General features: G+C 37.8%; 3 protein-coding genes across 3 annotated transcripts; 2 read left to right on the top strand and 1 right to left on the bottom strand.

The window, feature by feature from the left end:
* Positions 1–42,762: 42,762 nt before the first annotated feature.
* On the top strand, positions 42,763–55,294 carry LOC114258144 (2-oxoglutarate-dependent dioxygenase 19). Its single transcript, XM_082874244.1, has 4 exons — positions 42,763–43,053; positions 49,583–49,818; positions 53,574–53,901; positions 54,873–55,294. Exons 1-4 carry the CDS (start codon positions 42,832–42,834, stop codon positions 55,116–55,118), a joined length of 1,032 nt encoding a protein of 343 aa, XP_082730370.1. The 5' UTR covers positions 42,763–42,831; the 3' UTR covers positions 55,119–55,294.
* Positions 47,110–48,613, bottom strand: LOC114258147 (uncharacterized). The gene is made up of 3 exons (XM_082873087.1): positions 48,509–48,613; positions 48,106–48,332; positions 47,110–47,408 (listed from the first exon to the last, which is right to left on the bottom strand). The coding sequence occupies exons 1-3, from the start codon at positions 48,600–48,602 to the stop codon at positions 47,130–47,132; spliced, it is 600 nt and encodes a 199-aa protein (XP_082729213.1). The 5' UTR covers positions 48,603–48,613; the 3' UTR covers positions 47,110–47,129.
* A 127-nt stretch (positions 55,295–55,421) lies between the features above and the next one.
* Positions 55,422–61,264, top strand: LOC145792780 (uncharacterized). The gene is made up of 2 exons (XM_082874245.1): positions 55,422–60,115; positions 60,195–61,264. Exon 2 carries the CDS (start codon positions 60,312–60,314, stop codon positions 60,900–60,902), a length of 591 nt encoding a protein of 196 aa, XP_082730371.1. The 5' UTR covers positions 55,422–60,115; positions 60,195–60,311; the 3' UTR covers positions 60,903–61,264.
* Positions 61,265–72,089: the final 10,825 nt, after the last annotated feature.

Here is a 72,089-nt window from a genome sequence, read left to right as displayed (position 1 = left end):
TCCCCAACTCTGAATGAGCAAGTTGTGAACTTGACTCAGGTCAATGAGGATGAGGTCCCAAAGAACACACCTAAAGCCGAGATTAAAAGCGCTAAAAAGAGCCTTGACAAGACTCTTCTAGAGATCGAGGTTGAGAAGGTTGCCGAGAAGCTCTCCCAACTATCTGTTGAAGCCGAAACATAGCCAACCGCCGATACAGGACAGTCTGTTTAGAATCTTTTCTTTATTTTGTACTTTTTCCTTTATTTTGAATGGTGTTTGTTTTGTCGAGCTGATATGCTAGCTTATGTACTTGAACAAGTTGTTTTTTTCTAAATGCAAGTCTTATATTTTCTTCTAAGTGTTGAATGTATGCCTTCCTTTTTTCTATGCATGTTTATTGCTTTCCTTCACGCCTTTCATGCTTCCATACTTAGAATATTTTTGTATTTCTTCAAAGTATACCTTAACTATATAATAACTTTAGGATATAATACCTCGAATATAAACCTTGAATGTTTTCCTTGGCCAACCATTGGCATACCTCGGCTAACACTTTAAAAATATCAAAATATTTTTACAAGTGTTATTCAGTATTACTTTTTACCTTCATATGCTATCTTCTGTTAAGACTTCACCATTTCCAAGTTTGGACAACCTGGTTGGTTACCTCGGGTAATATGTGTCTCGGATACTTTATTCATAACTACCTCAGCTAACTCTAACTTATAAATTTCTTTGAGAATTTTAACAAGTCCCAAGCATTTCAACAAGTCCCAAGCTCTTAAGTTTATTTATCATTCCTAGCTCCTTGCCCCTTAATGTGAACCTAAGTTCCACTTAAGTTCACTTTAAGCATGTGTCTATGGTCTTTCGCCGAAGTCAGATTCAAACACAGACTTCCCGAGGTGTTTCAACCTTGGTTTCTCTGTTAATGAACTTAGTTCCATTCTGAATTTTGACTCTGCCGACATGGCAAGTCCAGGTTAATTTCAACTTAGTTCAACTCCATTATGTGCAAGTATAATTCAACTCTGCCATATAATGAGTCTAAGTTATTCGTCATGTTTCATTCAGAAACATCGCCAACTTAGTTCAACTCTATTATATGCAAGTATAATTTAACTCTGCCATATAATAAGTCTAAGTTATTCGTCATGTTTTATTTAGAAACATCGTCAACTTAGTTCAACTCTATTATATGCAAGTATAATTCAACTATGCCATATAATAAGTCTAAGTTATTCGTCATGTTTCATTCAAAAACATCGCCATAGGACTGGCCAGTCCTATTACACAAATTTCAAATTCATCAAACTAAAATTTTATTATTACTTAGGCTAATAAAATTATGACATAAACTTCGAAAAAACAAAAATTTAATGATAGAAAAACTTCAAGTTACAAGTGTTCCATGGTCTTGGCAACTCTTTGTCATCATTGTCCTCAAGCCAATATGTCCCATTGCCGGTGACCGAGATGATTCTATAAGGCCCCTCCCAATTTGGGCCTAGCTTGCCCTCCCTAGGATCCTTCTTGTTGCCAACCACTTTCCTTAGCACAAGGTCTCCCCCTTTGAATTCTCTTGGGTTAACCTTCTTGTTGTAAGCCCTAGTAAGTTGTTGTTGGTATGCTCTTAGCCGAATTACTGCTCTCTCTTTTTTCTCCTATAGTAGGTCTAGATCTCGGGCTAGAAATGCTTCATTAGTACCATTTTCTAGTCCCTGGGTTCTGATCCCTGGAATGCCGACTTCTAGTAGGCTAATTGCTTCAGTGCCATAAGCTATGGCAAATGGAGACTCCCCAGTTGATCTTTTCAACGTGGTTCGATATGCCCATAGTACGTTAGGCAACTCCTCCACCCATTTTTCCTTTGCTACTTCCAGTCTTTTTTTGATCCCATCTAAGATAGTCTTATTGGACACTTCTGCCTGACCATTACTCTAAAGAAAACTTCGAATAGAGTAGTAGTTCTTGATTTTGTATTTTGCACAGAAGCTTTTGATTAGCTTATTGTCAAACTGTGTACCATTGTCTGCTATTATTGCCCTTGGGATCCCAAACCTGGTGATGATGTTCTTCCATATGAAATTCTCCACATCAATATCTCAAAGCTTCGCAAGGGGTTCATCTTCTATCCACTTTGTGAAATAATCAGTTGTTACCAGCAGAAACTTCCTTTGCCTAGTTGCTTGGGACAGTTGTCCAACTAGGTCCATGCCCCACTGGGCAAATGGCCAAGGGTTGGTTACTGGTTTCAAATCTGCGACTAGTCGATGTACCAAAGATGCAACCTCTGACACTTCTCGCACTTTCTGACGTAGGCTTTAGCATCCTTTTGCATGTAGGGCCACCAGTACCCCTGAGTAATGGCCTTATGAGCAAGTGATCTGCCCCCAGCATAGCTGCCACATACCCCTTCATGTATTTCATACAAGAAGTCTTCAACTTGGGAGGGATGCACACACCTCAAAAGGGGACCAATAAAAGACCTTCTGTAGAGATGTCCTTCTGCTGTTAGGCTACACCTTGCCAACTTTAGTATGGTCTTGTACGCCTCTTTGAGATCATCCGGTAACTTGTCGTCCCTAAGAAACATCACTATTGTATCCATCCAACTTGGACCCATCTCTACACACATTGCTTTATATTCTGTGATTAGTGGTTTCATACTTGGGCCTGACAAATAATCAACCATTATTGTCCTTGCCTCTCTTGATTTAATTGCACTAGCTAGGTTAGCCAAGGCATCGGCATGGCTGTTGTCATCTCGGCTAACTTGCTGTAGTCGGCAATCTTGAAATAAGGCTAGCAGTCTAACAACTTCTTTGACATAGGCTATCATTCTTTCATCTCGAGCGGCATACTCGTCTGTTTCCTAGTTCACAATCAGTTGGGAGTCATAGAAGACTAACACCTCTTCGGCTTCCATTGCTGCTGCTAACTTCAACCTTGCTATAGAAACTCCATTTTTGACCGACCTTGAGACTCAGACGTCACCAGTTGAGCGCTAGGTGATATTGCATATTGTGCTCATTCAGAAGTTTCAGAGTCTCGGCTGCGAGCCTTGCCTCCGGACTTCCGGACTCTTTTGTGCTTTGTCTCGGTTTGCGAACCAGGCTCCGTTTTCTCTGTTTTCTCTTCCCGAAGGGAGGGAGAGGTCTCGTAGATCATCTCTCAGTGGCCGTAGGCTACATTTCGTGGTCGTAGACCGTTTTGCCCGTTTGGAGTCCGGTTTTCAATTTTTCGGAGCCGTTGGCCGTGTGCCTCGGTTCGGGACCGCTTAACCACCCCCGTTTGCTCCAGTTTTCGGCATGCATATTATTTACTCCCTTTTGAGGGACACTGCGGTCCGAGAGACCAACTTCGTGGTCGGACACCACTTCCGGTGCCTAACAGTCCACTCTCGGGGCCCCGAACTACGTGTTTTGGCTCCCGAACCTTCATTTTGCATTTTTGGGCTCCGACCCAAACTTGAGTTAGTCATATTTTGAGATCCTTTTCATTTTTTATTAAGGACCTTTTGCTGTTTGAGATCTCCTACTACCACTTGCTTCTTTACCCTTCTTTTAGGCCTTTTCTTGCATGATAGTTTAGGCCTACTTGTATTTATTTTCGTGGCTTGTCATAAACTGCAAAGTGTCTTATTTTGAGCCTCTCTTCAAATTTGTTGAAGGGCTCTCTTTGGTTTGAGATCTCCTACTATCACTTGCCCCTTTATCTCCCTTTTAGGCCATTTTTGGGGGGGAAATTTGAATTTCATTTCCCCCCCATTTTTCCCCCTCTTTTCCACCCTCTTGTGTCTATATAACAGACCCCCCAGCTGTGTTTTAGGGGTTAGAAAATTTTGATTTGGAGCTCTCACATTAAATCTCTCTCTCTCTACTCTAAGCCTTAAAAAACCCTTTTGATTCTTACACCATTTCCTCACCATCACCTAGCACCACATCACCACTCCATTCCAGCAGCTTGGAGGGTCTTCTCAGAGCTTAGGAGGCAGCATTTATTGGTCCAAAACGCTGTCAAAGATTAGTCTTCAAGGGTAAGTCCTCTTCTGCCCTTTTTGACCCTTTTCTTGGTTCACATCTTAGCTCTTTGTGCTTGCATATTGGGGCTCCGACCCTAACTGAAAATATCATTTTTTTCAGTTCTATTTCATGTTTGTTTAAGGGCCTCTCACTGTTTTGGGCTTCCTTTTGGCACTTCCTTCTTTACCCCTCTTGTGTGCCTATTTCTTGTGTAGTATTTTTGGCCTACGTGTAAACTGTTTTGAGCTCTGTCATAAACTGTAAAGTGGCTTATTTTGAGCACTTCTTCAACATTGTTGAAGGGCTCATCACTATTTGAGGCTTCCATTTGCCACTTGCCTTTATATCCCTATTTTGGCCTTATTTTTGCATGATTTGTTAGCCCCTTGTGCTTATTTTTTTAGGCTTTGGTCCGAACTGTAAATGGACTTATTTTGACCCCCTATTCATGTTTTATCAAGGGAATGTTTCTATTTGAGGCTTCCCTTTTACACTTTGTGTTTAAGCCTCTTTTTAGGCCTTATTTTGCATAGTATTTTAGGCTTGCATGTGCACTGTTTTGGGCTCGGTTGTAAACTGTAAAATGCCATGTTTTGGGTCCCTCTTCAACATTGTTGAAGGGTCCTCTCTTGTTTGATGCCAGAAACCATGACTTGCTTCTTTATCTCACATTTAGGGCCATTTTTGCATGCTAGCTTAGCCCCATTTGTGTTCATTGTTTGGCTCTGATTAAAACTGTAAACATGCTTGCTTTGGGACTGCCTTGAATCTTTCTTCACACTTCATGTTCAAATGATGCATGTTTTGTATAGCTGTAGGCCAATGCATATGCCTAGTTTTGTGTTTCGGGTTCATTTCATGCATCGGGTGCCATGTTTCCATGATTCGGGGCTGTTTTGGGTCATATTTTAGCGCTGAATTTTGCATGCTAGTATGCCATATTTCATGTCTGCCCATGTCTTGTTAGAGCGGCATTTTGTGCCTTAGGATCGGTCCTCGGTTTGCGTGCATGTGTGCACGCATTTCGAGTGTCTCATTTTCATCTCATGGCCTCTTATGTGAGTGTGGCTGAGGTCCACTCTTGTTGGTGTAAGCCCATATTGCATTGTGTATGCCATTTCATTTCATAGCATTGCGTATGCTAGGTTGTATGTTAGCGCATTGTGTATGCCATGTTATCTCGTGCATCGTGTATGCCATTTCATAGCATTGTGCATGCTAGGTTGTATATTAGTTGCATTCATGCATGTCATGCATATTGCATTGTGCTTGGCATAGGAGTTAGCCCGAGCACGGGAAACGTGGGACGTTTCGTACTTCGAGTGACAGAACGTGTCTCAATTCCCAGTCACCGACACTCCGGATTATCCATGATGGAGTTTAGGTTTTGTTGTGTTTATATGTGCATTCATTTCATATTCAGTCGTGCAATTCGACTCCTCGGCCATCATGCATCGATATGCGTGATTGGTGGCACGAGGATCGAGGACTATACTCCCCAAAGGGTAGTCATGCATACATATGTGAAAATACTTTGCCATGCCCCTTTCTTGCTCTCTGTTACGGCAAATCAAGAGTCAGCAGCCTTCCGGAGCTTGGCACGCATCCCAAGAACAATTGCAAACAGAGGGTAATTGAGGCATCGCAATGGATTTCCGCACAAAGGTAACCCGGATATGCATTATTCATCATCTGAAGAAGAGTCAAGGCAGTCCCTAGCTTGCATGCCAGTTTATTGTTTTCTTAGTTAGTTTGGTAATTAATTAGGATTTTTGTACATATTTGGACTGTATTTATTCGGGACTGTATATTATTCATTCAGACCCTCTGCGCGAGGGTACAACTGTAATAAGTGTGCGTGTGTGTGATGTATGTCTTCCAACCCCACGTCTTTCTCCCTTTTATTTACCCGCTTATGATGGTTAGATTAGGACATGTTTCAATTAGCATACAGTATGATAGCATGTTTGCATTCATTCATCTGTTTTGCATGCACCGGGCTCGGCGCATCATACTAACTGCATTGTATTTTCAATTCCAAGTTGAATACATGTTAGCTGTAGCATTTCATAAGTCATGTTTAGAATAGCCGAGCTTGCTATAGTTGCATTTTTGCATGTGTTGCATTAGGCATTTCCGTATAATTAGGATTATGCATGGATTTCTAATTAGCTTCTATTTTGGCTTGGAGTACTCAGTAAGTTTTATGCTTTAGCATCCTTGCATGCGTGTGAGTGACTGCCATGAATAGCATGCTTACCATGAGGCTATATGCTTATGTGATATAACTACCTAAATGCCTGTGGGTGAAGGTTGGGTTATTTGAATTGGAACAATTCATCAAATGTGTGTTTCAAGCCCACTAGATAGTGGCAAAATCATGTTTTTCTAAGCCCACCCGAGGGTGACAAATCCACGTCTTAGCCTACTTGCGGGTAGCACCATCAAACCATTTTCAAATAAACAAACATGAAATGTTTTGTTCCAATTCAGGCGATCCAGTCTATACTTGTATGCTGTGCGCATCACATAGTAAATCTAGGCTAATAACCGGAATAAGAACACACAATGTTTTTCAAAAATAGATATCATGGTTAGTAGAGGTCGATCTTTGATCGGGCGAGCGGGGGTGCTCACGAAGTGACCTTCCCCAATCGTACCCAAGTTCCCGAGCCGAGGCAACTTTGGTGATGACGGACACGTGGCCTTAGGCAACGAGTCAGGGTTTCCTAAATTTCCCAAAATAAAATATTTAGGTGGCGACTCTGTATCTGGCAAAGCAGTCCATGTTTGGCACTTCTTTTCTAAAAATCTGTTTTCTCAAAACAATTTGTCGGATTTGGACTCTTTGGTTCAGATTAAGAACCATGACATTTGAGAGTCCTGAGCTGTAGTGAGCCCAATATCGAACGGAACGGGAGCTCGTTCCTCCCGGGGTGTTCGGGGACGTCTACTGTTTCTGGCGACTCTGCTGGGGATTTAGAGGACTTGACTCGAACTCATGATATCTGTTTTTGACTACACTTGTGTGTTTCTTTGCATTGCATTTGCATTGGTGCGCCTAGGACACCATGTTTGCCATCTGCTATTCCTGAACGGTTTGCCGGAGGCTTGTCTTGTCAAGGCATGACCATAAGGCTGACCGGTTGTGGGCTCTGCCAGTATGGGAACACAAACCCCGGTTTTACCGGGGCACCCTTTTCGACCATTCGACCTAGTGCATATTCGGATCCATAGTGACCATTCCAAACTAAGACAGGTTGCTTACCCGTTTATAGGTTGTTTGAAACCGCTGCGTGCGTAGTGAAACCCTAGCTCCTAACAAAATAGGACAAGGAAAACCCAACCCCAACATAGGGGTGTTTTGGCTCTCAATTGTCTGTTATGTGCTGTCAGAGTGTGTCTCTACAGGGGTTGCATGTATCAGTTTGCAAGTTTGGGCATCAGGTCTGCGGGCACCAGTTTAGTAGTTTGGGCATCAGGCCTGCGGGCATCAGTATTTGGGAATCAGTTTTACCCGAGGGTATCAGATTTGAGGCAGAATTTTGGGGGTAGAATTCAGTAGAGACCACAATCATTCAACTAGGCTCATATCTGTTCAGGTGAAATCAGGCTGAGATGCTGTCTGTTTTCCCTTTTGCTAAGTAGTCTTGGAACCATAGCATCAGAAGGGTCTGATATCCCCCGGGTACTCTGGACCTGTGTTGTTATGTGATCAGGGGATGAACCACTTGCTGGCGGTGCTCAGTTTACCCCAGATGTGATGGATGGCACGCACTATTTTGAGCATTTGTGAATGCTGTTTATTCTGCTTTCTGACTTGGGTATTGAGTCTATCTTGTTGTATCGAGTCAGTCCTGTTGAGTCTGTCTTGTTGTATCGAGTCAGTCCTGTTGAGTCTGTCTTGTTGTATCGAGTCAGTCCTGTTGAGTCTGTCTTGTTATATCGGGTCAGTCCTGTCGAGTCTGTCTCGTTGTATTGAGCTAGTCCTGCTGGGTCTGTCTTGTTGTATCGAGTCAGCCTTGTTGTATAGGAGTCGGGTGATTCCGGGGGGTGTTGCCTCGGGCATCACCATTTAGTTTTGTGTTTGTCTTTTCGTTTTGTTTTGAGTTTGTTTCTGTCAGGGAGCCAGTTGTACCAATAGATCTCAATGAAACAGCAGTGATTTTCACACTCTCGTGTTCGCTTCTGCCGTGTGCCAGTTGTGCCAGAAATTCTAAATGAGATAGCAGTATTTGACTAGAAGCTATGTCTTTTCTGTGCCTTGAATTCATTGCATCGACCCAAGTTTTCCAAAACTTTTTTTGAAACATTGTAATAAAAAACGAAGAGGAAGGAATTCCTTGGGTTTTGCAAAACTTGATCAATTGAGAGAAAGAGAGACATGCTAAGCCCTTAATGATCGAGATCATGCTTGTTAATGTGAGTACTGAGAAGGATTCTGACTTGATCCAGATTGGTTCCGCACTGCCTTCAGCGGGAGCGATTAGTCGCTTTCTTAAAAGATTTCAAAAAAAAAAATGTTTTGCGCGGTCCTGCGAAGACCTGTGTGGAATCGCTCTTGAGATTGTGCAGCCTAGGATCGCTCTCAGTCTCAAGACTCAACCCCTCATTTTCAAACCTTGGACTTAAATTCAGAATGTTCAATGGCCAACCACAATGTGGGGCCTGTGTGGCCAGATTCAAAGCAGCCCTCAAACAAGGGGCAAGAAAGTCAGATCAAGAAGATCAGATGCGATCAAAGGAAGCTTGCAAAGCTCAATCAAAAGAACCCCTCGAACTAGGAGCAAAGGAATTTCAAATGTGCTCGAAGAGTCAAAAATGAAGAACGGCAAGAATGCCAAATCCCAGAAGAAATGAAGGAAGAAGACACTGCTGAAGAACAACTGAGTTCCTATCCACAACACTAGGAGCAAATTCAGCCCCCATTGGATGGACTCCAACATCACCAGCGAACAGCAGCCATTCTCCTGGATTCAGATGACTTCAGGATCCCAAAATCATTTGACATGGACGAAGCTATACTTTTACCCTTGAGAGGCTCGCTGGGTCGAAAACCCGAAAGGGCGGCCCAGGCAAAAGTTAGAGCAAGAAAAGAAGAAAAAGAACAAAAAAGAGAAAAGAACAAAAAAACAAAAAAGAAAGATACAAAGAAAAGAACAAAAAAAAGAAAATCAAAAAAATGAAAAGAAAAGAAAAGAACACAAAAATTGAAAAGAAAAGAAAAACAAAGCTCGCAAGGTTGAAAACCCGCAACAGGCGCCTTGGCAAAAGTTAGAGCATAAAAAGGAGAGGTTAAATACCCGAGTGTACCTTAACCCCCGAACTACGTAAGGCTTGATTCCCATGTTTGGGATACGTAGGCAACTTCATTCTGAAGTCCAGCCATAAACACTTCCAAATTGACTGTGTCCATGCGATGGTTCTGGTCATCTTTGTCTTCTCTGTATCTGAGAGTATGGTTGTGTTCGTCGCTCTGAGGACTGACTACAATGCGCTGCGGTGCTATCCAATCAAGGGGCAACTTTCCGTTGCCATTCAAAACGCCGCAGTGTCATTTCAAACAAGGGGCAACTTTCCGTTGCCATGCAGTGTCCTTCAGACAGGGGGCAATTTTCCATTGCCATGGATCCGAGGTTGCGCATCTCAAGAGTAGGTTCCGTGCTCGTTGAGCAGTGATCGTTTGCAAAAATAGTTTTTGAGAATTTTTACTGAGGTTGACTAATCTTCTCGAAAAGTATTCCATTTTCAAAACTGGACCATTTCTTGGACCCAAAAGAGGCAAATTTTTAGTGCTCATGGCCTGACTTGCATGATTTTAAATCAGAAAATTGAACAAGCATGTTAATCTAACTCTCATTTTGGTCAAATTTTTTTTAGGAGAAAACTAAAACAAAAAATGGTCAAAATGATGAACTAGGGGCACAGTTGAGTCAGGCTTCCTGTCTTTCCCATTGTCAACATACTTGCCAAGAAGGGCACTCTACCTGCCAGAATAGGGCACAACTGAAATTAACAACAAAGGGCTGAAAGCTCTCTCATCCTCCAAGCAACGAGGTATCAAGCCAAGTGCGAAACACGAACCGGAATGGGACAAGATATTCCACTCCCTTATCTGGACAGATCTGATCACGTCCGAACTCTCCAACAGAGCATCGTCAACCGATGTCAGCTGCAGATTTGCTACACACCCAATTGTAGCACAGTCCTTCTATGGAAGAAACTCACTGTTGTGAACAAGAAGAAGAATCTGGTAGAATACCAGGGACAAGAGCCCACAACTTCCTGCTTATCCATCAACCACCCAGGGGAGGGATAACAAAATGAGAGATTGAAGAATAGAGATGTGTGCGCTGAGAGAAGAAGTGAGGAAATGGCTTTTTCAGAAAAATAGAGCCTGAGGGCCAAGTGATGTGAGAGACACAAATAAGAAAGGGTGGGAAACAATATCCAGAGAAACTGGCACCTCGCGATCTGAGAGGTCTGTCGTCTTTGTAATACGTCTGTGTGTCGTGCCTTTTGTTTTGTTTATCTCGATTCCTGCTTTGAGTCGTCCCGAGCGTGTCTCGTTGTGTTTAGGTTGTTTACCTTTTTATCTTTCATTGTTAAGTCTTTTTCACTGTGTTCAGTCGTAGGCTCAATACCCGGTTAAGAACTCATTTCTTAATTTCAAAAAATAAAATCGTTTTGTGCTCAGAGTGCTGTGCCATTCTTCATGATTGTGCAAAACAAGATTCGTTCTTTCGTAAAACCACACGGTTCAACCCAAGTCATGTCAGAATAGTAAAACAAGGACCTATCTGAAGCTATTTAGGTTCCAAACTGCAAAGCAAAAGAAAAGAGGGAAAATTTAGAGCATCTTAGTATGTTTCAACTTTAGCAAAATCCGAGACTGCACTCCAGATGTACCTCTTCAGGCCTTGTCAACGCTCCGAAGTATGAGTGTGCCTCTACTCCCAAACTCAAGCCTACTTCAATGCCAGAATGGAAATCGGAGTGCTCCCTCAGAAAACCAGCCCCTGCCAGATGCATCTTGGCTGTGTTTGCAATGAGTTCCTAGGAGACCAACTACGACGGTGGAAACTAGAGTTCGGACGGCTATTGCCTAGAACGCAAAGGTTCGGAATTTCCAAGACTAAAGTCTGGTTTAAATACCCAAGGGTCTATCCTCGTCTTGAAATCTGTATGGCAACCCCATAGATTGAGATAGCATGTGAATGCGCCTCGATTCTGGATACTTAATCAACCTAGTCTGTCACCTCGTTGGAGAATAGGGAAAGTTGTGAACATGGCCAGGGAGGAAAGGTAGTAACTGCGGTTTGGAAGTACAATCAGGAAAGTGCAAGAAGAACCCACTCTTTTCAGCTCAAAATGTTTCTGTGGAATTTTCAACTCTTGTCTTCGATGTGTAGCTCATCGTCAGTCTGCATGCACGAGGTGTATCCTTTTTGGAATGTATCGTGACCCCTCTGAGAGGTAAATCGGAGGTTGCGTTTGGAAATTGGTCTACTTAAGGCTTGTATTCCCTTATTCGGTTTTTTTTTTTTTTTAAACGGGTGTTGTCATGCGCGTTCCACTGGCATTGTTATGCTCATTCGTTGCATTGTTCTGCACATCTATCTAGCATTGTTATGCTCATTCGTTGCATTGTTATGCACATCTATCTAGCATTGTCATGCTCATTCGTTGCATTGTTATGCACATCTATCTAGCATTGTTATGCTCATTACTAGCATTGTTATGCACATCTATCTAGCATTGCTATGCTCATTACTTGCATTGTTATGTACACTTCACCATCGTTATGCACCTTTTTACTTGCAATTGTCGTCTTTTCTCCTCTCGCATGCGGTGTGGTAGGACATCTTCAATTTCGAACATTCGGACGAGTTCCGGTGTTCATTCATACCTTTTCTCTCTTGCATGTGATATGCTGAGAGGTTTTCTCTTGCGTGTGATACGCTGAGAAATTTCCCTTTTCTCTCTTGCATCTGATATGCTGAGAGATTTTCTCTTGCGCGTGATACGCTGAGAAATTTCCCTATCTCTCTTGCATGTGATATACTGAGAGGTTTTCTCTTGCGTGTGATACGCTGAGAAATTCCCCTTTTCTCTCTTGCATGTGATATGCTGAGAGGTTTTCTCTTGCGTGTGATACGCTGAGAAATTTCCCTTTTCTCTCTTGCATGGGATATGCTGAGAGGTTTTCTCTTGCGTGTGATACGCTGAGAAATTTCCCTCTTCTCTCTTGCATGTGATGGGCTGAGAGATTTTCTCTTGCGTGTGATACGCTGAGAAATTCCCTTTTTCTCTCTTGCATGTGATATGCTGAGAGGTTTTCTCTTGCGTGTGATACGCTGAGAAATTTACCTTTTCTCTCTTGCATGTGATATGCTGAGAGGTTTTCTCTTACGTGTGATACGCTGAGAAATTTCCCTTTTCTCTCTTGCATGTGATATGCTGAGAGGTTTTCTCTTGCGTGTGATACGCTGAGAAATTTCCCTGTTCTCTCTTGCATGTGATATGCTGAGAGGTTTTCTCTTGCGTGTGATACGTTGAGAAATTTCCATCTTCTCTTTTGCATGTGATATGCTAAGAGGTTTTCTCTTGCGTGTGATACGCTGAGAAATTCCCCTTTTCTCTCTTGCATGTGATATGCTGAGAGGTTTTCTCTTGCGTGTGATACGCTGAGAAATTTCCCTGTTCTCTCTTGCATGTGATATGTTGAGAGGTTTTCTCTTGCGTGTGATACGCTGAGAAATTTCCCTCTTCTCTCTTGCATGTGATATGTTGAGAGATTTTCTCTTACGTGTGATACGCTAAGAAATTTCCCTTTTCTCTCTTGCATGTGATATGCTGAGAGGTTTTCTTTTGCGTGTGATACGCTGAGAAATTTCCCTTTTCTCTCTTGCATGTGATATGCTGAGAGGTTTTCTCTTGCGTGTGATACGCTGAGAAATTTACCTTTTCTCTCTTGCATGAGATATGCTGAGAGGTTTTCTCTTGCGTGTGATACGCTGAGAAATTTCCCTTTTCTCTCTTACATGTGATATGCTGAGAGGTTTTCTCCTGCGTGTGATACGCTGAGAAATTTCTCTTTTCTCTCATGCATGTGATATGCTGAGAGGTTTTCTCTTGCGTCTGATACGCTGAGAAATTTCCCTTTTCTCCCTTGCATGTGATATGCTGAGAGGTTTTCTCTTGCATGTGATACGCTGAGAAATTTTCCTTTTCTCTCTTGCATGTGATATGCTGAGAGGTTTTCTCTTGCGTGTAATACGCTGAGAAATTTCCCTTTTCTCTCTTGCATGTGATATGGTGAGAGGTTTTCTCTTGCGTGTGATACGCTTAGAAATTTCCCTTTCCTCTCTTGCATGTGATATGCTGAGAGGTTTTCTCTTGCGTGTAATACGCTGAGGAATTTGCCTTTCTTCTCTTACGTGTGATACGCTGAGAAGTTTACCTTTCCTCTTTTGCGTGTGATACGCTGAGAGATTTACCTTCTTCCTCTCCTATGTGTGATACGCAGAGAGATGTTGTGTGTAAGACTCCGGGTATTCTCAGTAGTCGCTTTTAGCCTTCTCCGCGTGAGATGCAATGAGAATTGCATAATTTTCTTACATCCTTTCTGCATGAAATGTAGTTAGATTTGTATTCACTTGCTTAAAACTGTTACATGGTATGCTTCATTACAGTTTTCTTTGCATGATCATAAGTTATGTTCAGCTTCTTGCATTGGCAGTTGCATTTTGCCCCTGCCTGCGGGCATGTCTGCGGGCACATTTGTGTTATTTTGTATGTTTGTCTAAGTCTTCGGCCTTGTCAAAAATGGGTCGTCTCTGGGCTTTGACATTCACTCCCGTCACTTATGACTTTCGAGTTCTGTCAAAGAGGGGCAACTGTAGACACCCCATTTTTGACCGACCTTGAGACTCAGACGTCACCAGTTGAGCGCTAGGTGATATTGCATATTGTGCACGTTCAGAAGTTTCAGAATCTCAGCTGCGAGCCTTGCCTCCGGACTTCTGGACTCTTTTGTGCTTTGTCTCGGTTTGCGAACCAGGCTCCGTTTTCTCTGTTTTCTCTTCCCGAAGGGAGGGAGAGGTCTCGTAGATCATCTCTCAGTGGCCATAGGCTACGTTTCGTGGTCGTAGGCCGTTTTTCCCGTTTGGAGTCCGGTTTCCGATTTTTCGGAGCCGTTGGCCGTGTGCCTCGGTTCGGGACCGCTTAACCACCTCCGTTTGCTCCAGTTTTTGGCATGCATCTTATTTACTCCCATTTGAGGGACACTGCGGTCCGAGAGACCAACTTCGTGGTCGGACACCACTTCCGGTGCCTAACAGCCCACTTTCGGGGCCCCGAACTGCGTGTTTTGGCTCCCGAACCTTCATTCTGCATTTTTGGGCTCCGACCCGAACTTGAGTTAGTCATATTTTGAGATGCTTTTCATTTTTTATTAAGGACCTTTTACTGTTTGAGATCTCCTACTGCCACTTGCTTTTTTACCCCTCTTTTAGGCCTTTTCTTGCATGATAGTTTAGGCCTACTTGTATTTATTTTCGTGGCTTGTCATAAACTACAAAATATCTTATTTTGAACCCCTCTTCAACTTTGTTGAAGGGCTCTCTTCGGTTTGAGATCTCCTACTATCACTTGCCCCTTTATCTCCCTTTTAGGCCATTTTGGGGGGGGGGGGAATTTGAATTTCATTTCCTCCCCATTTTTCCCCCTCTTTTCCACCCTCTTCTGTCTATATAACAGACCCCCCAGCTGTGTTTTAGGGGTTAGAAAATTTTGATTTGGAGCTCTCACATTAAATCTCTCTCTCTCTCTACTCTAAGCCTTAAAAAACCCTTTTGATTCTTACACAATTTCCTCACCATCACCTAGCACCACATCACCACTCCATTCCAGCAGCTTGGAGGGTCTTCTCAGAGCTTAGGAGGCAGCATTTCTTGGACCAAAACGCTGTCAAAGATTAGTCTTCAAGGGTAAGTCCTCTTCTCCCCTTTTTGACCCTTTTCTTGGTTCACATCTTAGCTCTTTGTGCTTGCATATTGGGGCTCCGACCCTAACTGAAAATATCATTTTTTTCAGTTCTAGTTCATGTTTGTTTAAGGGCCTCTCACTGTTTGACGCTTCCTTTTGGCACTTGCTTCTTTACCCCTCTTGTGTGCTTATTTCTTGTGTAGTATTTTTGGCCTACGTGTAAACTGTTTTGAGCTCTGTCATAAACTGTAAAGTGGCTTATTTTGAGCTCTTATTCAACATTGTTGAAGGGCTCATCACTGTTTGAGGCTTCCATTTGTCACTTGCCTTTATATCCCTATTTTGGCCTTATTTTTGCATGATTTGTTAGCCCCTTGTGCTTATTTTTTTAGGCTTTGGTCCGAACTGTAAATGGCCTCATTTTGACCCCCTCTTCATGTTTTATCAAGGGACTTTTTCTATTTGAGGCTTCCCTTTTACACTTTGTGTTTAAGCCTCTTTTTAGGCCTTATTTTGCATAGTATTTTAGGCTTGCATGTGCACTGTTTTGGGCTCGGTTGTAAACTGTAAAATGCCATGTTTTGGGTCCCTCTTCAACATTGTTGAAGGGTCTTCTCTTGTTTGATGCCAGAAACCATGACTTGCTTCTTTATCTCACATTTAGGGCCATTTTTGCATGCTAGCTTAGCCCCATTTGTGTTCATTGTTTGGCTCTGATTAAAACTGTAAACATGCTTGCTTTGGGACTGCCTTGAATCTTTCTTCACACTTCATGTTCAAATGATGCATGTTTTGTATAGCTGTAGGCCAATGCATATGCCTAGTTTTGTGTTTCGGGTTCATTTCATGCATCGGGTGCCATGTTTCCATGATTCGGGGCTGTTTTGGGTCATATTTTAGCGCTGAATTTTGCATGCTAGTATGCCATATTTCATGTCTGCCCATGTCTTGTTAGAGCGGCATTTTGTGCCTTAGGATCGGTCCTCGGTTTGCGTGCATGTGTGCACGCATTTCGAGTGTCTCATTTTCATCTCATGGCCTCTTATGTGAGTGTGGCTGAGGTCCACTCTTGTTGGTGTAAGCCCATATTGCATTGTGTATGCCATTTCATTTCATAGCATTGCGTATGCTAGGTTGTATGTTAGCGCATTGTGTATGCCATGTTATCTCGTGCATCGTGTATGCCATTTCATAGCATTGTGCATGCTAGGTTGTATATTAGTTGCATTCATGCATGTCATGCATATTGCATTGTGCTTGGAATAGGAGTTAGCCCGAGCACGGGAAACGAGGGACGTTTCGTACTTCGAGTGACAGAACGTGTCTCAATTCCCAGTCACCGACACTCCGGATTATCCATGATGGAGTTTAGGTTTTGTTGTGTTTATATGTGCATTCATTTCATATTGAGTCGTGCAATTCGACTCCTCGGCCATCATGCATCGATATGCGTGATTGGTGGCACGAGGATCGAGGACTACACTCCCCAAAGGGTAGCCATGCATACATATGTGAAAATACTTTGCCATGTCCCTTTCTTGCTCTCTGTTACAGCAAATCAAGAGTCAGCAGCCTTCCGGAGCTTGGCACGCATCCCAAGAACAATTGCAAACAGAGGGTAATTGAGGCATCGCAATGGATTTCCGCACAAAGGCAACCCGGATATGCATTATTCATCATCTGAAGAAGAGTCAAGGCAGTCCCTGGCTTGCATGCCAGTTTATTGTTTTCTTAGTTAGTTTGGTAATTAATTAGGATTTTTGTACATATTTGGACTGTATTTATTCGGGACTGTATATTATTCATTCAGACCCTCTGCGCGAGGGTACAACTGTAATAAGTGTGCGTGTGTGTGATGTATGTCTTCCAACCCCACGTCTTTCTCCCTTTTATTTACCCGCTTATGATGGTTAGATTAGGGCATGTTTCAATTAGCATACAGTATGATAGCATGTTTGCATTCATTCATCTGTTTTGCATGCACCGGGCTCGGCGCATCATACTAACTGCATTGTATTTTCAATTCCAAGTTGAATACATGTTAGCTGTAGCATTTCATAAGCCATGTTTAGAATAGCCGAGCCTGCTATAGTTGCATTTTTGCATGTGTTGCATTAGGCATTTCCGTATAATTAGGATCATGCATAAATTTCTAATTAGCTTCTGTTTTGGCTTGGAGTACTCGGTAAGTTTTATGCTTTAGCATCCTTGCATGCGTGTGAGTGACTGCCATGAACAGCATGCTTACCATGAGGCTATATGCTTATGTGATATAACTGCCTTAATGCCTGTGGGTGAAGGTTGGGTTATTTGAATTGGACCAATTCATCAAATATATGTTTCAAGCCCACTAGATAGTGGCAAAATCATGTTTTTCTAAGCCCACCCGAGGGTGGCAAATCCACGTCTTAGCCTACTTGCGGGTAGCACCATCAAACCATTTTCAAATAAACAAACATGAAATGTTTTGTTCCAATTCAAGCGATCCAGTCTATACTTGTATGCTGTGCGCATCACATAGTAAATCTAGGCTAATAACCGGAATAAGAACACACGATGTTTTTCAAAAATAGATATCATGGTTAGTAGAGGTCGATCTTTGATCGGGCGAGCGGGGGTGCTCACGAAGTGACCTTCCCCAATCGTACCCAAGTTCCCGAGCCGAGGCAACTTTGGTGATGACGGACACGTGGCCTTAGGCAACGAGTCAGGGTTTCCTAAATTTCCCAAAATAAAATATTTAGGTGGTGACTCTGTATCTGGCAAAGCAGTCCATGTTTGGCACTTCTTTTCTAAAAATCTATTTTCTCAAAACAATTTGCCGGATTTGGACTCTTTGGTTCAGATTAAGAACCGTGACATTTGAGAGTCCTGAGCTGTAGTGAGCCCAATATCAAACGGAACGGGAGCTCGTTCCTCCCGGGGCGTTCGGGGACGTCTTCACTTGCGATCAGTGCCTCATACTCTGCTTCATTATTTGAGGCCTTGAACCCCAAGCAAATAGATTGTTCTAACATTCGCCCATCTAGCGATACTGACACTGCTCTTGCCCCTACTCCTTGACAGTTTAAACTATATATGGAAGGAGTCGCTCATGTAGATGTCGTAGGGTTTTCGTTTCTCTACCTTCTTCTGCTCTGCTATGGGTTTTTTTTTTATTCCTAATTGGGTTTCTTCTTGTTCCCCTAGACACCCTAAGCCGCGGCTTACCGAAGCCTGAAGTGGGACGGCACCGAGTGTGAACTCGGCCACAAAGTCGGCTAGAACCTGGCCTTTAATTGGCGTTCTAGGCCTAAACTCTAAGCCATATTGGCCCAACACTACTGCCCATCTAGCCACCCTGCCTGTCAGATCTCCTTATTGCAGTAGAGACTTCAAGGGATGCTCTGTTAGTACCATAATCTTGTGGGCTTGGAAGTAATGATACAGTTTTTTCGAAGCCATTACCAGGGCTAGTGTTAATTTTTCCAGGGGTAAATACCTGATCTCTACACCTGCTAAGGTTTTACTCACATAGTATACTGTCATTTGTTCTCCATTCTCTTCTCTAATTACCACTGCACTCACTGCATGCTCCGAAACCGCCAAGTATAAGAGCAGTTCCTCTCCAGGTACTGGATTTGAGAGAATTGGAGCTATAGTCAAGTATTTTTTTCAAGTAAGTTAAGGCAAATTCGCACTCCTTTGTCCACAAAAATCTATAGCCTTTTTCAATAAACTGAAAATTAGTTTACACTTATCTGAACTTCTGCATATAAATCTATTCAGGGCTGCGGCCCTTCCTGTCAGCATCTGTACTTGTTTTGGCGATGTTAGGCTCTTCAAGTCAATAATGGCCTTGATTTGATTTAGGCTTGCCTCAATATCTCTTCTAGTAACTAGGTATCCCATAAACTTACCAGACCCAACTCCAAATGCGCATTTCAAAGCATTAAGTCAGAGCTTATATGTGATTCTTAGGTTCTTTGGTCTTCATGACAATGTCATCAATGTATACTTCCACTGTTTCGCCAATTAGATGTCTGAACATCTTGGTCACCAACCTCTGGTAGGTTGCTCTTGTATTTTTCAACCCGAAAGGCATTACTCTGTAGTATACAACCCTTTTGGGGTGATAAATGCAGTCTTCTCCTCATCATGGGGTACATTGTTATCTAGTGGTATCCCCTGTAAGCATCTAGGAAGCTCATCTTTCCATGCCCTTAAGTGGCAACTACTAATTGATCAATCTTGGGCAGTGGGAAATTATCTTGGAGACAAGCCTTATTCAAGCTGGTGAAGTCCACGCAGACCCTCCACTTCTCATTCTTTTTTTTCACAATAACTGTGTTTGACAACCAAGTTGGGTAATTTACCTCTCGAATGGCTTTGGCCTCCAACAATTTGTCCACTTCCTCCTCTATTGCCTCTACATGAACCAACGTCGGCCTCCTTGCTCGCTGAATGACAGGTTTAGCCGATCTGTTTACATTTAGTCTATAGCAAGTGACATCGGGATCAATGTCAGGCATCTCATATGGCGTTTAGGCAAATACCTTTATATTTGCTCACAAGAATGACTTTAACTCCCTTTCCTCCTCTTGGCTAGTCCTAAGCCGAGAAGGAAGAAGCGCTTTTCATCACCTTGTTAGACTAGAATTTTCTTTAAGGCTTCCTCACTTTTGTCGGCCAGCTCTTTCTGACATCATCCAGGACCTCCATGTCCTCGTCCTCAATTTCTAATGTTTCTGCCTCTTGCACGTTGCAGGTGGATTTCATTACTGCCATGGAGCAATTCTTTCCCTACACCTGATCCCCTCTGACCTCCTCAATTCCATGCTCTGCTGGGAACCGCAATAGCTGGTGAAGTGTTGAGGGAACAACCCTCATTGCGTGTAACCATGGCCTTCCCAAGATAACACTGTTAGAGGAGGGAGTGTCAATTACTGTGAACTCTGTGCTTACCTTCTTGGTGCTTGCCTACACCTCAAAATTTATTGCTCCCAGCGACCAGGTCAGCATCCATTGAACCCAACCATTGGGCTGTTGGACTGTTCCAGATCATCTTGGTGTAGGCCGAGCTCCTTGTAACATCTAACATACATGATGTCACAAGAGTTGCCTTGGTTGATCAGAATGTGCTTTACCCGACATTCTATAATCTTGAGGGTCACTACCAGAGCATCGTTGTATGGATGCTGCACCATATCCAGGTCTGCTTCAATAAAGGACACCATTGGTCCTTGGCACTCGTCTGTCCTATGCCTCTTTTGCTAGACCTAATACACATGCTGTAAGTGTTTCACCCTCTGAGTCTCCCCACCTACCTCGTTCTCATTGACTCTTGAGTGAATCACATTGATCACTCGAGGTTCGTCTACTTGCGGTTGCGGTGCTAGTAGAGGTGGTGCTGCCGGTGCTTGGGGCAACCTTGCTTGTTCTTCCTTTGTTCTGGCCTTATCTACTAGGTCCCTTAAGTGACCTTGTCTAACCAGATCTTTCAAATGCGCTTTAGGGCTCTATAACCCTACGTCAGGTGTCCATCTTCATTGTGATAAGCACAGTGTTTCTCTAGACTTCTCCTTAAAAATTCGCCAAGGATCCTCTCCGACACTCTATAATACGGTTGGTTCCTGATCCTTACTAGAACTTTACAAACCAAGATTCGAAACACAGTGGTGACTGCCTGTGCAACCCTTAGTCCTGTTTCTTATCTATTAAATCCAGTATTACCTTGGCCTCACTTCGGCGAGCCATTTCTATTTTCCTGCTTCAGTGCCTTTGCTTCCAATGTATCCTCCTCTACTCTGGCATATTTCCCAATCCTTGCCATGAGCTCCTCCATACTCTTTGGCAGAGTCTTTGCCAATGACTTTCGAAGCATGCAGTCATCCTCCAAGCCGTTCTTAAAAGACATGACCGCTAACTCTTGGTTACATCCTAGTATTCAGTTAAACACCTTGTAATACCTTTTGGCATAAATCCTGAGGCTTTCACCCTCGCCAATTTTCAGAGCCATTAGGGAGTCTACCCTCAATGGTTGCAATTTGTTTGTAACAAACCTGGCCACAAATATCTCGGCCAAGCTTTCCCAACTCTTCACAATTCCTTTCGGCAACTTGTGAAACTAATCTAATGCAACTTCCCTAAAAGGATGAGGGGAACACCTTGCAAAGAAACGGTTCGTTCCCGGTATGCAGTGCCACTGAATTCAAATATAAGTAGACGTGAAAGTTCGAATCGGACTTACTGTTATATATTTGGAATCTCGACATATGGAACCTTTTTGGGGCCTTGAACTTATCGAACTCCACTGAGAATAGTGTTATCGGCTTGACCGGAGATGTGACCTCGGCATTCTGCCACTTCCTTTGGAGGCTCAAATCCTCCTTAGTCCGACAAGAAGCTCGGCTGTCAACGGATTTTAGCCTTTTTGGTGCGCTGCTGCCAGCATCATTATGAGTCCTCTTGGACTTCTCTTCATTCACCGTGTCAAAACAAAGTTCCTTCCCCTGAACATGCCAATGTTCTTTGACATAAGTTTCCTTAGTCCGAGGTGTCCTTTAAGACTCTATTCTTCTTGACTTTGCTCGCCCGGCAACCCGTGAAGGCCGATATAAGTGTTCTTTCACCTTGTCATGCTGAGGGACTGTTGGGATTGCTTTTTGCCTCCCTTTCTGGGCGTCATTCTTGGCCGCTAGAATCGGCGTGTCCTTTAATGGAAACAATGGTTGCATGACATTTTTCTATATCATGAAGTTGACAATCGATTATAGGTCTGCCAACTTATTTGTCATTCCCTTCATCTCGCCGTCCCTCCTCAGGCATCTATCTTTCCATACCTGGAGGTCGCTTTCGTTATAGTACTCATCTCAGCTTGCTTTCTTTGGTAGGTCTCTCTCTTGGCGGACGTCCTTCTCCCCGGGATTCTAATCCCATGGTCCTTCATTAGGGTTCTCTTTCTCTATGTTAAGATCGGCATTTTTACCACTCCCACTAGGGATGTCGTCTCCAATCTTCTCTTTCTGTCCGTTGTTGAACATCTATTCTCTTTAGTTCTCACAAACGGTGCCAAATTGTGGGTGTTGATTTTTGACCACACAACCAAACAAGGAAACTCAGTAGGAGAGCACCGGTAGAATAGATCAAGCCCGAATAACCTGTCACAGAAAGATAAGAATTCAGCAGTGGTTCGTCCACTCGGAGGCACTCCGACGATCCAGGCAGTAATTATCTCTCAAAGATAGCCAATTGTGTTTAACTCATAAGAAAGAACTTATTGCTTGCAGTATATCACACATATCTCAGACCCAATAGGGTGCCTTACTTTTATAGCCAGCATTGACCTGATCCCTGTAAAGGCCTAATCTTCAATGGACTCAGACTCAATACTCATCTTGGGCTCTCAACTAAATTAAGATAAACTCCCTAAGAGTTTTATCTTTATCCAAACTAAGATTCTCCCATGTTCTAGGACTCTTGTCACTTATCCGTTCATCCTGGATTTCGATATATCCGCAAATAACCTCAGCCTAGCTAAGATCACCTCGACGTCAGAACCAGACCACGTGGCACCTCGGCTGACACCCCAATATCACCTTAGCCACGTGCTACAGATTTTATAAAACTTTATAGAATTTTGAATTGAGAATAAATAAAGAAAAATGGTAAAAGTTGTTCTATAAATGCATTCTTTCTTAATTTTTAATACAAATAGTGTATTGTTGATCACTAAACTTTTAATACTCAAAGAATTAAAAGATGTAAATATTTAAATATTTCAGCCCGTTTGATTTGGTTGAGCGTACAAAATTTCCAAACCAAATAAACATGCATATTACGAAAAAATTGACCAAAAACTAAAATTTCGATCAATTATAAACAATCAAGGTGATTTTATTGATTATTTTACATCCCTAATATGAAGTAATGATAACGGTTTGCACCACAATTCAGGAGTCCGTCATGCCCCATTTTGTTAGCTCGTTCTCTTCCTTGCAATTAATTATTGTTAGTGTGATTCAAATTATTGAATTTAAAATATTATTATATAATTTATTTTTAAAATAATAATATAATTACTTAATTTCAAATAATTTTTCAATTGTTTTTATAACACAAGGATACCTTATAGCATTCACTATAATTGATTAGTCTATGTTTTTGTGTAAGAAATAACTAATAGATTTGTCAGCTACGGATCAAAATTTTATTAGAGGCTTATGTGTAAATCTTAATAGTTAGATATATTGTCTGATAGGTCATATAATAATTAGTTACTTTTTCATCAAATATCATTTAAAAAGTCACTAATTGTTAATTTTCAGTAACACTTTAAAAATTGTCATAAAAAAGTCACTAATTTTCAATTTTCAATGATAGTTTGAAAAATTCGTCACAAAAAAACATCACTAATTATAAATTTTAGTGACAATTTATAACAATCGTGACAAAAAAAAAAATCATTAATTGTTATTTTTTAGCGGCATGCAAACAAATTGTCACAAAAAATATTTTTAATCACAATTTTATTAAAATTTATTTTCAATAGAATTTGATGAGAATTAAATCTAACTTATAAAACATATTAGTGGTTTATCTAACTTTTTATTGGTTAGAAGCATTAACACATATATTAGTTTGTTCGTATGTTAATTTTTTGTAAATTGTAAACAAAAATGTTAGAGGTTTTAAATATGGAAAATGTTTGGTAACTCAAAATTTTGTGGCTCAAATGACTTAAATCTGTCAAAACGATGTCGTTTTACACTTAAAATCTGTCAAAACGACGTCGTTTTGACAGATTTGAGTCTTTGAGCCACAAAATTTTGAGTTACCTAGCATTGTTGTTTAAATATTCTATCAAAAATTTTATCAAACATTTACATGAGTGTAGGTCTCTCCCACACTCATGTGAGTATTTTATAAAAATTTTGATACAATATTTTGGCTTTGTTTGGTAGAGCTTTCTAAAGTTAATTCTATCATTACATTTGAGTGGTGTTTGTTTACGATTTTCAAAAATTAATTCCACTCACTTTTGAAAACTCTGTCCAAGGCGAGAAAATTTGAGCTAACCGGTCGTTCTCCCGAAGATCCAGCCGGTTGACCGGAACAGTAAATTTTTTTTTTTTTTGTACAAATGCCACATGTCATTTTTTATATTTTAAATAAAAAAAATTGAAATTTTTTAAAAAAATTATGAGTTTTAAATAGAAATTTGAGTTGCGTGTTTGGTTATGAATTATAAATTTTTGTATCAAATATCATATGTCACATCGAAAATTTCTCACTCAATTCAAAACTCATTCACTAAACAAAATTTTCACACTTAAATCATAATTTCAAAACTCACAAACTCAAAATACAACTCTATTCATAAATCATATTTAAAAAACTCTACCAAACGCAACCTTTGTATTTCTAATATTAGTCAATTGTATGGTATGGATTAAACATGCGACACAAACACAAAGAGGAGGTACCAGGTGCAGGCCAGTGGACCCATTTGTAACCATTTTTTTGTTTGGACATATACAATTATGCAAAGTGAATGAATTTTACTCTACTTGACATATACAATTATGCAAACAAAAAATGGTACCAAGTAACACAAACACATAGAGGAGGTACCAGGTGCAGGCTAGTGGACCCATTTGTAACCATTTTTTGTTTGGACATATGCAATTATGCAAAGTGAATGAATTTTTACTCTACTTCCCAATCCCCCCGCGTGAATTTTATAAAACACACTGTCACATATCCATTGCAATGTCTATACACTCACTAACTATCATGGACACCGAAAATTTGATATTCATTTATGTTGTTTTATGTCATTAACACACTAACACTTAATTTTGACGTCTTTGTTGAAGATATTTTTAAATACAATTGAAATCAGTCATAATTGTATAATGATATTGGGACAAATAATTGCGATACCTCCAACTTAGTTATATTTTAAAAGGTGAGATTCATTATTTATATATTAACCTTTGTATTTTTATGAACAAATGATTATAAGTGACAACATAAATGACGTGCGCAACATTGCACAAATCGAAAAATAGGGTAAAATGTCACTTCTCACGGTGCCCACCACCATGTCGGTAGGTTTTGTTCACGTGGTATCAGTTTTTATAATTCTTTTTATTTTGTTTTTTTTGTAATTTTTGAGTAGTTCACTTACTGTTTAAGAAAGCATTTTATTTGGCAAATTGTTGAAGGCCCTTGTGGTTGGATTTATGAGATTAAATATTGCCCACATTTATAATGCCGTCAAATTAACCATCATATCTTCCTTCTTCTTCTTCGTTTTATTTTTTTTTTTAATATCTTTATTTTATTTTATTTTATTGCAAATATAAGTAATTTACATATCACATCACAAGGGGAGGGAGGGAGGGAGAGCAGTGCTAGATTGAACCCTAGACCAAAGAGTCACTCCTCCAAAATCCTCATCCACTAATGTGTGTGGAACCATAATTAAATTGTTTGTTCGCAGCTTATGAAATTGTTTATAATTTTTTTTTATTTATTTTAATTAGTGTCAACATATTTAGTGCAGTTTATTCTCATAATTCAGACATACAATTAACTTAAATGAACCGAAAAATTAATAATTAAGAAATAAGAGGAGATATGATTTTAACTTTTATTTTCTGATTATTAACTTTCAACTTAGTAAGAGTTGTACCAAACATGTCCATTATCTTCAAGGTACTGGTGGATGGTGAGTGAAAAATCTAGAAATCCCCTACATATTGATTTGTGATTATGTAACAATTTTAAGCAGTATATAACAATTCCAATCAAACAATCAAGACAAATCAACACAACGATTTTAACATGGAAAAACCACAATTGGACACCTCCAACTGTAATTAAAAAACCACGGGCAACAACCACAAAACAATCCACTAAGAATATTTAAAGGAATTACACAGGTATACTCTCAATTACCTAGCGAATCCACGCCTAATTGAACCAACCTCTATGTGCCTCTTCCAACCCCGTCTTCACCTTGAAATTGTCTTTACGATGAGCCACTCCAGAATTCACCAAAACTTCAGGCTCGAATTCTTCAGAATCCACCGAAGAACAACTCTCTCTCTCTCTTGTGTATAAAAAACAAAACCTTTGATGTACTCTCTTTAAACCATGAGTTGAATACTCAATAAAATATCAAAGAAAACTAACAAAATATCCCCAGATATAAACCTTAAGAACCAAAAAGAAGATCTGGAGGAATTAAATAGTTTTGGGAGAAAACCAACTATTTATAGAAAATCCAAAAGTAATCCTAGTTTTTGGAAGAAATCCAATTTCTTATAGAAATCCAAAAGTAATACTAGTTTTGGAAGAAAATCAACTTCTTAAAGAAATCCTTGTCAAACGGGATTGCCAATAATAAAACTTAACATGTCCATTATCTCCAAGGTACTGGTGGATGGTGAGCATCGACTAGATCAGGCCGAGTTTGAGCCGAACCTAAGTTAGAATTAATAAGAAAGTCTCGTGTCCAGGTTCAGACCAACTTGACATCTAGTCTCAATGTCTTATTCAAATTCGGATTCCAGAATGACATTAAATTTCTAGTTCATATATTAAATATAATTTTTAGGGTAAATTATAGTTTGAACCAAATCTCACTTTAAACTCTACACATGAAATCATGGCAGTCAACCACTTACACTTCTGAACAAATCCTATTTTGGTCTTTGCACATGAAATTGTAATAGGCAACCCTGGTACTTTCGGTCAAATCACACTTTGGTCCCAATATATGTGTCAATGTTCTCTTTCTATTACTCAATTGTTTAAATATTTGACAAAATCTAGTCATATGATAAGAATGTGACTACAACATGAGGGTAAGAAAAGAAAATGATCTACATTTTTTCAGCAATGCACACTTTATTCTAAAATTTACATCAAAATATGACTGTATTAGGATAAAATAAAATGCAGATTGTGAAAAATTAAGGAGATGAATTAAGGTTTTGCATAAATTTGAATCACGAAACTCTGTTTTTACGGCAACACAGCTTTTTGTTTATTCATGTTTCTTTCTCTTTGATTTCTTTGTCGCATCTTTTTTTAGTTACGATACAAAAACACACACACACACACACACACACACACACACACACATTGTATCATATAACTCTCATGCGTTTATCACATATGACAAAGTGCATTGGTGGGAAACATGAATATTTTTTCTCTTTTACTCTCATTTCGTAGTCACATTTTTGTCACATGATTGAATTTTATTAAAGATTTAAAAATGAAGTAACAGAAAAGTGATATCAATACTTATGTAGGGACCAAAGTGGGATTTGAATAAAAATGCAGGTGGTTGACTATCACGATTTCTTATGTAGGGACCAAAGTATGATTTGACCAAAAGTACAGGAGGTTGATTGTTATGATTTCATGTGTACAAGCTAAGGTCACCAAATCTCACTTTAATGCACACTATCATAGTGCATGAAATTTTGCTCCATCTACTCTCATCAGTTGGGTAAAGAGCAAACTACTAACACTAATTACGCATCTTACACTTAATGACTAATTTATTCAAACTCGCATTTCTTGGATGACGTGACTCTTGGATGTTGCTTCATCCAATGACGCAACATTATTACAAGTCAAATTGCAAAATCAATCTGCGTAGTTCAATAATCAAGATCATGTCTAAATTTGTTAAGAGTTTACTAATTTCACAACTTCAAACTTGTCAATCAAAGCTACTTAGCATGCCACTAATTATGGCACACACATCAGTTTTTATTGTGCTAAACAAGACAACAAAACCATGGTGACGTGGAGTCATGTTTTCTTGCTTTGGCTCAATTAAGGTGTAACTTAAAGTCTCCAAGACTTTCTGTTCATCTAAAGAATAGGATTACCTTGTTCTTATTTGAACATCTCTACTAAGTCTAGGTCAATCAAATTAACTTCCATAAGCTAAGTCAATTAGAGAGAAAAAAAATGCACATTGAGATTAATTTGATTAGCATATCACAATATAATTTTGTCGCAAAAATTTAAATTAAATAGTGACAATATTATATAAGTCACAAGATCGAAAATCCGTTATACTTGTAATCAACTTTTGACCACAAGTGACAATTATCCAAAATTTAATTTAATTCATGTGCAAAAATATTGATTTTCGGAAGTAAGTCTACAAATATTTTTCTTAACCAAGCAACCTCCCACTAACTATGGCATGCCTAAAGTATGATAAAATATTTAACTTCACATAATAACATCGCAATGTAATTCATAAAAGAAAACATGTTAGAATATTTAATCATGAAATTAAAATTCACCAATATAAATAAATCATGCTATTTAAAATAACAACATACTACAAGTTTTAATAATTTAAAAGAACTTACCATGATGTATACAGTATTTAAATAATACCATGACATATTTCTATAATTTCTGCAAATTTTGGAAATTTTCTAGAATTACAAGTAATTAATAATTACACAGAAAATCCAAAATAAATATTACAGAATCTAAAAAAATACAAAAAATATACCAATAAATAAAATTATATAGCAGTAATCTACTGTAAAAATTTTAAATTCAGAATCCAAGTCATACTTTCCCAAGAGAAATTTAACGTAAATATATTGAATTATTTATTAATAAAAAACATTTTATTTTTCAAAAAGTTATGAAACTTTAACATATTATATAAATATGAATTACGAGTCCAAGAGTATAAGTCATGCTTCAATCATAATTATAACAAATATTCTACAACCAATTAATGTAATTTTGAATTTTAGGAAAGCCAAACAGGGCCCTTGCTCATCAGCAGCTACCAATAGCGCTTGCGTCAACGTCAAGACTTCAGTGCAATGTTTTAAAAATCGGACCGGTGAACAAATCGGAAAAATGATCGGGTGGACGGGAATGGCTGAAACGGAACTGAACCGTGACGTAATAAATTTATTAAAATTATATTTAAATAAAAATATAAGTAATAAAATTATAAATTAAAAATATTAAATTATCTTAAATATTTGTCTTAATATTTTTTTTACTGAAAAATATAATAATATATTTTGAAATATTATTAATTTCAATTTTGGAAGATGAAATCAAATATTTAATATTCCCTCCATATGATTTTAATTCAATAATTTGATTGAAAGGAGAGCAAAAATTTTGGAAGGATATCAAAATTTCAATATTCCCTCCAATACATTTGATTAAATCCCACATAGATTTCTTGAGTCTTTCTGAAATAATTTTTTTCTTATAAATAGGTGAAGACTTTCACAATAATTTCATCAAAACTCTTAATGGGATTCCTCACAAGAGGAGACCCTTAAAAAAGAGTTTCAAATTAAAATTTTCTTATATTCTTATATTTTATATAATATATATATATGTAAAATAAGAAAGAAAGAAAGAAAAGAAAGAAAAAAAAAAAAGAAGAGCCGAACCGGTTCGATCAACCCATGACCGGGTCAACCGGTTCACCGGTTTAACCAGTGGGTTCACCGGTTTTCAATAAATAGTCCGATTTTTGCAATTGGCCGGTTTAAGAGGGCTAACCGGACCGGAACCCCATCTGGTCACCGGTTGAACCGGCCGGTCCGGTTCGGGTTTCAAAATCTTGCTTCAGTGTGTGATGATAACATCATCAGCCCATGTAGTGATGACATCAGCGCTTGTCAATTTGCCTTTCTACTTCAACTCTCACCCAAAATTAGGGTTTGAATTTTCTTATCAATCGTAAGTCAAAATCAAGCCTATAAGATATTATTTCGAAGGTCTCGAAATAAGAATTTTAAATATATAATTTTCATAACATGAAAACAAAGCATGTATAAATAGTATCTAGTCAAAGTTACGAAAATTAAATATAAATATTTATTTTTCTTAAAATCCAACCGTTCGATTTTTGTAAAACTTTGCAGGTATGATCTAAATAATATGGATTACTATAACGATTCTGGTCTAGGCCCGACCCATTTCTTACTTTTGAATCCAGAAATCCATGTCCATAACTATAGTTCATTTCATTTTTATCTTGTGCTGGTTGAGTTTGACTATTTGGGAGTGATAGTTGTATTTGAAACTGGTTAGGGAGTTAGTTTTTCAGAGAATTTCTGCACAGATTTTTGTTTGTTCGTTCGAATCGTCTTTCTTACGCTCCAGCGGTTTTGCAGGTCTGAACTTCTAAGAGGGAGTCATTGTACGCTCGAGCAATGTTTTTGGTCGTTCGAGTGGTGTCACTTATTGTGTTTGATTCTTAAGCGGTGTTTTGGTCGCTCTAACAGCCTGTACGTATATCAGTCCAAGAAAAGGGTATTTTGTCGCTCTCTCATCTCTCTCTCTCTCTCTCTCTCTCTCTCTTTAGTTCTTACATTCAAGTTCCAAATACTCCCAATCCATTTTTTTCTGTACCCTAGCCCTTTGGAGAAAATAGTAGAGCACGTCGAGGGCTTTGTTTTAATCGGTGGAATTGTTGTTTTCGGCTCCGCCAAACTTCAACATGTACTCTCTCTTATCTTCTAATCTTGAGGTAGAGATTTCTTCAACCTTAGGTTTGATTTTTACCTTAGTTATTTGTCTATTGATAAAATCTAGTGATTTGGAGATTTTGGGTTAAACCTAGGATTTGATTTTGAATTGAAAAGAGAGATTTTCCAAATGGATTATTGAGAAAGGTTGTGGGGATGTGTTATTGATTGAGATGTGTTAAAATGGTGGATTTCTTTACTTAAAATGGATTTTGTAAGTAAATGGGGTTTTTATTCTAAATTATGGATATTGGTTTGTGAAAAAAAATGATGTTGGGTTTTGTAAGAATGAAACAATGTTTTATGTTGATGATGAAGGTAGAATTGGATATGTAATATCACTTCCATTTTAAAATGATGAAATTATATCTTTTGTTGAAAACTATCTGTTGTATAATAATATCTTTTTTTGGCTATCGATGAAGGATAGCTTTGATTGTTATAGAAATTGCATAAGGATTAGGTAAATTGAAACTAATCATTCATACATTTTACATTGAGTATTGTTGCATACTTAAACATTGAAAACGTTTTGTTTTGAGAAAAATGGGTGAATACCTCACTGAATCTGGTTAGGGGGAGTGGTTGTGATTATGATGTTGACGTGTGTGTCTTTGGTGAAAATCCAGAAACCCGCACGGTTAGATGTCGATCCTTCCGGTTAGTACTGGTAAAATGGTTTTAGTAGTGCGTGTATAGCCTATTAGCAGACACGTACCTAGAGATTCCTAGTGTTCTGTATTTGGTGCCCTGTTTTCTGTTATAAAAAGATTATTTTCTTGAATTGATATATAACTTGGCATTGCATAGTTTTGAGATGGAAATGAGAAATGTTTGACAAATGGCATGCATTTGCAATCATCTTATGACTTTGTTAAGATTCATATATTGTATTAAAGTATCTCTACTGGGATTTGGCTCACCCTATGTAAAGAACAACTTTCAGGTGTTGATGATATGCTTCCACCAAGGACATAACGTTGGAGGACTTGGGTTTTAATTGCATTGAGTTGAACTCATTTTGTTGTACTCAAGCATCGACTTGAAAAGATGTAGTCAATATGACATATGATTACTTGATTTTACTTTTACTTTTAAATTTGTGTATTTATGTCATATGCTATAAATTCAGAATTTATGATTTATGAATGTCTACGCGCATATGCCATCTTTTGTACGATCAAGATTATGAATAGAATATTAGATATGAGTTTATTGATCATTTGTAAGAAACGTTATGAGATGGACGATTGTTATTTATTTCGAGACGTTACAACTACAATAGATATGAAATTTAAGACGATGAGATAGTTCAAAAAACTTCAATTTCTATACACAAATCATATCTATACATATATTCATGCACAAATAATACGAAAACACCAAACAATGGCTCTGATACCAATTTAGGAAAAATAAGAAATAATAATCAGTGGAAATAAAACGATTTGGGCATACCCTTTACGCTCAAAATGAATCCATAGATCATGTAGGTGAATCATGTGCCTCATTGATGTCTTCGAATAATTCATAGTAGTGGAGTAGAACTACTGCATTTCTATGGAAAGAGAAAAAAAATAGAGAAGACTCTAGGAGACTGATCAGATAAAGTTAAAATTAATTCTCACCATATAATACTTATATTATATGAAAGTATTATAACCACTCACAACTCTATTTGCCTCAACAGATGAGATAGTGGGTTAATCACATTTTTCCCCCAAGATAAGTTATTCCAAGTCTACTTTGACTAGGTCTTTCTTTATGGGTCTTAGGCCATGCCACCATGGGTGACTCAATCGGGTATGGGTTCTAAACCTAACCCAATTTCCAACAACATGTGATTCTCAACCATGAAAAAAAATACACTACAACCAAAGCACAACAATTACAATATCTATCCATTATCTATTGCTTTTAACTTTTTATTTTTCATATATCAATTCAATTTTGATGTTGCTGCTAGACATCATGATGTCGTTACAATTCAAGTTTTTTCGATGTGGCGTTAATTGTTTGCTATCAATTAGCCATCATGATTTTTCTAAGGGCTTAGTCTTAAGGGACAGGTCATGGGGATGGGAAGCGTTTGGTGTTTTGCAAGAGTAGGTAGACTAACTCTCTATGGTGCTAATCTACAGATTGACAACTAACTTTTGCCGATCAAAAAAAATAAAATAACCATGCTTTCATCTGTAGTACTAGCTTTTCTTCTACTCGTATTGAAAAAAAAAACTATACCAACAAAACATGGTTTTTTTGCCCAAAAAACCAAAAACATATATATATATATATTTTCCATAAATAAAAAACCACACCAACACGAACACCTTGTCTCTTTAGATATTTTATTTGAAAGCTAAATAATTGTATGAATTTCATGCTAAAGATGTTTTCTACGGTTGCAAAGTTCACTTCAATGAGGATTTTAATGTCAATTGTTGCTTCATTAGATTTAGAATTATTTCAAATGAATGTTAAAACAACATTTTTAAATGGAGAATTAAAAGTAAAAAAATATATGGTTTAACCAGATTGTTATAAAGTTGAAGGCCAAGAAGATAAAATGTACAAACTTAAGAAATCATTTTATGGACTTAAACAATCATCTAGATAGTGATATTACACTTTCCATAATGCTATAACTACATACGGTTTTAAAGTAAATGAATATGATCATTGTGTATATTATTAGAATAGTGGGAGTAATTTTAATATTTTCTCTTTGTATATAGATGATATTTTAATTGTTGGTAATAACATTGCATCAATTGAAGAGATTAAGAATTTTCTAAATAGTCAATTTGAAATGAAAGACATAGGTGAGGCATCTTTTGTATTAGGAATAAAAATAATTAGAGATAGAAAATCAAAGACATTAAAATTATCTCAAAAACAATATTTTGAAAAAATTGTGTAAAGATTTACTATGGAAAGTTCAAATCCCATTAATTCACCTATCCATAAGAAAACAATCTTATCAAGAAAAATGTGCCTAAAAAGTGAAGAAAAACAAAATATGGAAAATAAGCTTTTTACTCAAGCTGTTGGAAGTATTATGTATGTAATGTTGTGTACTAGGTCTAACCTTAGTTATGCTATAAGTGTAGTTAAATTAATCTTGGAGATTGAGCAGCAGTTAAAAGAATTTTAAGATATATTCAAGGACACTACAAGAAAAAGCACCTTTGGCGACTAAAAAAGTCGACTTTTCACTTTTCCCGACTAAATATTTTAGTCGCCGGTTTTGTCGCGAATACATGATCACCGGAGTTATTGGCGACTAAAAATGTTTTAGTCGGCAAAAAACAGGTCTTCAGCGATCAAAGCTTTTGTCGCCAATAGTCAATTGCATTTTTGAAAATTATACATTTAGCGACTAATCTTTTAGTCGCCAATAGTGAATTATTTATTTTTTTATTTATAAATTTGCCGACTAAGCTTTTCGTCGCCAATAGTCAATCTTTTGGTGACAACACATTTTAGTTGCCAAAAGCATATTTCAGGAAAAAAAAATTTAACCTCTGCTGTTGCCAAGTTTCGAACAACCAACCTCCCACATTCTAAACCTTTATCAACCCACTCTCCCCACTATGCCAGTACAACATCACATGAATAAGAATGCAACATATATTATTTATATAGTATATTGACCGGTATTAATACAAAACTATACATATAAAAATAATTATTTTTATTTAATATAATTTATGTAAAAAATAAATTATTTACTAAAAAAAAAATTGAGGCCACTTTTGGTGACTAAATCCATTATTTAGTCGCCAATTCTATAATTTTGGGCTACTAATTATTTTTCAGTCGCTAAAAAAATAAGTTCCGCCTAAAAATAACCAGTTTTGGCGACTAAACCTGTTTTTAGTCGCCAAAAACGTCCCCTTTTGGCTACTAAACTGAATTTCAATCGCCAATTGCCTGTTTTTAGCTACTAAATTTTTTTTAGTATCCAAAAAGCTTCACTTTCAGCGACCACATTGTTTTTAGTCACCAAAACACGTATAATCAGCGACCAAACTGTTTTTTAGTCGCCAAAACCGTCACTTTTGGCTGCTAAAAAACCTTTAGTCGCTAAAACCCATATAATCGGCGACTAAATTGATTTTTAGTCGCCAATAACTATACATTTGACTACTAATTCCATTTCAGTCGCCGAAAGTGCTACTTTCAGCGACGGAAAATTTTTTTTTAGTCACCATATGTGCTTTTTTGTTGTAGTGGGAATTGAAGATTACAAACTAACCTATCAATATAATAAAGAAAATTTAGAAGTCCTTGGTTATTCAGATGCTAATTTTTCTAGAGACATTGATGATTGAAAATCCACATCAGGTCATATATTTCTCCTAGGTGGAGGTTCAATTTCATGGTGTAGTAGAAAACAATCATGTGTGGCTAAAAGTGTGGCTAAAAGTACAATGGAAGCTGAATGCATAGCATGTAGTAATGCAATTTCTAAAGTTGTTTGGATTGAGAGATTGCTTGATGATTTGAAAATAAAAGAAATATCCAAGAAGCCCATAGCCATAATATGTGACAACCAAGCTGCTATAAATAGCATAAAATATGGTGAGACTGCTCAAGGGGAAAACACATAGATCACCAATATCATTATGCTGTTGATATGTTTCAAAGAAATGAGATTGTTATACAATATATTTCTTCTAAAGAAATGGTTGCAAATCCCCTAACAAAAGCTATTGCAACAAATGATTTTAGAAAACATGTGAATTCAACGGGGACTAAAAATGGTTCAGAATATCTTTGTCTATTGGCCAAGTGGGAGATGTTGGCTTGAGTGGCCAAATAGCCCTCAATATTTTCATATATAATGTTTTAATTTATTTTTATATTTGACTAACATTTTATTATTTAGTTTTTTATTTTATTTACAAAACAAGATAATGGATGTGATTGACCAAGTTGACTAAGTAGTTTGATTTGGTCAAATCACTATTAAGTGTTTTCCTGCTTAGTATGAGATATTTATGTAGATGAGGGCAACGCGATTATTGTCTTCTCATAAAAGGGAGTTGTTATAATATGGATAAATGGTTGAAGATTTGGGTAAGTGAAACAAAGCCCCCAATCTGATTTATAGGGAATCTGTTTTCAAACGTGTATGCAGGTGTGTGAAACAACCCCCACAATTTGATTTTTAGGAAGACAATTTCTAACATATACTTCTCTATACTTATATGTGTGTGATTCCCAACCATGAAAAAATACACTGTAACCCAAGTACAATATTTACAATATCTCTTCATTATCCATTGTTGTTGCAAACCTTTTATTTTTCATATGTCAATTCAATTTTGTTGTTGCTGCTGGACATCACGGTGCCATTATAATTCAAGTTTATTTGACGCAACGTTAATTGTTTGCTATCAGTTAGCCACCATGACTTTTCTAAAGGTTTAGTCCTAAGGAAGAGGTAACGACTAACAATAAACTTTCGCCAATCAAGAAAAAAAAAATCCATGCTTTCATCTGTAATACTAGCTTTTCTTCCATTCATATTGAAAGTGGAACTATATGAATAAAACAAGTTTTTTTTTTTGCCCAAAAAACCAAAACTTTTTTTTTTTGTTTTTTTCGTAAACAAAAAACTAAACCGACGCGAACACCTTGTCTCTCTAGATTTTTTTTTTTTTTTCGAAAGCTAAATTATTGTATGGATTTCATGCTAAAGATGTTCGCCTTGTCCTCTTCAGATGATACTAATTCTAACATCCAAATTAATATTGTTCAATTTTTTTTAAAAAAAAAAAAAAGGAAAAGGCATCGGATCTGATAGAAATTGAGGAGAGCTCATATCATATCTTTTTTCAGGCCCTTCATATAGCCACTAGGAGGTGTAAATCATCTCTAATAAGTTATTAGGTTCTATCTGATTGAGAGATTTAAGAAGAAATTTAGAAAAAGAAAGAGAAATGAAAAGAAAAAAGATAAGTAAAATATAAATAAAATATATTTATATTTCATCTAATTTCACATATATATTTTTTTAAAAATTTTTTTAATCAAACACAAACTTAATATTGCTAGACCCCCACCATCTAAAAAATATATATATGGTCGTGAGATCTCCGATGAAAATGCTCCACACTCCAGTACTTAATTATTCGTTTTAAAGTAGACATAATTTTGATGTGATTTTGACTAAAATGTAAATTGCACTATGTACCAACGAGGATCAATATTAGAATCGTTGAAATTGTTTCTTTTTTTTTTTTTTTTTTATCAGCAAAGAAAAATTTCATTAACATCATGAAATTAAAAATATAGGAAGATGACATGCACCGAGAGAAATTTAAAAAGTACAAATTACCCCTACTACTGCTACTCGCATCCATACAACCAACCTCTTAGCCTCACGATTTTTTTTTTTTTTAAACAAAAAAGTTAAGAAGAACTTAACTAGAAAATAAAATGCATGAATCCCCACAAATTCAACCCACACAACCCAAAACCAAAAACCAGCACCAAAACACCCAAGCTGCTCCCGTATTCCTTTTTCCAACAAATTAAAATTTTCTTTTTCAACACCCAAGCTGGTGCACTCCTCTTTTCAACAAACCACACTCTACTATTCAATCCAAATATTTTATTCACCTATGCAGGCACTGTAGCACCCATAAGCACACTCCTCAACTCCCAAGGCACAGCCCACTACTTCCAAGGCACAACTCTGTTGTGTCTCCTACGTCCGTCCCCTCCGTCGGACTTCACCCACGCTTGACCTCTCCGCCGAACTTCACCCACTATTGGCTCACCCAAGGCGGAAACACACCCTCCGCCGGACTTCAATGTTGGTCCTTCTTTCATTGGCCTTTGTCATGAAAGCTATTGAAGTAAAATCCATCATAACCTTGTGCTGGTAGTTATGCCTGTAATAACTCAGTCCGAAACAACCATGGCCGAAGCTACCTTGGCCAAAGCCAGACACACCTATGGAAACAAGACCCACTGCCACAGCCGAACAAAACCTACTAACACCTCCACTTCTATGGTAACCCAATCACCGAAAACACACCCACTGCTGAAGCTAATCCACCGCCCCTATATTGACGACCCAACGCCGACCTCCTCTTAAACAAAACAACCGCTGAGACACCATCCCACATCTAGACGGAGTTCACCCCTCAAACTCCCATATGCATAGGAGCGCATGAATGAAATCCTACACAAATATGGATCAACTTCGACACTTATGCTTCCTCCCGAACAAAGCACCGAAACACCTCCATAGATCTGAACAGAGAACACCCCTCAAACTTCCACTCGCAAAGAAGCACCCGAATGAACATCCTAGCCAAATCTGAATCGTCCTCTTTTCCGACCCAGTGAACATCCATAACGTTCACCGAAACACCCAAAAAAACCAAGCAAAATCTGTAGCAACCCACAAAGCACACCAAGGTGGGAAAAGATGGGGAAATCAAGTTTATTAAAGGGAAAACTAACAAACAAACACAAGAAAGAACTGGGCCAGTCGACCGCCATAGCCAAATGCGACGGCCGGCCGGCCCAAAGTGAGACCTGGGGAGGAGGTTTTTAGAGAGAGAAAGTGTCCCTGGGGAGGAAGTTTTTAGAGAGAGAAAAGGTTTTTTGACACCCAAACAATTCGTCAAAATTGTTTCTTAACTAAATTAATGATATAAATTTAAAAAAATCATCTCTATCAGTTTCGTTTGCAGTTCGTCAAAATTTGTGTTTGCTACAATATCTCGCTACAATAAGTGAGGTACTGTTCATCGCTACTTGTGTGTTGCCAGATGTCTGCCCGATCAACCGGTCAACAGCTTTTTTTATTTTTATTTTTTACATTTCTTCCAGTTTTACCTTTACAAATGAAAATACTAATTGTTTGGCTATAGCTCATCAATTTAATTAAAAAAAAATAACAAATATTTTAATAAGATTGAATTACAATAGAGAGTTTGATGCAGTGAGTGATTAGCTAAAATAAAATTAAAAAAATGACTTTTTTAGTTATAATTTTGTTAAAAATTTAAAGAGATTTGTGTGGATGCTCTAAGAGATGTAATAAAAATTGCTAAAATTAATATATATATATATATATATATAGAAAATTCTAATAGTATACAATAATATGAGTAAATTACAAATACATTTCTTGAGATTTGCTTAAAATACGAATTACCCCTTGTGGTTTGAAAAATTACAAGTATCACCCTGTCAAAAATTTTTATTTAACAAAATTAATTAAAAAAGTGAAATTTCTAATTGTTCACCAATACAAAAATAAAATTATTTGAATTATTAATTAAAATAAAATTTTAACATTATTAAAAACTGTTAATTAACTTAATAATTTATTAATAAAATGACCTATTTGTTGAGAAATTAAAAACCGTAAGGGACATAATATAATTTCTAGAATCACAGAAAATAATTTATAATTTAAGTAAATCTCAGAGGGTGTGTTTGTAATTTACCCCAATAATATTGTACAAAATATTTCGTATTTTTACTTCTGAGCAGATCTATATATATAACATACAAATAATTATTCATATCTCATCCAAACCAAAAAAATATTTAACTGATTATCTTTTGCAATAGCGGTACAAATGTGACCATCACAGAATTTCAATTTTTAAGTAGATGAAAGAAATACATGGTGGGATGCATTTGACGACCATGTACACAGAGTGGCCATCAGCCTATTGGGGGGTTTCAATCAATGGTGGATGGTGGGGGGGGGGCAGGGTTTTAATGAATGGTAGGGGCAAGATGAGGCAATCGATGAAAGGGATCGGAAGAGGTATTTGCAAAACAGAAGATGAATTCTCCCTCCTATGATACCTTTATAGAGCTTCTCTGGTTGTTATATATGCAAATAAAATTATGAAAATTTAATTTTTCATTTTCTGTTTGTGCGGACCATAAAGGGAAGGCTGTAAAAGTTTGTAGTAGGGTGGTTTTTCGGTCAATGGCGGTGGGAAAACAGGCGGTCGGTGATGGTGGTTGGAAGAAAAAAGAGGCTGTCGCTGGAGGTCTGCTTTGTAAGTTGTGTTTATTTTCTCTGCATGTGCTTCATATTTTTGATTGCTTCTGTGATTGTACAAGGCTGGAGGTCTGCCTTGTAAGATGTGTTTAGGGTTTTGAATGGTGAATTATTTGTAATATATTTCAATTGTATTGTCATTTCGATATCTGGTACATCATTGAAAGTGAAGTGGGACAGACGATGGTTATTGTTTTATTATCTACTTATTTTTCATCAGATATTTTTGAAGGGTAAAAAGGTAAATTTATATTACCTGTTAATAATGTTAATAATTTGGGGGATTTGGTCATAGCCCCCTCACTATCTAATTTCTCTTTCAAAATGATAAGAATTATATAAGTACTTTCAAAACCCCCTGATATTTTAAAACTTGTTTCTTTTACTATATTACCCTCATATCTATCAGCTCTCATATTAAGACATTTTCACTATGTATTTCAGAGTAAAATTTTACTCTGTATGAAAGTAAAATTTTACTCTGAATGAGAGTAAAATTTTACACTCTGAAACTAAAAGTAAAATTTTACTCTGTATAAAAGTAAAATTTTACTCTGAAAAATAAGTAAACTGTAAGACTCTGAAGCTAAAAGTAAAATTTTACTCTGTATAAAAGTAAAACTTTACTCTAGTTCTGTCAAATGAAAAAAACAGAGCAATAAAGTAAAATTTTACTCTGAAAAATAAGTAAACTGTAAGACTCTGAAGCTAAAAGTAAAATTTTACTCTGTATAAAAATAAAATTTTACTCTGGTTCTGTCAAATGAAAAAAACAGAGCAATAGAACCAGAGTAAAATTACTTTGAAAAATCGATGGAATTTCGAGCTTTGAGCTTTGAATCAGGCCTATAATCCTTAAATCAATCGATGTTTACTTTAAAAAACACTGAATCATACCTATAATCCTTGAATTAGGCCTATAATCTGAAAATTTTAGAGAAATCTCAATTTTTCATACCCCGGTTCTTCAAATTTTTCAGATTTTACAGATTTTTCAGATTTTTAAAACTTTGAGCTTTCAAAAATCTATATATTCAAATTCAAATCTCAAAACACACAAACACACACATATATATAGATATATATATATATATATATATTACAGATCGGAATATGTAGATATATATATATTCGAATTCAAATCTCAAAACACACAAACACACACACACACACACATATATATATATATATATATATATGTATCAGCGCGATTTGTAAGTTCTCTACAGCTTCGGCCATGGAGGAAGCTAAGATTAGAAGAGAGAGACGAGATAGAAGATGAACAGTTGAAGGAGAGTTGAAGGAGGAGAGTTGAGAAGATGCAGAGAGAGATCGTCGGAACTTAGGAATGACACAACTCCGGCCATGGAGGAAGCTAGGGTTAGAAGTGAGAGACGAGAGAGAAGATAAATTTTGTATCTGGATTGTGTATATGTGAGGGTATAATAGTCTGATAAAATATTTAAATAATAAATTTTATCCTTTATGCAAGATTTTATAATTATGAGGGGGTTTAGAAAGTATAATTTTTTTCTTAGTCCTTCTAACAATGAAAGGAAGGTAAAGGGGGTTTATAGCCAAATTTCCCTAATAATTTTTATAATTCATATATTTATATATTTAAGATAACCTCAAAAGCCACCAATACCATTAAAGAGGAAATAACTTTTTTCATTCAAATTCATAATGAATCAAAATCAAAGGTTAACCTACTTAGATAATGTACCGCATAATTGACTTCTCTATATACATGCAAAGCTAATGATGAATGGAATTGCAAAAGAAGTGCCTGAGTAACGCCCACCAAATAACCATAACAAGAGAAATTATCCGCCTTTGCCTGAATTGCATACACAACATTTATAAAATCGCCTTTAAGTTGAATATCACGCAAACCCAAATCACACCGAAATTGAAGCACTTTGACCACACCCAAGGGTTCCATACAGTCAACATTCTCCAAATAAGGAATTTGACCATAGAAGCAATAACCGTCCCGTTATAGCCATGAACAATTATCCCAATACTAGCAACCACTTGGGCCTTCCATACCGATCCATCAAAATTCAATTTAAAGACACCTTCTCTTGGCACAAGCCATCATCGAAGCCGCACTCGATGCACTGGAATTTGACTACGGTGTTCGGCTTGAGCATACTCTATTACATACTTCTCAGCAAAAGACACCCTCATCCACAGTCCTCTGCTTATTTTCAAAAATAACCGAGTTCCTATGATTCCATAAGCACCAACAAATAGTAATAAATAAACTCATCAGCTCAATATCATACTTGGCCATAAGATTGCAAAACCACTCAAAAGCAATTGGTAATAGGGATAGAGTTGATAACCATAAAGATCGAGCTAGACATCCAAACTTGCATCGCAAACCAAAAATTGTGAAAACAATGGCCCACTGTTTCAACCTCATCTCCACAGGCCCACTGTTTCAACCTCATCTCCACACCACGTACATAAATCCATATTCACAATATGGCGTTTCCGCAAGTTTGCCCGAACTGGTGACAACCCAAGACACATTTTCCAGCCGAAGATCTTGATTTTATTCGGAATACGAAGCTGCCATAGAGTGCGCCAAAACTATTTTTTTAACATGCCATCATCAGAGGATACACCGTGGCCGTCTGAGTGGCTCATTTCCACACACAAATGATGTACCGATCGCACAGAAAACTCTCCATTCCACGTAAAGTGCCAAACCAATTTATCCGAAGGTAATGTTGGACAAAGAGGAATGCGCCGAATAGCTTCAACATCAATACCCAGAAATTGTTGAGTAAGAAACTCATGGTTCCAGCCACCATTCTAGGAATCTATCAAGGCACTAACCGTCGCATTGAGTTTTGTTACATTTTTCTATTTTATCACCCTAGTTGTAGTTTTAATGACGTGTTAAGGGAGTAGAACTCTGTATAATTAAGTATGTGACAAATAAAAAATTGAAACTAATCATTTCACATTATTAGAGGTGAAATTATGGAAATTTTTTTTTAAAATTTCAAATATTTTCTATTTTTTCTTATAATTAAGTATTCGAACCAATTTTTGCGCATCCCAATTAATCGCCGTGAACTAATCTCATCGCCTTTAAAGCCAGAGCTGCTTTCTTCTTGCAAACAAACTTACCTAGATCTATCCCAACCCAAACTCTCTCTCTCTCTCTCTCTCTCCCTCTCTCTCTCTTGTTTCTTGTTTCTTGTTTCTTGTTTCTTTTCTCTCCAACAAGATGTATAGCGTAAAAGGACTCGTTCATTCAGGTTTTTATCAGTCAGCTATTCCATCTAAGTTTATTATTGCGTCCTCGAGTCAAGAAGATGATACAGTCCTCTCCCAAGAAGAAGCAATCCCAACCATTGATTTTTTCCTACTAACTTCTGGTGATCCTGATCAACGATTCAAAGTCATCCAAGATACTGGCAACGCATGCCGCGACTGGGGATTCTTTATGGTATTTTTTAATTTTCTTGCTAGCTAAATCTGGGAGAAGACACTGCAGGAATTTTGGCCATTAGCGACGTTTAAAAAACGCCACTATAAGTCATAAAAACGCCGTTAAAGGATAAAGTGACGTTTATAACTATCGTCGCAGATACGGCCGCCGTCTTAAGTTTATGACGTTTATTAAACGTCACTAATGACGTTAGCCGGCGCTTTTTAAAACGTTGTAAATTCTTATACATCCGTAACGTGAAATCCGTCACAGTTAAACGCTGACGTCATATAACTAGCTTTAGTGACGTTTTTCAAAAACGCCATCTTTTCTCCTTATTATTTAAAAAAAGAAATCCACTGCTATTTATGGGGGAAAAAAATATCAGCTACTTTCATTTCTGAAAATAATGCTTCTCAAAAAATAAAAAAAAAAACAAAAATTTAGCAAAATACGGATTTAATTGTCAAATTGCACTATTAGCTAAATAAGATCAAATCTGAAAGTTAAGGATTCTTATATAGAAGCACATAAACAAAAATAAACCAAACAAGTTTAATTCCTCTTCCAAATGACTACAATTTTACATTTGACAAACAACACAAGAACATTGTAACATTTCCTAACTATTTATATTTAACCACAAACCATACCCCACAAAAAATGTTAATAAAACCATTAAAATATTGGAAAACTCATTCATGGGTCAAAGCTCATACAAAAAAACACTGGAATCGGTCAAAAAAATAGAGAAGCTAACCCAAAAATAAATAAATAAAAATTTAGCAAATTATAATTATTGCCAATAATAAAGCTAGCAAAAAACAGGTTTAAAACTCTTCATCTCCACCACCTGCAAACACCCACATTCAAAAAAAACTTCACGTTCATCACATAAATGTATTTACTCATAAGAGTGAAGGACCATCATAATCTGTATGAAGTTCAGGGTGGCATTCAGGAGGAAGTTGCCTTCTAGCTAAAATTTCTTCATCTGGAGAGAACATACATGCCTCAGTAGATATCAATTCAAGAAAACAATACAATCTAATTTTTGCCCTTTCAAAATGGGGCATATATCAGAGATCAATTCTTCAAACTAGCAAAATAAATATTGATTTATTACTGAAATCTGTTCCTCATTAATGATTTCAACTGGTTCATACTATGATGATCCAAACAAAAATTAATGAGTAGGACAATAAAGAAAGAACAAAGCATATAGACAATGAGATGAGGGTTTGTATGTGTTTTGTGTTGTGTGAACATTTGACAGTCAAGCAGAGCATAAAATGTGTACCTACCTACCTGTCTCCTTCACCCCCAAGGTTTGTGATATTTCAAGAGAGAATGTAATTTGCAAAGCATTCAATTTTATGCACTGAGATGAGGGTTTGTATGTTTTGTATATTCCATTTCCTGCAAATACAATTACTGGTATGTTTTTGTGTTCTCAATAATGTAATAAATATATATAGGTCTATGACTTACTCATGCCTCTGTAGTTTCGTGTATGCCAAAAAGGTGGCCATATGTGGCAAGGGTCAAAGGTGAAGGAGAGGGACGGAGAGAGGAATAGAGGTGGCCGATAGTGGTAGTAGGCTCACAGATGACGATGGAAAGAGTAATAAAACAGGTAAGAAAATCGCAGAATACTGTTTTGAGTGTTGCAAGAGACTTACGTCTTACAATTGAAAGCAAGACTAGACTTGCTAGTCGCTGCTTTTCAGCAACAGTAGTTGTAACACTGCCAGTTGTGGGACTGTTATTCATCTGCACAACAGAAAAAATTAATAATAATAATAATAAGGAAAAAAAAAAAAGCACACTCAGGAAAGGAATGCTTGGTGCCTGGTGGCCTCAAGTCTACAAACATTCAATAAATTTAAAATAAAAGTGGAGACGGATGCACGGATGCACGAGGAAGCAGAGAAGGTGCAAAAAACCTCCATTCATTGAAATAAGTGAATCAACCAGTTACACCAATGCACAACCAGATACTTTGTTAAAAATTGAGTAGTATACAATGTCATGAATGCAGAATACATTCCTATGATCATAGTGCAGATCTTAGCATCATGAAGCTTAATGGTATGGAAGATTGTAGTTCTAATGTTCTTTGTTCTAGTCAAGAGGCAGAGACTTTCCTAGAGAAGGGCTGTAGGGAGTATGAAGATGATGATGAGGTGGCAGCAGGATGTGACAAGCTTGCTGCTGAGTTGGTATACACCAATGAGGTAGTACCGAGGAAGGAGCCTACTGCATGTCGAATTGGAAAGAAGGCAAGCACTGTAGTTGAGGAGACAAAGTTGGATTCAGAAAGCTGCAGCAAGGAGGGAGCGTATGTAGAGGTAATGATGCTGGAAGAGCCTGTGCACAGTCCTAAAAGTAATGATGGCAATCAGAGGTGTGTTGAGCAAGTCTTTACACAGGGTTTTATGAAAAGCTTTAGTGGGTCTAGAGAGGGTCTCCAGCCTGGCATTAATCTAGAAGTGGATCTGGCCCAATCAATTAGCAACAACCTTGTTAGTGATCCTTTCTCCAGGCCTATTGAGCCTTGTAATGTTAAACCTGGTTGTAATGGGCTCTTGGCTTTGTGCCTAAACCATTCAGGCCATATTAGGCAATCAGCTGCTATCTCAAAACCTCTTCGAAATGTAAAGAAAAAAGGGAAACAAAAGGCCCACCTAGAGGGTTTTACTACCTTCTCCAGACTCCATGGGTACAAAGCTGTCAACAAACCCACCTCAAAATCTATCATATATAGACCAGCAGCAGCAGCAATTGCACAGTCGGAACTGTCTGAGTCTGAATCAAGCCTGAATAATTACCTTCTTCAAGAAGCCACAGCTACCATCCAATTGGGGAAAACTCTTGGTATCAACTTCAATGGTCAAGAGGATGTAGCCTTAAATAAGATCATGGACCTAGAGCGTAAGGACAAAAAGAGAATCATCAAAGAGGGGAAGGTCAAACAGTAAGGTGCTATCAAGGGTGATTATTAGGGGGCTAGGAATAGGAAAGATTGTGAAGAAATCTGTGCCAGAAGATCCAGTTTTTGGTGGTTTCAGTTTGTGCTGCTGGTCTCAGTTTTTTGGCGGTCTCAGTTAGTGCTACTGTAAGTTGTTGTACAAGGGTGATTCTTAGTTGTGCTACTGGTCTCAGTTTTTGGTGTGAGCTTGTTCGGTTTTTGGTGCTGTTTTGATGCTCCAAGTTTCTGCAGTTTTTTTTGTGTTTTTTTATCTTTGTTTTCCTTGTTTTGTTGGTTTCTCACCAACTTGGAGCTTCTTCTTGTTGGTTTCTCTTCTTTATTGATGTAATTCGGTTGTCTTTCATCAATGAAGTTTCTCTTTTGCCGATCAAAAAAAAAAAAAAAAAAAAAGAATACATTCCTATGATACAGTCATTGGCAAGAACTCAAGACTCAAAAGTCAAATGAATAAGGACTAGTTGGTATGTAAATAAATGGGATTGAGATGTCCATAAAGAAAATTTCAGGCACATTTCATCTAGTTGTGTATCTGTCCTGTATAGTTAGCAGACAATAGCCATAGAATACTAGAGAGTTCAGAATCTCACCATGAATAAGAGAAGGCCAGTAAGTATGCTACATTTGAGATGTCCATAAAACATGTTTTGAAGGGTCCTGCCAAGAATCCAATGACATGTTAGAAGAACGAAGTTTGGGCCGTCAAAAGATAAGATTGATTAGACTTCATTTATTTGCTGAGGAAAAGAAAAATTAGAATTCTTAAGACTATCATAATGAGCAAGTGAAATTTTCACAGGCAAACAAATCACACACCTTTGCATGAGAAATAGTGGAATTCACAACAACTGCTGCTGCCAATATATTATCTGTGAATAGTGCATAGTGGTACAACCTAGGGTCTTCTAGTTTCTCTTGATTGTGAAAGTTCCGCTCTGAAGAATTCAAACTAAAGTACTCGGTTGAAAGGCGCAAGGGAAGACAGTGAAGACCTTTAGGTAGTGTTTTTGCAGTCAAGTGCGTTAGAAACAAGGTCTGCTTCTTGTGGACCCGAAGCTAGACTACTTTACAAGCAAATGGCAACAACAATATAAAGAGAGAAGACTTACTTCCTTGGTAGTTCAGAGTCCTTGATTGCTTCCCCAAGTGATCGTTGAGCTTCCTTCATCCGTAGCCAAAGCTCCCTTATAAAGTGGGGATTGTTTCTTGTAGCTGTAAGGGAAAGGTACACCCTTCCCTGGATAAGCTGATCTTTAAGATGCCGAACACGAGCATCTGATGGCATAACTGTTTTATCATTTTGTTTCTCAATTTGGGTCTTTATGGGTTCTCCCGCACCAAATTTGACGGAGGTTTTAGCAGATTGTTTCTCAAGTTTTGTTTCCTAAAGTACAAAATCAAAATATAACAATCTTTCAAGATTTGAATAACACAATTCCGCCCCACCCTAGAATAAGTAGCAAGTTTACCAAGTCAATCATACAGAACCAGATGTAGATCACACTGGAAGGTAGTTGGTTGAAAATTTAATGGAAAACTAACTATTGATGCAAAAGTTGAATTTTAATCCAAAAACCCTGTAATCACTGGCATAATATGGTAAATTCAACAGCCTGGAGCACGTAAGTAATTTTAGGTTTATGGGCTTTACTCATAATTATAAATTTGCATAATGTCAAATCACATGCTACGGTATGTCATATACTCCTACCACTTTAACATGGTCATGACAATCTCTTGTTAACTAATTCAGCACAAAGTATGCATTGGCTCTCAGAATCCATACCTTAAGAATATTCTAATTGTCAAACTTGAGATTCCACACCACCTGGCATCAGCTAAATTGAACTGCTCAAAAGGAATAGTAATTGTTTCCAAGAGGACCATTACACACTGAAAAAATAATTAGGAACTAGATGATGAAATCATCCAAGCAACCACCAAATCCAATTGACTACATATATATATATATATATATAATAACCAAAATGCAGATAGCAAAATCTTCTGCCACCTGCTGACACGAAGAGAGAAAATGGCAGCACAACAAATCAGAATGAATCTAGTAATAAAAGATTTACCAGGTTCACAGCAGCATTATTGGAGGTGGAGGTGGAGGTATCCTCAGAGACCCCCACTTTCCCCATTTTGTCCTTGACATTTTCTTGCTCCCTGTTTTCATTTTGGTCGGTTAACACAGGTTTGTGCCCTTGTTCGGTCACCTGCCTAATTGGATTTTTCTCCTCAAGATGACGATCTCCTGTGCCATTGGTTGTGGTTGATACTGTGTTTAAGTGCTCCGCTGATTCTGGAAATTGCAGTTTCGAGATTATTAAGCCGGTTGTGAAAAAGGAAACAAGGAATGAAAAGTAAATAAAGCAATATTGACCGAATTTCATGGATTTTACAGAACCAGTAACATATTGCAAGAAAGAATTAATTCAAAGTTACAGTGGAGAGATAGAGATAGAGATAGATATGAACCTTCAGTTAGTTGTCTAGTTTTGCGAGAGTTCTCTCCAGTTGAAGCATTCGAATCTGAAAGAGATAGACCACTAGAGTTTTCCAAATATACCATCCCCAAAGCTCTATTAGATCTGAAACATATGTTTTTGAATAAGAAATTTCAAATCTCAAAACATATTTTTGAATGAGAAATCTTGTATCTGAAACATATGTTATTGAATAAGAAATTTCGAAATCCAGTATGAAGAGTGAGGAAGATAGTGAGTCATGTGTTTGAGACCAGATCTGATGGAGCAATAGAGGGGGAGAGAGAAAAAGAGAGAGAGAGGACGAGACCCGAGGGGCGGTAGCGACGGGAGGACCAGACCTTAGGAGGATTACCAGAAACCCAGTATTCATGCTCCTCTTGCTTCGACTCGACCGGTCTCGGTCTCGATCCCTGTCTCGATCCCGATCCATGATCTCGATCCTTTTTCACTCCTCAGTCTCGTAACCTCGCGTTCGTGCAACTCAACCGGTCCATCTTCCTCTGCAAAATCATCAGAATCAGAATCAAGAAAAACAAAAAATCGTCTGGAAATTTCAACCAAATCGATTCCAGAATCGATGGATTTAGAATTAAATCTGACCAACCAATCGTAATCGAACTGGTGAATCTCTCAAGAAGCATGAGAGAGACGAAGAAAACCCTAGATCTAGGACGGAGAGAGCAAACTATAGAGAGAGAATGATAGAGACGGAAAGAGAAATGAGAGACGGAGCACTGTTATAAAGTGAAACGCGTGTTTAATGGGTGCATTTTAATCTAACGCGTGTGTTTAACGCGTCTTTCACAACGTTTGTCCAAGAAACGCTGTCTAAGAAACGTTGTTATAGCCATCTTTTCTTGTAGTGAGAATATCAGCTCCATTCTATATATATGTTGGAACACCTTGGTCCAACAAACAATTTTGAACACCTTGGTCCAAATAATAATAATTATTATTATTCCACATAAAAAAAAAATCACATAATTAAAAGTGGATATTAGTTCGTTCCTCTTCTCTATCTGTTTTTTTTTTTTTTTCGAAGCTTGAGTGGCTGCATTCTTAGGTAATCAATCATGGTGTGCAAGAGAAGTTGATGGATGATATGGTGAAGGCAAGTAAAAGTTTTTTTGATATGAGTGAGGAGGAAAAGGGAGAGTACAACGGGAAGCAATTATTTGATCCAATAAGGAGTGGTACAAGCTTTAATGTCCTTGTTGATAAGTCATTGTTTTGGAGGGATTATCTCAAGGTTCATGTTCATCCCCACGTCAATTCGCCTAATAAGCCAGCCTGCTTCAGGTACCTTCACTTTTTTCTTTTTCCTTCAAAAAATGATTCATTCTGTTTGGTTTTGTGTTTCGAAAACAATTTTTAAATTTATTTTTTTTTTCATGTTTTATTGATTTTAGGGGGAAAAAATTCTTATTTTAGTCAAAAAAAATTTAGATGGATAATATACTCTTTTTTCGTTTTTTCTTTTTGTCAATTGATAGAAAATGAAATTAAATTAAATTAAGCAATACATTAAATTAAAAGGGTATCTACACACAATTTCTAATTTATAAACTTATATTCCATTAAGTTCTAACTACGATTTTTTGAATCTTTAAATTCCATTAAATTTTTAATAGTCGGAATTATCCTTCAAACAATGATTGTTCATCATTTATGATTACTATAAATGAACATGATGATTTGACATTTATTTTGATTCAAAACTTTAAAATATCAACTTTCAAATTGAAAAAAAAAATTTATGTGCAAAAAAAAAAAAAAAAAAAGATTTTTTTTTTTTTGAAAAAATTGAATTATTATTTGTGCAAAACTGAAAAAATTTGTGTTTATAAAGAAGCATGATGGTAGAACATTGATGTGTAAAACTGAAGAAAAAAAAAACTATAAAAAAGAAAAAAATTATGTTTGGTTTGAGTTTTTTGGATTAAGTTTTTGGAAACTGAGTTTTTTTATTTTTGTGTTTTTTGTTTTTAGTGAATATTTTTTAAATTTTAAACATTTATTTTACTTTTTTAGATGCACCTTACTTAGATGTATCCAAAAAATAAAAAATTTGTGAAAAAATATTTTAAAAAATTAATAAATATATAAAAATACAAAAAATGTACTGAATTCTCGTATTTGTTTTGTATTTGTGATATTTTGTGAATTTTTAAAAGATTTTTTTCAATTTTTTTTTTTTACTTTTTAGGTATATTTATGTTAGGTATGTCTAAAAATTAAAAAAAAAAAATTGCTTAAAATATTTAAAAAATCAATAAAAACAAAAAAAAAAACACGAAAAATAAGAAAGTAGAATTTTCTGAAAAGTGTTTTTGAAAAATGATAACTAAGCATACTGTTCTTAGTTTTAAAATTGAAAAAAACTGTTCATGTTTTCTATTTTGTATGTTCTCGATTTTATTGAATAGTTAAATCAAATAAATAAGTAAAAGGTCAAAAACATTTAATCTCATACTCTCTCCTCTTTTTTTTTATCAATTAGTGAAACAATTATCTGAAATATTACTATGTGAAGTTGATTATGTTCTTAGTTTTAAAAATTAGAAAAAAAACTGATAATATTCTTAGTTTTACTAAATAAAACTTGTTCAAACAATTTTAAATAGGATCTGATCTACCATAACATTTGTAAATAGGACTTTTAACTAATTAACTCTAAATTAAACTATCCCAACAATCTAAATATACTTAACACATAATATTTGTGAAGAAATTTAAAAGGAATTCAATAAATACAAAATTAAAAATATATTGAATTTTTATAATTTTTTGTATTTAATGATTTTTTTATAAAAAAAAAATTAGTAAAATTTATACTTTTAAATCTATGTTTTACACTTTATCGTTGTCGTAAAATTTTAATTAATTTTTTGTGACAACTTGATAATAAAGCCCAAACATAAAGAATTACATCATACTCCAAAAAAAAGGTTGGGAGGTCTGGTCTAGACAACCAACTCTCAATACAATTTAAATTGGGCCTAAGCAACTTTTCCATCCAACTAATTACCATTAAGGAGTGGTTTGGGATGATCTAAATAAATGTATTTTTTAATTTTTTATGAAAAAATATACAGAAAAATAAAAAAGTGATGTAATAAAAAAAATAAAAAAATAAAAAATATATACTTATTAGTATACCCCAGACAAGGCCTAAGCCTGTGCAGCTTCTTCTTCCCTTCTATGGGGGTCAAAATCTATCTTAAGGTCCCGAATGAGACCAATGGAATTCTGTCAGCTATATTTATAACAATAAATAAAAAGTGCTTTTGAATTGATGGCATCGTTTTATTGACATTTTTTATTTATTTATTTATTTATTTATTTTTGTTGGGTAAGAACTCAATCTTTACTCAAGGAATGTAGCCTACTTGGTAAATACTGTTTGAAGGTTAAGACCCCAGGTCTCAAGTTCAAAATTTCTTGAGCCCACCTTTTGGGCGTAGCGTAATTGCTTAGGAAATTAAGTCTCAAGTTGTTGTTACCAGCACTTGGTGTGGGATTAATATTCTCCTGCTGTGTGAGTCTTGAATTAAACGGAATTTGTCTTGGGAAGTCGGGATAAGTTCTCAGATTATAGTCTCTTATTTAAAACGGATAACAAAACACATTGATGATCTCTGCAAGGGACGTTGTCTTGGACCGACAAAAAAAAAAACTGTTTGTAGAGTAGTTTTTGAGATAAAAAGAACGAAAACCTCTTCGATTTGCCTTTTTTCAGAAATGGTTTTGAAAAATTATTTTGGGGAGAGAGTTTTAAAAAAAGTGATTGATTTGATATCTATGAAAGATAGTGATTTTGGAAAGTAGGTAACCAAACAAAATTTTGAATTTTTTTTTAGAAAAATTTGTTTGGTTTGATTACTCTTGAAAATTTGTTTGTAGAGAATTTTTCCTAAAAATTTTTCTGAAAAACAAACCAAACAAGGTCAATCTTTGAATAAAGTGTATTTTGTAGTATTATTAATTAATATAGATATTTCAACCTAGTATTTTTTATTACAAAAATAAGATATTACAGACCGGGCATGCTATTGCTTCATTTGTTTATGTGGAAAATATTTTGTACGGAAAAAAATTTTTAGAAAACATTTTTTAGAAAAACATTTTTCTATATTTGGTAGTGGTAGTGGTGGAGTGATAGTGGGGGCAGAGGTTGTGGCATGGTGGCGGGGCGGCGATGAAGGTGATAGCAATGTTCGTGGTGATGGTGGTATTGGTAAAATTTTAGTCCGAAAAATATTTTTTGGTTTCTAAAAGTAAAAAATATTTTATGTTCACATAGACTTATTTTTTATTGACCATAGAAAATGTTTTTCGTTGATTTTCATTTTTCATTCTACCAAATACTAGAAAATACGAAAAATATTTTTTATAAAATGTTTTCTGCCTAGACAAACGAAGCGTATATGTAATGATTCTGCCATTAACGATAATAGAAAATAAAATCAAAAAATCAATCATAACCACAACCTACATTTTACAAAATTGTGCACCACAAATAGGCTTTAATAAAGAGACCCGCGAACCCATAGAAAGATATTACATGCCGTTGTGGAAAAAAAATGATTTGTTGAGACAAAAAAAAAATAAATAAATAAAAATGAAGTAGGAGAACCCAAATTCCAAATTAACAAATTCAAACTTAAAAATGATCTTTTTGATTCTCGAAGAGTGAGGGGCAAAGGGATTTGAACGATTGAAACATGGAAGAATTGAAAGAAATGATAAATATGTATAACTCAAGCTTATTAGATTGTGATAAAGTCTATGGATACAAAAAAGTGCAGAGAATCGACACAATGGGCATGAAGTCCACTGTCTATGTCTATCTTGTACACTTCTTTCTATGCCTACAACATAATTGTTAAATTTTCACCTCTTAATATCAAAATGTTATTCAAAATCTGAAGCTCACACTCTCATTTACTAGATGAATTACATTTCTTATTGAGTTAGTCTGTATATACAAAATTACTTACATATATAAAATTAAAATTCAAAAAAAGTCCCAACACCATGTCGCATTCTTGCAGAGAAATTTCACAAGAATACTGCAAAAGGGCCAGGGATGTGGCAAGTGAATTACTCAAAGGGATATCTATGAGCTTGGGATTGGAAGAAAACTACATAGATAAAGCAATGGAGGTTGAATTTGGGTCACAACTTCTTGTTGTCAATTTTTACCCACCATGCCCACAACCAGAGTTGGCCATTGGCATGCCTCCTCATTCGGACCACGGCTTATTGACCCTCCTCATACAGAACCAGCTTGGCGGACTTCAAGTCCTACACAATGGCAAGTGGGTCCCTATTAATCCTCTTCCTAATTCCATTCTTGTGAATACTGGAGATCACATGGAGGTAAATATATTATTACATTCCTTTCTCATGCTATTATGGTAGTAAGGTTTAAATTGGTGTTTGGTTACGAAGAAGTATTGTAGTGTTTGGTTACCTGTCATTATGGTGGTGGTTCTAGTAAATTATCAAATTAAAATTGGTTATATTTTGTTGTGATTTCTGATTACTTTCCAAAATAACGTTAGTTACACCTCATTGTGGTGAATTAAGTAAAATGATCAATTATGCCTCAAAATAGTATTAATTACAACCAAATGTAGCTATGAGAAATGGTTCAGGTTCAACTTTTAAATCCAACGACTGAAAAGTGAGAATGCAGATGGTATGTAATTTTTGGAGAGTTGTCTAGTCCAGGGCGTCAGCACATGTAAGTCACAGTATTCAATTGAATATTAACTTCTGCTTTTTCTTCTATATACATGTAGATGATATATATGTAAATCAACTCACTCCTTATAATTTGACTACCCCAATTCATAGATTTAGATTACTCATCTTACACATCTCGAACACCCACTCACTTCAACTTTTGCAAATCCATTCTTATAACTCACAATATCTTTTAATTTTGATGATGAAATACTATAAAACAGACAAAAACATCCATGAAATGAAGTATATATGGTATAATTAATACAATTTTGAGGTATAAGTCTACTTTGGGGCATATTCAAATATCACTTTTGGTGATAACCAAGGTTGATCCCACTTTGATTTGATCATAGGTTGGCACTATGACAAGTTGAAGTTATAACAAACACCACACTGAATATAACTTGTAGACGGTCATATTATTATGAGCACAAAAACAGAAAAGTCACATGAATAGACAAGATTGTACAAGATTTGTGTATAAAATTCATTTCTGAAAATGTGTTTTCCATGTAATACAAATGTGCTTCTGATTTAATTTGTTTCATGGAAAATTATTTTTCGCATTTGGTAATATCAATTGTTATGGTATATTGCAGATACTGACCAATGGCAAATACAAGAGTGTTGTACACCGAGCCATGGTGAACAACAAAGCAAACAGGATCTCCATAGCAACATCTCATGGACCTCCACTTGATAAAGTTGTAAGTCCTTCCCAAGAGTTGGTGGACACTGATTTCCATCCCATTGCATACCATGGAATTACATATAGGGAGTATTTGGAGCTTCAACAAAGCAATGAACTCAATGGTAAATCTTGCCTGGATCGGATCCGAGTTTGAACGAGAAAACCCGGGTGGTGGTGGTGGTGGTTGGGGGTGGTGGTGATTGAACTCAATATTTGATCCTACTATAAAAATAGTAAGTGACCCGATCCAATTATATAAAACTCAGGTTTTACACTGTCAATAAGGTTGATTTTCTATGTTGCTTCATCTCTCTCGACATCAATAATCAAGCATAGCAAAAAGAAAAAATCAACTCTAACAAAAAGAAAAAATCAACTCTAGCAAAGGCAAACGAAATATGGTGAGCTTGTGGCACACTTGAAAGGTCTGGAGTGTTATTTTTTTCTTCTTGAGTTTAAAACTTAATATAAATTCTCGTTGAATTAAATTATCAAAATAATTAAAAAATTTCTTTTATTTATGATTTGAATATTTAATTTAGTTTGTTATTTGTTAGCAATGAAAACTTGAATGCTAGTACAAGAGAAGTTATTTTTCTTATAGATTTGATGTAGTGTGAAAAATTACAAATAAAATTCTACAATTGACTCTTATAACAAAATAACTTTTCTTATTTTTTATTTTATCAATTTAAATTTTCATGTTTTAATTTATTTTTAATTTAAATCATTTGCTTATTTTTGTTAAGTAAAATTGATAAAAAATAATAATATTTTAATTATTAAACTCAATATAGATATGTAAAATATTTAAAATACCATTTTTTTTTTTTTTTTTGTAGAGCATAATGACCAAAATATCATTTTTTATCAATCTTACTTAAACAAAACTAAACAAATAGTTTAGATTAAAAATATAAGTATATTTAAATTGACAAAATTAAAAGTTCTAAGGGTTGGTTTGGGAAGTGGGTTGACTTTTTGACTTTTTAACTTTTTGGCTATTTTAGCCTAGTCTAAAAAGCTTGGTTTGGGAAGGGCTTTTTGGCTTTTTTGACTTTTTTGACTTTTTTTGTGAGAAAAGAGTGTAATGATTATGGGTTGAATATCATGTTTTGTTTGTTGTGGCTAAAATAGCCTATTTTGTCTTTTGTGGCTAAAATAGCCAAAAAAGTCCACAAAACCACTTCCCAAAAGTTTATTTTGTTAGGATAAACTACCAATAGGTCCTAATAGTTGAACTTAATTCTCATCAAGTCTTATTGTAAATAAGTTCTTGTAAAATTGTCACTAAAAATAATTTTTTTTGATAATTTTTTTACATATATCACTAAAAATTAATAATCAGTGACTCTTATTTGTTACGATTTTTATAAATTGTCGTTAAAACTTATAATTAGTGACTTTTCTGTGACGAATTTTTAAATTATCGAAAGTTAAAAATTAGTGACTTTTTTTCTGACTATTTTTTTAAGTTGTCACCAAAACTTGTAATTAGTGATATTTTTTGTGACAATTTTCAAATCGTCGCTGAAAATTAACAATTAGTGACTTTTTGTAATAGTGTTTAATGAAAAACGCTATTAATTCTTACAGGACTTATTGGATAATAAGTACACCTATTAACACCTATACATAAGTCTCCCTTCTGTTATAGGAGTCAAATTCTAAGAATTTTATGTTATTTTATTTTATTATTATTATTTTTTTTAATTTCCCCTAAAATGTATGTTTCTAAATTACCCATCCATTAAAAATTTTACAATCACCATTGATTTTCCTTGCTCATTATGTGTTGTTGATGTTTGTGGTGTGGAATGTTAGTGTTGAAACCACGAAAGAAAATTACCAATAAGTTTTATTTTGTTTTTAAAATTATTAATAAGTCCTATCAAGTTTTTATATGGATACTTAAATCCTTTTTTTTCATAAAACATTTTTTAAAAAGTTCATTGATCTATAGTGGTGCATGTTATTCCAATTTTATCTCTTATTCAATATGAATAATGTACGAGCAAGAAATATTCTTCTCGTATAATCCTGTTGACCAAGTATGCGCTCCTCCAAACGTCATTTCTTTACTCCCTGAAAACACAAACGTGAGCTAGCCGGCGAGTGTGTGCCGGATACCTCTCCGATGCCTAAGTCAGCAAAATAGACAAATAGACAAAAGCTCTGTGTATTCGGGAATCAAAGTTGTGTGTTACCTCTCCATAGGTGATGTTGTGAGCTTTTATAGGTTCCGCGTGGCACAATCCAAGTAGGACTCTTACTCCTCCATGTAGAATCCTCCTAGAAATCACATTCCTGAAAGATAATGCTTATCCTTCAACACCCCCCTCACTGCTTAAACAAAGTGAGATGGTTCTACCACGGTTGGATGTCAATACGACCGAGATAACATGGCCATGCTAAAGCCACAGACTAGACCGAGCTCCCATTAGCTCGGTTCTTCCTCTCACTGAGTGTACCTCGGTTTGACATATTCCAATTGGATTGTCTGAGACCGTACTAACCACAACGAGCTTGGACCGAGCTAACCAATAGCAAGGTTCTGAGGAAAGCTCAACATACTTCGGCTCAATATGGCATGACCGAGCTAACTGTTACCGCTCTCTTGCACCGGGCTAACTTCTACGCCCTTATACTCAGCCCTTCTTACTGCGGCCCTCAGAATGGCCCATTACCCAGCTCGGCCTAATTTATACATAAATTACCCTCTCAATTGCCCCTTAATTCCATCTGCGTAACATGATCGGGATTACCCGTTTCCAGCCGAGCTAACAACTTTAGTTTTCTAAACCGAGCTAAATTGTAGCCTTCATCCGAGCCAAATTTATACCGGGCTCCATTTACACCGAGCTACTAATCTGTCTGGTCAAAACGTCTTTTCAGCCATTATAACTGAATCGCTTTCTATTCCTTGGACACGTGACAAACTCTTACTGGCCCATCGTAGCTGTCACGCCGCCCTCGTACCTCACGAATTTTGAACAGTCCCGCCTTTTTTCCTTTATTTTTACAAAACAAACCCTTATGCTTCAAACCGTTTCACTTGCACTATTCATCTTCTCTCTTTTCTAGCCTGAACCTCCATTGCTGCCATTTTTGCACCTGCGAAGCTTGTATTTTCAACATCACCTTCGTGGTTTCAGACCCACATCCTTCCTTCTCCAATCTGTAAGTAACTCAATCCTTTTTTGCTTTCCGTTTTGACTAGTTACATGTATTATTTGTATATACGTGCTTTCTTACAACACTTTTCAAAATAGTTTTCTCTGTAATGAGTAAGAACAACTTGAATAGTACCCATAACTACTGGTTTTGCGTAAAAACTGAACTGGGACGTCTTAGATCCGAAATCATACTCCAACCGGACTAGGAAGTAGTTTGTAGTAGGTGTGAGCCTTAGCAAAACTAAACAACCGAGCTAGGATTTTATGAAGACTTGCTATTTCAAGTAGGTCTAAGAACCTTTTGCTTTAATTAGCCAGGCTAGCGAGTTAGATTAGGTTTGCACAATGCCACACTAGAAAGCCACAATCCCCGACCGAGATAAAACTTGAGGCTAAACCAGCTTCCTTAGTAAAAACTAAACAAGAATGCTGCCCCAAAAGCTCCAACCGCCTATGAACTTCACATTTACTTCATCGGGCTAGAGTTCTTCGCTTAAATCGAGCTAACAATGAATAGTAACCCACAAAACCGGGCTAGAACTTCATTTATTTTGCCTTTATTTCTTTTAGCAGGGTCCAACAATCTGTGCTTAACACCTTTCTTTTTCACTTTGCAGACTTTGGCTAGGTTGGCCAGGTACTCCCTTGCACGTCCAACCAAGATTACCCATTATCTGCTTGGCGCCAAGCTAATACTCCAGGCTAATTTATACATAATTTAAATCCTTATGGGTAAATATAGGTTTTTAGTGTACTCACCAGGTGCTATGGCCGAGTTTCGAAGGGACTACCATATCCCTAATGATGTTCATCTTACTTTAGTCGAACTGGATACCACACCTTGGGGAAACCCAGGTTTCGTTCCCTTTACACTTCTTTCCATTGTAGAAACCAAACTAAGATTCCCTGTACAGCCCCTTCTTTGTGAGTTCTTTAGACAAACCAACCTCTGCCCTATCTAACTTTCCACAAATTCATACCTCATAATAAATGGCATCGTCGAGCTAAACCGCCAGGCTGGCTTTAACCTTGGTTTAGTCAAGCTTTTCCACCAATATTCCATAGGATCGGCTGAAGATGGCTGGGTTTACTATTTAAGAATAAGACGCCGGCATGAAAAGATAATAAAGAACACCCAGGACAAGGATGTAAACAATGATGATTTCTTCTGGGTTTCTGGGAACTTTGAAGACCACGAAGCCCAGATCCCGGGCGACTGAATTAATTAGAATAAAGGAGTCGCCGGTATAATTACCTCGGCCCAATTTCATGTTCTTTCTCTTACTTCAGTACTTACTTTTAACCGTACTAACTATTGTCTCCTTCTTTCATGTAGATTTGAACTTTCTCAAATCCCAGTACAGCTACCCCAACCTGAACATACTTCGAGCCGCACTCCGATATCCAAACAGGAGCTGGGCCGAGCTACTGAATTTTGAACCGACCAGGAAGACCAGGGTGACCGATTTCCTCTTAGAGCCATCCCCCAAACCTGATCCTTCCGTTCCACAAATCAACTTGATCCCATTGACTGCGGAGCAAGAAATGGCCAAGAAAAGAGCAGTGAGGGCCCTTCTGACCAAAACAAACCAGGCCGGGTACCACCAGCAAGCCAACCTCAAGAGACCGTGGTAGCCCTGCCAACCGCACAACCTTTTTCATCTCGGCCAAACAAGCGCGCCCGGACTTCCATGGTTGAGCCACGCCTCCTTGATGAAGAAGACACCGTACTTCCGCAATCCACACCGCCCAGCCCACAACCGGAGCGTTCTGAACGAGCTAGTTCTTCCAAGTCGGTGCCTAGGGTTGCCTATGAGAACCGCACTATCACTGACTCCGACTCAGTGGTCGCGAAAAAAGACCATATGTTGGCCTTTAATCTGGCAAAAGCGTCTACCTTCCAGCCGACATGGATCACCACGATCATCTTACCGAGCTGAAGGCCATTCGCTCGGCTTCCAAATCAATGGTGTTGGTAAGTTCTCATTTTCCTTCTCCAAATTTCAACAACTTTTCACTCGGTTTATTTCAAAATTGTTTCTCTCCTTTTGCAGGCCCTGCAGAAGAACTACGTTGCTCACAAGGGCGTGTTGGAGCTTCGAAAGACCACAAGGGTGGCCGTGGCAGAGGCCAATGCTAAAACGGCTAAGCTAAAAGAATCCCAGTAGAAGATGGCCGAGCTACAAGTTAAAGTAGCTCGGCTTACTGGCCTGGTTAATGCAGCAAAAGTCGATAAGAAGAAGGCTGCCCCCGTGGTGAAAGATAAATACTTGCGCAAGCTGGCCAAGCCCGAGGGAAAAAAGAACGCCGAGATAACCGAGTTAGACAAGAAGGTTGTGGACGCGGAAGACCGCGGTTACAAGGAGGGAGAGGCCACTTACATCCAGCAATGTGAAGCTGCAAAAGATCTTTTCTTCAAGTGTGGATGGACGGCAGCTATGGTGGAGCTCGGCCATAGCCCAGAGACCGAGGTCTTCAACCCTCTTCCGTATTTCATTCCAAGCTCTATGGCGGAGTATGCTGCCGCCATTCAGCAAAAATTTCTGGAAGAGGAGGACGAAGATGCTGTTCCAGAAGACAACACCCAGCCCGGTCACCAATCTATCTCCCCAACTCCAGTGGTCTCCATCCCACCTTTGCCTGCTGTGTCTGACGTGGTGCATCCAACCGAGTTGAACCAAGTGGTGCTTGCAACAACCGAGCTACCTCTGGGTGAAGACCGGGTTGTTTTGGACGCCGACCTAGACGACCTTTTCTCCTGATTATGTCCTTTTCTTTTCTTTAGGTGCTATCTTTAGAAGTTTTTGTAACCGGGCTATGGCCCCATCTTTTGTACTTTGGCTTTGCATTATCAATGAAATCATCTTTTGTTTTCCTCAACTGGCTGTTCGGTTTACTTCTATGATATAATCAGAATGAAGTAAATTCTCTGGCCGAGATATTTATCCCGGTCTTAACTTTGCAATCTAACTGGCCATACCTGTCAACCTCTTCAGCCTAGATCCTTATCTCGACTGAAGAACAATAAGTGTTGGTTTTTCTAGCCAACCTCTTCAGCCGAGATTCTTATCTCGGTTGAAGAACAATAAATGTTGGTTTTTCCAACCAACCTCTGCAGCCTAGATCCTTATCTCGGCTGAAGAACAATAAGTGTTGGTTTTTCTAGTCAACCTCTGCAACCTAGATCCTTATCTCGGCTGAAGAACAATAAGTATTGGTTTTTCCAGCCAACCTCTGCAGCCTAGATCCTTATCTCAGCTGAAGAACAATAAGTGTTGATTTTTCTAGCCAACCTCTGCAGCCTAGATCCTTATCTCGGCTGAAGAATAATAAGTGTTGGTTTTTCTAGCCAACCTCTTCAACCTAGATCCTAATCTTAGCTGAAGAAAGCTCAAAGTTGGTTTTTCCTGCCAACCTAGAGTAAAGTGTTTGGTTATTCTGACCAAACGTCCTGCAGCCTGGATCCTTATCCTGGGCTTAGGGAAAGTGTTGGTTTTTCCAGCCAACCTCTAAGTTGGTTATTGTTGCCAACCTAGAGTAAAATGTTTGGTTATTCCTGCCAAACGTCCTGCAGCCTGGATCCTTATCCTGGACTTAGGAGGGGTGTTCGTTTTTCCAGCCAACCTTTAAGTTGGTTATTCCTGCCAACCTAGAGTAAAGCGTTTGGTTTTTCCGGCCAAACGTACTGCAGCCTGAATCCTTATCCTGGACTTAGGAGAAGTGTTTGTTGGTTTTTCCAGCCAACCTCTTCAGCCCACATCCTAATCCTAGCTGAAGAGAGCGTAAAGTTGGTTATTCCGGCCAACTCTGCTTTTGTTGCCCTTAGCTCACTAAAACAACTTTTACAGAATAAAACAATTATACTGAAATGAAAACTACTTGTTTTATTGAGGAAAAGAAAAATGCCAAGTATGTCTAAAGAGAAAGCTGAAAATAAAATAGTTTGAGATTGGCAGTGTTCCATGGCCTGGGAATGGCTTTGTTGTCCTCGTCTTCCAAGTGGTATGCCCCTTTTCCTGCTAACCCAACTACTTTGTAAGGTCCTTCCCAATTGGGCCCTAACTTGCCGTCTCCGGGCACTAGGGTGTTTCCCATTACTTTGCGTAGTACTCAATCTCCAACCTTGAATTGCCTTGGAAGTACTGTCTTGTTGTATTTTTTGGATAACTCCTGTTGGTATAAGGCGATGTGAACCAACGTTTTTTCTCTTCTTTCTTCTGGAAGATCGAGCTCCAATGCTATGGCTTCTCCATTTAAGTCTGGGTCAAAATTTTCGCTTCTGATGGTGGGTAGGCCAATTTCCAGTGGGATTACTGCTTCCATGCCGTAGGCTAAGGAGAATGGTGTTTCTCCAGTTGATCATTGAGGGGTGGTACGGTAAGCCCATAAAACATGAGGGAGCTCCTCAGCCCACTTTCCTTTTATTTTCTCTAACCTTTTCTTCAATCCATCCAAGATAACTTTGTTTGATGCTTCCGTCTGACCATTTGCTTGGGGGTATACCGGTATAGAGTCGTAGAATTCTATCTTGTACTCCTCACAAAAGCCTCTAAAAATTTTGCCGTCGAACTGAGTGCCGTTGTCTGATATTAGCGCCTTGGGTATGCTGAACCGAGTGATTATATTTTGCTAGACGAACTTCTTCACATCTTTCTCTTTTATTGATGCTAATGCTTCTGCTTCCACCCACTTTGTGAAGTAGTCTGCTGCTGCAAGGAAGAACTTTATGTTGTCGGGTGCTGTTGGAAGTGGTCTTATTATGTCCAAGCCCCACATTGCGAAGGGTCATGGGCTAGTTAAAGGTAGAAGATCTCTGGCTGGCTGATGTATTTGGTGTGTGAACTTTTGACATTTCTCACACTTCTTGACATACTTCTCCGAATCTACTTGCATGTAAGGCCACCAATATCCTTGCGAAATTGCTCTGTAAGCCAATGATCTCCCCGTTTGGTGGCTTCCGCAGACGCCTTTGTGAATCTCGAACAGGAATGCTTCGACCTTGCTGGGATGGACACACTTCAGGTAAGGTCCTGTGAAAGATTTTTTGTACAAGGCCATTGATGGGAGAGCCAAAATCGCTGTGACTTTGCTCTTATCTTGTTGGCCTCCTTTTTCTCTTCGGGTAAAATGCCATCTTTTAGGAACATTATGATGGGGTCCATCCATGAAGGGCCTAGTTCGGCGCAACATACTTCTTCTACTTCGGGTTCTTCAATGCTTGGTCTGGGTAGGAAGTCGATCAGTAGTGGATGTGGGATGGATGTATCTGTCATTGAGGCGAAGCCTGCTAGTTCGTCTGCTCTGCTGTTTTCTTCTCTGCCAATCTGCTCTATCCGCACTACTTCGAACTTCATGATCTCTTTTCTAACTAACTCTTGGTACTTAGCCATTCTTTCATCATTTGCTTCGTAGTAGCCTGAAATTTGGCTTACCACCAGCTGTGAGTCACTGTAAACCATTAGCTCGGTGGCCATCATGTAGAATGCTGATTTTAGTCTTACCAGAAGCGCTTCATACTCTGCTTCGTTGTTTGATGTTGGGAAGCCAAGGTTGACTGCCTGTTCCACTACTAGGCCATCTGGTGAGATGAGGACTCTGCCGAGTCCTGCTCCGTGTCTGTTGGATGCTCCATCCACAAAGAGCTTCCACATCTCTCCAACGAATAACTTCCAGCAGGTAGAGGGATCGGATGATGCCTTCGGGTCATGAGTGTTGCTAGTGTGTTCTTCAAAGTCCACACTTACTGTTTACCCCTCGCTGTCTGATTGTACCAAGTCTTTATTTGTTGATGGGTCTTTGCTTGGTGTAGCATGGTTCGCCTCTTCCAGCTCGTCATTACTCTGGTCTATCCTGGGATGTGGCTGGGTATCTTGTATCAAGGGTTGCACTATCCCGGCGCTACTTTCCATCTCTATTTCGGTTGTACCCGTTAAGTCGACTGGGCAGATGTGATGACTTCCTGGTGTGAATTCTGCGACAAAGTCTGCCAAAGCTTGGGCTTTTATCGCTGTTTTGGGCTGGAACTTGATGTCGAATTGTCCTAACTCTACTACCCACTTTAAGATTCGCCCAGAAAAGTTCGCTCTCTCAAACAAAGCTTTTAATGGAAAAGCTGTGAGAACGATTATGATGTGGGCATGAAAGTAATGTGACAACCTCCTTGATGCCATCATCAAGGCTAAGGCCAGTTTTTCCAATGGTAAGTATCTAGTTTCTGCGCCCAATAATGTCTTGCTGACATAAAAGATGGGCAGGTGTTGGATTCCTTCTGCTCTGACCAACACCGCGCTGACTGTGTGCTGTGAAACTGCTAGGTACAAAAAGAGCTCTTCTCCAAGTATTGGGGTCACTAGCAATGGTGGAGAAGACATATATTCTTTCAAACTTTCTAGGGTGCGGTCGCATTCTTCATCCCACTCAAACTTGGCTTTTAATGCTTGAAAAAATGGTCGACATCTGTCTGACGACCGACTTATGAACCGGTTGAGTGCGGCTGCCATACCGGTGAGATGTTGTACTTCTTTTACTGTGTTGGGACTCTCTAGATCCTGGATTGCTTTGATCTGAGAGAGGTCTGCCTCTATACCACGATTGGTCACCAGGAAGCCTAGGAACTTGCCTGATCCTACGCCGAACGTGCACTTGGAAGCATTAAGGCGCAACTTGTTCTTCTTCAGAATCTGGAACATTTCACCTAGGTCCCTGAGGTGGTCCTTTTCATCCTTGCTCTTGACCACCATATCATCGATATAAGCCTCCATTGTTCTGCCCAACAATGGTTCGAACATCTTGCTGATCATCCACTGGAATGTTGCCCCTGCGTTTTTTAGGCCAAAGGACATGACCTTGTAGCAATACAGTCCTCTTGGCATTGTAAAAGATGTGACCTCTTGGTCTGGTTCATACATAGAGATCTGATGGTAACCTATGTATGCATCAAGAAAGCTAAGTCGATCGTGTCCTGCCGTTAGGTCTACCAGTTAGTATATCCTTGGTAGGGGAAAGTTGCCTTTTGGGCATGTCTTGTTGACTGTTTTGTAGTCAACGCAGACACGCCATTTTCCATTCTTCTTTGGTACCACTACCGTGTTGGATATCCACTTGGGATAGTGCACTTCTCTGATAGCTCCTGCTTCTAGAAGGTTTCCCACTTCTTCCGCCACTATCTCGGTGTGGTGGAGTGCTGATCTGCGAGTGCGCTGTATGATTGGTCTTGCAGTTTAGTGGACATTCAATTGGTGACAGATGAAGTTTAGGTCAATGCCAGGCATGTCATACGGCATCCAGGCAAACACTTCTATGTTAGAGGTCAAGAATTCCATAACCTCTATTCTCTCGGTGCTGGACATAGATGAGCCAAATTTTAGTTTGCCCCTATGGTTCAACTCAAGCTTCATGAACTACACAGCAAGTTTTTGATTGCATATTCATTAGTATATATTTATATGTCTTTTCTCAATTATTTTGCTGGATTTTTGATCAATTGAGTGGTTGGGTCAGTGGGACATTGGTTAAAGTTTGGATTTGTGATAAATTTTGCCAGATAAAGTGAAGGCTTCTCATGATGTCTACGTTTCATATTTTGGATTTTTTTCAACATACTTGTATGGCAATTATTTAAACACAAAATTATATAATGAGGTGTATCATTTGTATATTCATTATGTTAGTCATATGAGGTGCATCATTTTTCATGTTTCTGACTAGTAATGTGTGCTTCAGGTCAAGGATCATCTTTGATTATATGTGTGGGAATATTGACTGGCTACACAGATACATTATACAAGATTTTATCTCAGCTCACAGGTAGATGCTTAAATAAGAAATTATTGAAGCCCTGCAGCTGCACTAAAAAGTCCCCAGATTATTGTATTTTTACGTACTTAACTTTTGAGCCTAAGATTATTATTTTGTTAAAGAAATAGTGGTCTTGTGATTTGTATCTTGAATATGTGAAATGAAGCTGAGCTGACTACATTCAAGAATTGAAGCTGTTAGATATCACTTTCGATTTCTTTTTATTTATTTACTTTTTAAAAATGAGCCTTTCGTTTCTTTTCGTGTATGAATTATATAGTTTTTATTTGTTTTGCTTATTAATTGTATCATTTTTATTTAGGCCTACTAAGGACCATGGAAGAGTATGTCAATGCAAAGGGGTCATTCTCAAAACCCACAAGGGATACTAGAAAATCACCTAATCAGTTCCAGTTCTCTAGTACGTCGTAATTAGTTGTTGAATCTTTCTCTCTGTAATTTTTTTTTCTCTCTCCACTAACTATCATGCTAACAATGTATATTACGTCAACTAGAGGTAAAGAAGATGCAGAAGAGTGCACGAGGTCAACTTCAGAAGATTGTAAAGGAGCAAGAAAAGATAACAACTGAGTTAGTAGGCCAGAGCAAATCACTGCAGGAACTTGAGAAAGAATTGAAGAAAAAGGAGATCCAAAATGAAAAGAAGAGACTCAAGCTCCAATTTGAGAATATTATGGTACTGTAATTGTACTAGTCTTTCTCGAAGATTGAATGGGTTTTGATTCTAGCCTGGCTTTTCTTTTAGTTGGATCAGTTTAGTTCTTTAGTTGTTGTAGAAAGGCTTTTGAATATTTCACTACTGGAAGGGGCCTGTATCTGTTTGATTATATGCTACAGAGTAGTCCTTTACTGGTAGAAGTCAAGATCAGTTTGCTGTTGTGTTAGGTTGTAGATGTCGTTGAAGGGGTATGCCCTTTCTTTTGTTCTCATTCTCTTTAATGCCCTTAGATGTTCTGAGCTGCATGTGCTACATTTTGTATCTTCTCTTCAATGAATTATTTAAATTTTAAGTGAGTGTTATTTTTCAGTTTTATTATAGGTATTTTTTTGGTTTAATAACCTGAAATTAGCACAATTTTAAAAAAGAAAAAAAGGAAAAAAAAAAAGGGCTATCACGGCGTTTCTAAAACGTCGCTACGTTTCTAAAGCGCCATAGAGTTATAGCGACGGCCGCATCTTCGACGTTTGGTGCTAAACGTCACACAAAAGATTTAACGGTGTTTTTAGAACCTATCGCGGCATTTTTTAAATGCCTCTAAAACCTGAATTTCCAGCAGTGCTATCAATATAATAAAGAAAATTTAGAAGTTATTGGTTATTCAGATGCTAATTTTTCTAGAGACATTGATGATTGAAAATCCACATCAAGTTATATATTCCTCCTAGGTGGAGGTTCAATTTCATGGTGTAGTAGAAAACAATCATGTGTGACTAAAAGTACAATGGAAGCTGAATGCATAGCATGTAGTAATGCAATTCTAAAGTTGTTTGGATTAAGAGATTGCTTGATGATTTGAAAATAAAAGAAATATCCAAGAAGTCCATAGCCATAATGTGTGTGACAACCAAGCTGCTATAAATAGCATAAAATATGGTGAGACTGCTCAAGGGGAAAACACAGAGATCACCAATATCATTATGTTGTTGATATGTTTCAAAGAAATGAGATTGTTATACAATATATTTCTTCTAAAGAAATGGTTGCAAATCCCCTAACAAAAGCTATTGCAACAAATGATTTTAGAAAACATGTGAATTCAATGGGGACTAAAAATGGTTGAGAATATCTCGGTCTATTGGCCAAGTGGGAGATGTTGGCTTGAGTGGCCAAATAGCCCTCAATATTTTTCATATATAATGTTTTAATTTATTTTTATATTTGACTAACATTTTATTATTTAGTTTTTTATTTTATTTACAAAAAAAGATAAAGGGTGTGATTGACCAAGTTGATTAAGTAGTTTGATTTGGTCAAACCACTATTAAGTGTTTTCCTACTTAGTATGAGATATTTATGTAGATGAGGGCAATGTGATTATTATCTCCTAATAAAAAGGAGTTGTTATAATATGGATAAATGGTTGAAGATTTGGGTAAGTGAAACAAAGCCCACAATCTGATTTATAGGAAATCTATTTTCTGATGCATATACAGATATGGGTGTGTGAAACAACCCCCGCAATTTGATTTTTAGGAAGACAATTTCTAACTGTAGGCGTCCCCCGAACGTCCCGGGAGGGTTAAGCTCCCGTTCTGTTCATTTGAGGTCACTACAGCTCGGACTCTTAAATTTGTCACGGTTCCTAATCTGAACCAAAGAGTCCAAATCCGGCAAATCGTTTTGAGAAACTGATTTTTGAAAAAGTAGTGCCAAACATGGACTGCTTTGCCAGATACAGAGTCGCCACCTAAATATTTTATTTTGGGAAATTTAGGAAACCCTGACTCGGTGCCAAAAGGCCACGTGTCCGTCATCACCAAAGTTGCCTCGGCTCGGGAACTTGGGTACGATTGGGGAAGGTCACTTCGTGAGCACCCCCGCTCGCCCGGTCATAGACCGGCCTCTACTAACCATGATATCAATTTTTGAAAACATTGTAAGTTCTTATTCCGGTTTATTAGCCTAGGTTACTATGTGATGCTCACAGCATATAAGTATAGACCGGGTCGTCCGAATTGGAACAAAACATTTCATGCTTGTTTTTGAAAATGGTTTTGCTACCCGTAGGTAGGCTTGAAACATTTGATGATTTATTCTAATTCAGATAACCCAACCTTCACCCACAGGCATTCAGGCAGTTATATCAGATAAGCACATAGCCTCATGGTAAGCATGCTATTCATGGCAGTCACTCACACGCATGCAAGGATGCTAAAGCATAAAGCTTACCGAGTACTCCAAGCCAAAAACATAAACTACATTAGAAATCATGCATGAATCCTAAGTATACAAAAATGCCTAATGCAACACATGCAAAATGCAACTATAGCAGTCTCGGCTATTCTAAGATGGTATATGAAATGCTACAGCTAATCATGTACTCAATTTAGAATTGAAAGTACAATGCAGTTAGTATGGTGCGCCGAGCCCGGTGCATGCGATACAGATGAATGATGCAAACATGCTGTCATATTGTATGCTAATTTAAACATGCCCTAATCTAACCATCATAAGCGGATAAATAAAAGGGAAGAAAGACGTGGGGTTGGAAGACATACAACACACACACACACACTTATTACAGTTATGCCCTCGCGCAGAGGGTCCGAATAAATATACAGTCCCAATATTACAGTCCCGAATAAAAGAATATTACAGTCCAAAATATTACAGAATCCTAATTAATTAATGAATTAACTAAGAAAGCAAATAAAACTGGCGTGCAAGCCAGGGACTGCCTTGCTTCTGATGGATGATGCATGTCCGGGTTGTCTTGCGCGGAAATCCACCGGAATGCCCCAATTAGCCTCTGTTTACACCTGTTCTTGAAATGCGTGCCAAGCCCCAAAAAGTTACTGATTCCTGATTTTGCTGCAACAGAGAGCAGGAAAGGGGCATAGCAATGTATTTGCACAGATATATGCATGTCTCGATCCTCGTGCCACCAATCACGCATACCGAGGCATGATGGCCGAGGAGTCGAAATGCACAACTCAATATAGGATGAATGCACATGAAACTACAGCTAAAACCTAACTCCATCATGGATAATCCGGAGTGTCGGTGACTGGGGGAATTGAAACACATTCCGTCACTCGGAGTACGAAATGTACCTCGTTTCCCGTGCCCGGGCTAACTCCTATTCCGGACACGATGCAATATGCATGATATGCATGAAATGCAACTAAGATATAATCCTAACATACTCAATGCTATGAAAATGAGGTGCCTCGAAATACGTGCACGCGAGCATGCAAATCGAGAAAATGACACGTCTCGAAATGCGTGCACGCGGGCACGAAAATCGAGGTGATGATGTGTGTCTCGAAATACGTGCACGCGGGCACGCAAACCGAGGCGATGATATGTGTCTCGAAATGCGTGCACGCAGACACGCAAATCGAGGCGATGATATGTGTCTCGAAATGGGTGTACGCGGGCACGCAAACCGAGGCGATGATATGTGTCTTGAAATGCGTACACACGGGCACGCAAACCGAGGCGATGATATGTGTCTCGAAATACGTGCACGCGGGAACGCAAACCGAGGCGATGATATGTGTCTCGAAATACGTGCACGCGGGCACGCAAACCGAGGCGATGGCAGAAACAATGCGAATGACATGAAAATGAGACGTCTCGAAGTGCGTGCACACAGGCACGCAAACTGAGGCGATGGCGGGATGTGATGAAATGACATGGAAATGACAAATGGGCTTATACCAACATGGGTGAGCCTCAGCCACACTCACATAGGATGCCTGCAGATAAAAATGGAGTGCCTCGAAATGCGTGCACACGGGCACGCAAACCGAGGCGGTGACAGAATGTAATGAAATGACATGGAAACATGATATGGACTTATACCAACATGAGTGAGCCTCAGCCACACTCACATAGGATGCCCGCGGATAAAAATGGAGTGCCTCGAAATGCGTGCAAACGGGCACGCAAACCGAGGCGGTGACAGAATGTAATGAAATGACATGGAAACATGATAGCAATCATTCTAATGGAATTTCAGCAGTAAAATATGGGGGGAAACAGTCCCGAAATGAGGCGAAATGACATGAAATGCATGGAATTGTCCCGAAATGCGAATTTAGGCACCCGAAATGACCTATAGCTATGCCAAACATGCACAATATGGACATGCAATGCAAAGACAGAAGCTAGACAGTCCCAAAATATGCACTTTCACAGTTATAAACATGGCCAAACAGCAAGCATAGGTATGGCAAAAATAGCATGCAAGAATAGGGGCCAAAAGAGGGGTAATGAAGCAAGTGATATAAGAAAAACCCAAACTGAAAAATTTCCTTCTACAACACTGAAGAGGGACCAAAAATATGAATATTTACAGTATATGGAAGCCTCAAAATCAGTATACAAACATGCTAAAAATGTGATGCAAAACAAGGCTCAAAAGGTGCTATAACATGAAGTATACAAAATAATCACCAAACAGAAAAAACGTGTTAATGAAACATGAAGTATAGGCCAAAATAAGGCCACTTTCAGTTCGGACCAAGGTCCAAAAACAGAAGCAAAGGGGGCTGCCAATTTATGCAAAAATGGGGCCAAATAAGGGATATAACTACAAGTGACACATGGAGGCACCAAAAAATGTTGATCCCTTCTCCAATGTTGAAGAGGGGCTCAAAATAAGCCTTATATCAGTTTACAACATGCTCAAAAACAGATTGCTCATGGGCCAAAAATAGCATGCAAGATCATGACATATAAGAGGATCAATGAAGCAAGTGTATTATGGAGGGCTCAAACAGGGTTGAGCCCTCAATGAAAAGTGAAGATGAGCTCAAAATAGGGCCCTTTTCAGTTAGGGCCGGAGCTTGAAACAAAAAGGAAGTGGGGCTTACAAATAGATCAAGAAAAAGGGTCAAAAGGGTAAAAGTATCACTTACCCTTGAAGACTCAAACTTTTGTTGCTTCTTGGATGAATTTGCAGCTTCTTTGACCTTTGAGAAACCTTCCTTGTTGCTGGAAATGAGTTGGTGGTGGTAGAGCTTGGTGGTGTAGAAGGAATGATGGTTAGGGATTTAGGGTTTTTCAAAGAATTGAGAAGGATGAAGATGGAGTTGAGTATGGATGCTTGAATGAGAGTTTTTCTAACCCTTGTAAGTGAAGCCACCAGCTGGTTATAAGGGTTCAAAAGGGGGTGTAAAGGTGGGGGAAAAGGAGAGCAAAATTCCCCCACAAAATATCCCCCGGATAAATATCTTGTTTGGGGGATATTGCCCCACAGCTGTAAAGTGCACAGTGCAAGGAACACGGCCGGCCTATCACTTTTGCTCCAGGTGGCCGGCCGGCCACACCCCCTAGCCGGCCGGCTGGGGGTCAAAAGGTTCAATCATATTTTCTGGCCGGCCAGCAACTAGGGAGGTACTCCTATGTGCGTACAACACAACCATGTGGTTAAAAGTCCAAGAAAGTGGGTCCAAGGGGTTCA

This window comes from Camellia sinensis, chromosome 6, assembly GCF_055761805.1.
Source record: "Camellia sinensis isolate YWXY chromosome 6, ASM5576180v1, whole genome shotgun sequence".
Lineage (NCBI taxonomy): Eukaryota > Viridiplantae > Streptophyta > Magnoliopsida > Ericales > Theaceae > Camellia > Camellia sinensis.
The sequence above is the reverse complement of the archived record's forward strand: the minus strand, read 5'-3'. Positions and strand labels throughout refer to the sequence as shown.

What these genes read in the sequence shown, in the direction of transcription:
- LOC114258144 (XM_082874244.1), top strand. Translation starts at nt 42,832, where the DNA reads ATGTATAGCGTAAAAGGACTCGTTCATTCAGGTTTTTATCAGTCAGCT. An exon ending in GCGACTGGGGATTCTTTATG is followed by an intron (nt 43,054 to 49,582) that starts GTATTTTTTAAT and finishes CTGCATTCTTAG; the next exon opens with GTAATCAATCATGGTGTGCA. An exon ending in ATACTGGAGATCACATGGAG is followed by an intron (nt 53,902 to 54,872) that starts GTAAATATATTA and finishes GGTATATTGCAG; the next exon opens with ATACTGACCAATGGCAAATA.
- LOC114258147 (XM_082873087.1), bottom strand. Translation starts at nt 48,602, where the DNA reads ATGGTATATTTGGAAAACTCTAGTGGTCTATCTCTTTCAGATTCGAAT. An exon ending in AACTAGACAACTAACTGAAG is followed by an intron (nt 48,333 to 48,508) that starts GTTCATATCTAT and finishes TGCAATTTCCAG; the next exon opens with AATCAGCGGAGCACTTAAAC. An exon ending in ATAATGCTGCTGTGAACCTG is followed by an intron (nt 47,409 to 48,105) that starts GTAAATCTTTTA and finishes TTTGTACTTTAG; the next exon opens with GAAACAAAACTTGAGAAACA.
- LOC145792780 (XM_082874245.1), top strand. Translation starts at nt 60,312, where the DNA reads ATGGCCGAGCTACAAGTTAAAGTAGCTCGGCTTACTGGCCTGGTTAAT.